Below are 51370 nucleotides of genomic sequence, written 5' to 3'. Positions count from 1 at the left end.
CTGTGAGGCAAGAGCGCTAACCACTCATCCACCGTGCTGCCACACATGTAATGAAAACAAATGACACATGTAATGACAGGTACTCAACTGTCCACGAACGGAACAGAGGATTTTCTGTCTGGGTTTTCTCCCATATCTAGATGGCTATCAACGGCTCCCCTGAACCTCAAGCCTTTGACGAATCTTTTTTTTAAGCTTTCGTCAGGACGACCAGACGCCCACTTCCCCAGCCCAGTGGATTCACTGTCTGGAGAGTACCAGTTTAGTCGCCGGTAACTCGACCCTGAAGCAGGTAGTACTGGATTACAGGTTAACCAGTAGCAGATTTAACAACCTGGCCTGACGAACCTAAAACACACAAAAAACATTGTGACAGGTACTCAACTGTCCACGAACAGGACAGAGGATTTTCTGTCTGGGTTTTCTCCCATATCTAGATGGCTGTCAATGGCTTCCCTGAACCTCAAGCCTTTGACGAATCTTTTTTTTAAGCTTTCGTCAGGACGACCAGACGCCCACTTCCCCAGCCCAGTGGATTCACTGTCTGGAGAGTACCAGTTTAGTCGCCGGTAACTCGACCCTGAAGCAGGTAGTACTGGATTACAGGTTAACCAGTAGCAGATTTAACAACCTGACCTGACGAACCTAAAACACACAAAAAACATTGTGACAGGTACTCAACTGTCCACGAACGGAACAGAGGATTTTCTGTCTGGGTTTTCTCCCATATCTAGATGGCTATCAACGGCTCCCCTGAACCTCAAGCCTTTGACGAATCTTTTTTTTAAGCTTTCGTCAGGACGACCAGACGCCCACTTCCCCAGCCCAGTGGATTCACTGTCTGGAGAGTACCAGTTTAGTCGCCGGTAACTCGACCCTGAAGCAGGTAGTACTGGATTACAGGTTAACCAGTAGCAGATTTAACAACCTGACCTGACTAACCTAAAACACACAAAAAACATTGTGACAGGTACTCAACTGTCCACGAACAGGACAGAGGATTTTCTGTCTGGGTTTTCTCCCATATCTAGATGGCTGTCAATGGCTTCCCTGAACCGCAAGCCTTTGACGAATCTTTTTTTTAAGCTTTCGTCAGGACGACCAGACGCCCACTTCCCCAGCCCAGTGGATTCACTGTCTGGAGAGTACCAGTTTAGTCGCCGGTAACTCGACCCTGAAGCAGGTAGTACTGGATTACAGGTTAACCAGTAGCAGATTTAACAACCTGGCCTGACGAACCTAAAACACACGAAAAACATTGTGACAGGTACTCAACTGTCCACGAACAGGACAGAGGATTTTCTGTCTGGGTTTTCTCCCATATCTAGATGGCTGTCAATGGCTTCCCTGAACCTCAAGCCTTTGACGAATCTTTTTTTTAAGCTTTCGTCAGGACGACCAGACGCCCACTTCCCCAGCCCAGTGGATTCACTGTCTGGAGAGTACCAGTTTAGTCGCCGGTAACTCGACCCTGAAGCAGGTAGTACTGGATTACAGGTTAACCAGTAGCAGATTTAACAACCTGACCTGACTAACCTAAAACACACAGAAAACATTGTGACAGGTACTCAACTGTCCACGAACGGAACAGAGGATTTTCTGTCTGGGTTTTCTCCCATATCTAGATGGCTATCAACGGCTCCCCTGAACCTCAAGCCTTTGACGAATCTTTTTTTTAAGCTTTCGTCAGGACGACCAGACGCCCACTTCCCCAGCCCAGTGGATTCACTGTCTGGAGAGTACCAGTTTAGTCGCCGGTAACTCGACCCTGAAGCAGGTAGTACTGGATTACAGGTTAACCAGTAGCAGATTTAACAACCTGACCTGACTAACCTAAAACACACGAAAAACATTGTGACAGGTACTCAACTGTCCACGAACGGAACAGAGGATTTTCTGTCTGGGTTTTCTCCCATATCTAGATGGCTATCAACGGCTCCCCTGAACCTCAAGCCTTTGACGAATCTTTTTTTTAAGCTTTCGTCAGGACGACCAGACGCCCACTTCCCCAGCCCAGTGGATTCACTGTCTGGAGAGTACCAGTTTAGTCGCCGGTAACTCGACCCTGAAGCAGGTAGTACTGGATTACAGGTTAACCAGTAGCAGATTTAACAACCTGGCCTGACGAACCTAAAACACACAAAAAACATTGTGACAGGTACTCAACTGTCCACGAACAGGACAGAGGATTTTCTGTCTGGGTTTTCTCCCATATCTAGATGGCTGTCAATGGCTTCCCTGAACCTCAAGCCTTTGACGAATCTTTTTTTTAAGCTTTCGTCAGGACGACCAGACGCCCACTTCCCCAGCCCAGTGGATTCACTGTCTGGAGAGTACCAGTTTAGTCGCCGGTAACTCGACCCTGAAGCAGGTAGTACTGGATTACAGGTTAACCAGTAGCAGATTTAACAACCTGACCTGACTAACCTAAAACACACGAAAAACATTGTGAGAGGTACTCAATTGTCCACGAACGGAACAGAGGATTTTCTGTCTGGGTTTTCTCCCATATCTAGATGGCTGTGAACAGCTCCCCTGAACCTCAAGCCTTTGACGAATCTTTTTTTTTAAGCTTTCGTCAGGACGACCAGACGCCCACTTCCCCAGCCCAGTGGATTCACTGCCTGGAGAGTACCAGTTTAGTCGCCGGTAACTCGACCCTGAAGCAGGTAGTACTGGATTACAGGTTAACCAGTAGCAGATTTAACAACCTGACCTGACTAACCTAAAACACACAAAAAACATTGTGACAGGTACTCAACTGTCCACGAACGGAACAGAGGATTTTCTGTCTGGGTTTTCTCCCATATCTAGATGGCTATCAACGGCTCCCCTGAACCTCAAGCCTTTGACGAATCTTTTTTTTAAGCTTTCGTCAGGACGACCAGACGCCCACTTCCCCAGCCCAGTGGATTCACTGTCTGGAGAGTACCAGTTTAGTCGCCGGTAACTCGACCCTGAAGCAGGTAGTACTGGATTACAGGTTAACCAGTAGCAGATTTAACAACCTGACCTGACTAACCTAAAACACACGAAAAACATTGTGACAGGTACTCAACTGTCCACGAACGGAACAGAGGATTTTCTGTCTGGGTTTTCTCCCATATCTAGATGGCTGTCAACGGCTTCCCTGAACCTCAAGCCTTTGACGAATCTTTTTTTTAAGCTTTCGTCAGGACGACCAGACGCCCACTTCCCCAGCCCAGTGGATTCACTGCCTGGAGAGTACCAGTTTGGTCGCCGGTAACTCGACCCTGAAGCAGGTAGTACTGGATTACAGGTTAACCAGTAGCAGATTTAACAACCTGGCCTGACTAACCTAAAACACACAAAAAACATTGTGACAGGTACTCAACTGTCCACGAACAGGACAGAGGATTTTCTGTCTGGGTTTTCTCCCATATCTAGATGGCTGTCAATGGCTTCCCTGAACCTCAAGCCTTTGACGAATCTTTTTTTTAAGCTTTCGTCAGGACGACCAGACGCCCACTTCCCCAGCCCAGTGGATTCACTGTCTGGAGAGTACCAGTTTAGTCGCCGGTAACTCGACCCTGAAGCAGGTAGTACTGGATTACAGGTTAACCAGTAGCAGATTTAACAACCTGACCTGACTAACCTAAAACACACAAAAAACATTGTGACAGGTACTCAACTGTCCACGAACAGGACAGAGGATTTTCTGTCTGGGTTTTCTCCCATATCTGGATGTCTGTCAATGGCTTCCCTGAACCGCAAGCCTTTGACGAATCTTTTTTTTAAGCTTTCGTCAGGACGACCAGACGCCCACTTCCCCAGCCCAGTGGATTCACTGTCTGGAGAGTACCAGTTTAGTCGCCGGTAACTCGACCCTGAAGCAGGTAGTACTGGATTACAGGTTAACCAGTAGCAGATTTAACAACCTGACCTGACTAACCTAAAACACACAAAAAACATTGTGACAGGTACTCAACTGTCCACGAACGGAACAGAGGATTTTCTGTCTGGGTTTTCTCCCATATCTAGATGGCTATCAACGGCTCCCCTGAACCTCAAGCCTTTGACGAATCTTTTTTTTAAGCTTTCGTCAGGACGACCAGACGCCCACTTCCCCAGCCCAGTGGATTCACTGTCTGGAGAGTACCAGTTTAGTCGCCGGTAACTCGACCCTGAAGCAGGTAGTACTGGATTACAGGTTAACCAGTAGCAGATTTAACAACCTGACCTGACTAACCTAAAACACACGAAAAACATTGTGACAGGTACTCAACTGTCCACGAACGGAACAGAGGATTTTCTGTCTGGGTTTTCTCCCATATCTAGATGGCTGTCAACGGCTTCCCTGAACCTCAAGCCTTTGACGAATCTTTTTTTTAAGCTTTCGTCAGGACGACCAGACGCCCACTTCCCCAGCCCAGTGGATTCACTGCCTGGAGAGTACCAGTTTGGTCGCCGGTAACTCGACCCTGAAGCAGGTAGTACTGGATTACAGGTTAACCAGTAGCAGATTTAACAACCTGGCCTGACTAACCTAAAACACACAAAAAACATTGTGACAGGTACTCAACTGTCCACGAACAGGACAGAGGATTTTCTGTCTGGGTTTTCTCCCATATCTAGATGGCTGTCAATGGCTTCCCTGAACCTCAAGCCTTTGACGAATCTTTTTTTTAAGCTTTCGTCAGGACGACCAGACGCCCACTTCCCCAGCCCAGTGGATTCACTGTCTGGAGAGTACCAGTTTAGTCGCCGGTAACTCGACCCTGAAGCAGGTAGTACTGGATTACAGGTTAACCAGTAGCAGATTTAACAACCTGACCTGACTAACCTAAAACACACAAAAACATTGTGACAGGTACTCAACTGTCCACGAACAGGACAGAGGATTTTCTGTCTGGGTTTTCTCCCATATCTGGATGTCTGTCAATGGCTTCCCTGAACCGCAAGCCTTTGACGAATCTTTTTTTTAAGCTTTCGTCAGGACGACCAGACGCCCACTTCCCCAGCCCAGTGGATTCACTGTCTGGAGAGTACCAGTTTAGTCGCCGGTAACTCGACCCTGAAGCAGGTAGTACTGGATTACAGGTTAACCAGTAGCAGATTTAACAACCTGACCTGACTAACCTAAAACACACAAAAAACATTGTGACAGGTACTCAACTGTCCACGAACGGAACAGAGGATTTTCTGTCTGGGTTTTCTCCCATATCTAGATGGCTATCAACGGCTCCCCTGAACCTCAAGCCTTTGACGAATCTTTTTTTTAAGCTTTCGTCAGGACGACCAGACGCCCACTTCCCCAGCCCAGTGGATTCACTGTCTGGAGAGTACCAGTTTAGTCGCCGGTAACTCGACCCTGAAGCAGGTAGTACTGGATTACAGGTTAACCAGTAGCAGATTTAACAACCTGACCTGACTAACCTAAAACACACGAAAAACATTGTGACAGGTACTCAACTGTCCACGAACGGAACAGAGGATTTTCTGTCTGGGTTTTCTCCCATATCTAGATGGCTGTGAACGGCTCCCCTGAACCTCAAGCCTTTGACGAATCTTTTTTTTAAGCTTTCGTCAGGACGACCAGACGCCCACTTCCCCAGCCCAGTGGATTCACTGTCTGGAGAGTACCAGTTTAGTCGCCGGTAACTCGACCCTGAAGCAGGTAGTACTGGATTACAGGTTAACCAGTAGCAGATTTAACAACCTGGCCTGACTAACCTAAAACACAGAAAAAACATTGTGACAGGTACTCAACTGTCCACGAACAGGACAGAGGATTTTCTGTCTGGGTTTTCTCCCATATCTAGATGGCTGTCAACGGCTTCCCTGAACCGCAAGCCTTTGACGAATCTTTTTTTTAAGCTTTCGTCAGGACGACCAGACGCCCACTTCCCCAGCCCAGTGGATTCACTGTCTGGAGAGTACCAGTTTAGTCGCCGGTAACTCGACCCTGGAGCAGGTAGTACTGGATTACAGGTTAACCAGTAGCAGATTTAACAATCTGAACTGACTGCCTGAGGGGGAAAGAATGCAATGGCAAAAAACAACCATTACATTAAAACAGTTAGCAACATTTGCCACAGAACACGTATGTTAACATTCACACATGTAATGAAAACAAATGTGAATGAAGAAAAGTAAAACAAAGTGGACTGTCGTCGACATCAAACAAGATTGAAGACAATTCAACATCAAAAACACTACGTTAAAAAAAAAAAAATTAGTATTTAAAAAAACACCCTAAAGAAAAAATTAAATAAAATGACATTCAAACTATTGAGAAATACCAACGAAATTCTATAAGCATCTTCCAGTTAGGCCTGATTTATACAACACATACTGTAAAAACACAACCAAACAATCGGCAAGGCGAGGAACCTCAAACCTTTAACACTATGCTTAAAAGTAAGTCACACCAGGACCGAAAAAATTGAAAAAATGTACTAGAAAAACAGATAACATAACTTACAGTGATGCCACGACATCAATCGTACAGTTAAAAATAAACTTCAAACTTGTATTTTCCTAGGAAATCTAAGCAAAATGAACTGTCCATTAATTGGGGAAAAAACCAAAACCTGACTCCGCCTCAAACCAGTACCAGAGGAAAGGACATCTACCTGGCCATTAAGGAAATGTTAATAAAAAGAGGAATAGAGCCAAAACAAGTGGTTTCAGTGACTGCAGATCGTCATACAGCTGGCCCTGCCATGATAGGGAGAGAGAAAAGAGCTGTGATGAGACTGAAGAAAGACAATCCTGAGCTCATTGCTCACCACTGTATGATTCACCAGTCTCTCCTCTGCTCAGCCCTGTCAAATGAGTATGCTGAGGTGAAGAACACAATAATGAAAATGATAAACTTTCTCAGGGCATCCTTGTCCTATCAGCATCGCATGCTTACGGAATTCCTCAGAGAAGCTGAAGCAAATGCTGATGATCTTTTGCTGCACAACAACGTGAGATGGCTCAGTAAAAGCAAGGTGTTGGAGCGGTTTTGGTCCATCAGAAGGGAGGTAGCAGCTTATTTGGCAGAGCTGAAGAGTCAAATGGCAACACAGTTTTATCTCTTTTTAAAAGATGAGAAAAAGATGGATAATGTGGCCTTTTTGGTTGATATCATCTCACATCTCAGTGAACTAAATTTGATGCTTCAGGACAAGGGCAAATCCATTTGAGAACTGATAACAACTGTCTGCTCCTTCCAGAGGAAACAAGGTGTTCAAGGAAGATTTGAAGAAAGACTGTGTCCACTTCTCAGCATTGCAGCAACAAGTTCAGGGACAGAGAGATGTGTCTTCTTTTGTTGACTCTGTTGATAAGCTGATTGTGAACTTCAGCAAACGTTTTGACAGCTTCAGCTTTGTACAGCAGCTGACCATGCTCATTCAGAACCCATTTCTCCTCACAGATGTCAGGGAATTCTCAAAGGAGGCCACACAGTACTTCAAGTGGGCAAATGCTGGGTCTCTTCAGATGGAACTGGTTGATCTCCAGGTGGATGTGGCCCTTAAAGAGCAGTTCAGAGGAAGTGACCCTGCCACTTTCTGGCTCCAAATGGTCTCTGAGACTGGTTTCCCATGTCTCAGGACAGTAGACCTGCACATGCTGACCATGCTTGGGTCAACATACAGCTGTGAGGCAGCTTTCTCAACGATCAACATAATTAAAACCAAATACCGTTCCAGACCCACCAACAAGCACGTCCAAATGTGCTTGAGAATGGCCCTGACACCATTCAGGCCTCGTTTCATAGCACTGGCAGGGCAAGCTGCAACTCAGTTCTCCCACTGAGCAGCAGGAGATTTGAAGGAGTGATGAAGACATGAAAAAAATGTAAAAATGTTCAATTGCTTAACCTTTTTCAGATGAAGGTATTGTTAAAGAAGTATAAACACTGGTTCAGGTTCTTCAGTTAGAGATGTCAACAAGGAGATGTTTGTCTGACCGCCTCAATCTGAAGTTTTCTCAAAAAGAAAATGACTTACGATTTACATTACATTTAAAAAAAAACTCCTGCAGCCAACTCGACAGCAAACTCTGCAGAAAACTGAGAAACTGAAGAGCACCGATCCGAGAGCAGTACAAATAACACAAGCAACTCTTAGAGCAACTCTTAAAACTCAGAGGTTGTTCTATCTTTGATTTTAGTTCATAAAAAATCATTAAAATGAGTACATTTAAAAGCTTTTGTTCATGTAAAGTGTAAAACTCAGAGAAAACTGTTTTATCCTGCACCGTAGTTCATTTGAAAAATGATAAAATAAGTTCATTTAAAAAAGTGTGTAATTTAGAGTTGTTTGTTTACATCTTGTACTTCAGTTCATTAAAAAAAACTTAAAGCTCAGAAATTGTTTTATCTTGCACTTAGTTTCATTTAAATAAGTGTAGAATTCAAAGAGTTATTTGTTTTAATTTTCAGACTATTATTTTGGACTTAAACATAGTGGCTGTGCTGCCTTTTTTTTTTAGAAATAAGTCGTTTTTCAAAAATGATCTGTCATTGCATTTTTTTTACATTTTATATATCAAAAGTATTAGTATGAGTATCGGTATTGGTGAGTACTGAAGATGAAGTACTTGTATTTGGTATTGGTCTGAAAATAAGTAATAGCAAACATCCCTAGTGCAGATGTGTGTTGGTTCATGTTGTTCAAGCATTATTTTTTCACATTCTGCACTTAGTCAGCTATCGATTATATGCAGACACTCATACAACTACTAGGTTACATCAGCATATATCACACTAATTCAGTTAGACATTATGATGTTCCAGACCTTTGGTTTAACAAATTATCTCTGACCGGACCTCTGTGAATTTTAGTTGCATACCTCTGAAATAGACGATCCTGACTGTCATCCCACAAAGTTGATGATACTGGAGAAAGCCTGTTGGAATCCCTCGATGAGGAGGAGGCTCACTCAACAAGCAGATCATCCATTCAGCCACATCGTAAGAAGAGGAGAACAGGGAAACACTGTTCCAAACAAAAGCACAAGAAGAATTTGGAAGCATGAAGACATTGAGGAGTTCCAGGTACCAAATTCAAGATTGATTGCTCTATAAAAGAGAGTGGGGTCTCTTGAGAGAGAAAGCAATGTCTCTCAAAAGGTTCCACGTGGCAGTCGCCCACAGTTTGAACCAGTTCAATAAGCCTACATCTAAAGTTGGTTGATCATCACCAAGCTTACCACCACCAGAGCAGACAGGCTACAGCCCAAGACCATCACGCCAAAAACCACAACCAAAAACCACAACCACATGTGCGTTATGACAACTTGGGGCACACACCGCTCCACTGTGACAAGTGAGGGCGCTGCAACCTTTGTCCAAAGGGGGTGTCAAGGTGGAAATGTAGCAAATGCAACGTTTTCCTGTGTTTGAATGCAAATCAGGAGTGTGTTGCATTATATCACCAGAAGTAAGGTGGATGAAAGTCACAAAAAAGCATACATGCTGTGGTAACAACCACACAAACGAGGTTTGTTCAAGTGAAAAGGCCTGAAAGATTAAGCTTTCATATGTTTGGGAAAGGTTGATTAGTTTCTATAATGTTTTTTTCCCAACTTGCTTTAGTATACCATACTAATGTGACTTTCTTTCCAGAAAACAGATGTTTTTGAACCAACAGAGGTGGGATGTGTTGACATATTGAAGCATGAAATGTATTCTGCAATATTTTGTTGATTGTCATTTGCGCAGTTACATTGACTGTGATCAGATATGGATTGTATATGAAGATAATATCGTGTTGCATTACTGATATTGTCGAATGACATTAGAAATTCCATTTTTCCTTGTTCGGATGTATATTTGCCTTGGCTGAAATTAAAACCAGCAGTTATTGGTGGCATACTGACAGAAATAAAGTGTATCCAATGCAATAGACATTTTAGACCACAGAGATCACAGAAAAATCCAATTCGGGTATCTAAAACCACTTTTAAAACTAAAACAAAGTCCCTTTATGGCCATTTCAGGGTGTGAAATGGGGTAGGTGCTATGTTACCCTATGTCAGGGGTCTCCAACCCTGTTCCTGGAGAGCCCCTATCCAGCATGTTTTAGTTCTCTCCCCGCTTCAACACACCTGAATCTATTTATTCTCTAATCACCAAGCAAAGAGCAAAGCCCAGTAAGGAGTCTGTTGATGCCAGCAGGTGTGTTGAAACAAGGAAAGAAGGAAAACATGCTGGATAGGGGCCCTCCAGGAACAGGGTTGGAGACCCCTGCCCGATGTTATGTTAGCGTAGTTTAGCCTTACCTCCGGTACATGTAGCTGGGAGTTGGAGATTTCTTGCTGTTTGGTTCAGTCGCAACTCTCCGGATATGATTGGAAGATGTCCGTTTTGAGGGCAGGGCTTTGTGAAGGTCGAAAAGCACGGTGAAAAAGCAGAAAAAGCTGTAAACGTCTCTGTGCTTCTCAGCAATACTGCCATCTTCTGTCGAAGTCGGGTCCATCTGGAGCTTGTGATGACGCAATATGACGCACAAGAGCCTGGGACAAGGCTAGCCCATTTTGTAGGGGTGCTAATGCTGAAATATTTCAAGAACCCCTAAATTTTTTGGCAACACAGAAAAATATTCATTGAATTTTTTATTAATAGTATTATTGTGACATATTTCAGTATTAGTAGCAGTACAGATCAACTGTAAATATGACTGGTCTGAAGCAATTATCCCCTCGCCCCCCCTGGCCTTTGTCAAGTGGTTCACTCTCCATTCGCTTTCATCTCCGGTTGGGATGGGAACGGGGAACCGGTTCTTTTGTAGAACCGGTTTTTGGAGAACCGGTTCTTTTGGAGAACCGGTTCACCGGTTCTTTTGTAGAACCGATTCCTCATGTCTCGATTCCAAGGAATTGTTTAGCTGTCTTCCGCTTATCGGTTCCGCTGTGTGCGTGGACGTACGCGCATGGACTCACAGCAGCCACTGGGCAGCTGCGGTCCGCTCTGGCGCTGCTACAGAGCCGCGGACTGGAACTATCAGGTAACTATCAGATTTATCAGTCTAAAATCTGTAGCGATATGCAGAAGTCAGTATCTCAGCTGCTCAGAGAGGAAGTGACAGGCTGGATGAGTCAAAGATTTTCACGCGGTCTGGTGTTAAAGCCAACCAAAAAGAACAAAAATCATCCGAATCGAAGAATCACAATTCAAGTCAAATCTGTGCCCCAAAAACTCATAAAAAATTGAATCAGGAAAGAATTATATCATCCCAGCAATTAAGCAACTAAAAAAAAAATTGTGTTTTTTATGAATTGTTATGATTTGTCCTCCACTTACAGCCTCCTTGTATCCTATTTGTTTTACTACCTTCAGATTTGAAACCACTGTCAAGCAGTTCCCTAATTTTCCCTCTCTCAAATTTGACTTTCTTCAAGGGACGTGTTCGAAAATCTCTCATACCTGACATGCAAAAGGTGACGCTCAAGTTCCCTCCAGTCACATTCTGCCATCATACATTCAAAATGACCACTGTATACAGTTAAAGTCTTTTCATAGAAAGCACCTTCACAGTGGTTTACCTCAGTGGTGGAATGTCTGGTTTGGGAATTGAACCTGTGAACTCCTCAGTCTGCGTCTCGGGGCTGTCGGCCACCACTGACTCAAGTTTCCATCTGCTTTTACCTGCATGTGAGACGTTCAGGTGACGAGCTGCAACCCGCTGCAATCACGGACAGTGAGAGATTACATTCAAAGAGCTTTATCTGGTGAAAAATTACACAAAACGAAACGCATCCTCAGTCAAAGGTGTCTCTCTCCTCGTCCTCTTCCTCCTCTTCTTCGTCCTCGTCCTCTTCCTCTTCCTCCTCCTCCTCGTCCTCTTCCTCCTCTTCCTCCACACGTCCGTCATCATCATTATTATTATCATCAACATCAACATTGTTGGCCTCAGTGTTGTCCTGCTCCTCCATCTCTTCAGGATTAAAAGTCTGACCTGATGAAGGGACAGAATTCATTTCAAACCTCTGGAGCTTTGGAGTTTTAATAGTTCCATCTTTCAGATTCTGCATCGTTGACATGCTCTACACTACAACGGATTTGCTGATATCGATTTACTGAAAAGACACAAGAACTACTTGAAAAAAGCAAAATATGTGTTTCTCCGATGATCTCTTTGTTGCAGCAAAGCTCTTTCACATTTGCATGGTACATGCATTTGTGGGATGAGCAGCAGAGGCGAGCCAATCATTCAGTCACAGCTTTGGCACAGTTTACATGTCACGTCTCACACTTCTGACTAAATGACTCGGAGGTTCTTACACAGGGAAATGATGGCAGCTTTGAAGTGATGGGCCAGCTCCACCTCCAAAAACGTCTTGACGTACCAGTCCATAGACAATCTTAAAAAGATCCTCTGCATGTTAACATTTTCTGGGTCGAACACGGGTTTTGTCAGCTCTGTGCAGCACCTAAAACACACACAAAAACTCTGACAAACGCTCTGTGGCCTGACGCAGCACTGATATTGGCATTAAAACAAGCACTCACTGTATCCCCGTCGTCTGGTATGCCTGCAGAGAGAGAAGCAGATGTGGTGACGCTCTATCAGTTACATGACATGCGAGTGATTCCTGGCCCGTGCTGCATTCTCACCTCGATGAAGCGGAACGGATCGTTTTCCTGCATGAGGGCCTCCAGACTGCAGCGGGCCTCCCGGAGGCGCGTCAGGTCCTCAGAGATCCTGGAGATGTTCTTCTGGATCACCAGGCCTGACTCGGCCTCAAAGAACCGCAGTGCTTCTTGCAGTCTGGATATGAAGAGGACCATCTTGGCCTTTATCTCTTCTCCAAGTTTGATGAAACGCTGCTCACAGTAGTTCTTAAACTTCTACAGGGAAAAGTACAGAAACAAGCTTTATGTTCTATGTTAAAAACTACTTGTTTTTCTATCTTTATAGCTCTGCCAAAGTACAGAGCGTCCCAAGCGTCTTCGGTTACTGTCCATGGTGCTGAAAAGATCAGGAACACTACTGTTGTGTTTCAAAAGTGATACTTTGGTTTCAGAAAGCTTTCAGTCTTTCAGTCCTGCAGCCAGCATGTGATCAACCTGAACTGAATGAGACACTGTACCTTAATCTGTCCCTCCTTCTCTTTCTGTTCCTGCAGGTTCTTCTCCACCAGGGTGTACTTTATCTACAGTTTGTGGAGCTGCTCACCCGGAAAGCCCTGATCAATATGAAGAAGAAATGGTGCAGATTTTTCCTCTTTCGAGTATCAAACATATGTGACCTGCCGGCCACATCTGCAGGAATGACATCCCAGAAAAGAGTAAGAGTAAACATGTGATTGGATTATTTAGTATTCGGACTGCCTTGTCAGAAACATGGAACAATAGAACTTCTTCAAAATGAAAATAAACATCTTTTTGCACAGTTTAAGTTCATTTTAGCAACGACCAAGCCCAGTGGAGGAGCTGGGATGTGTAAAACCTGAGCTGAAGAGGAGACTGAGGCTCCCAAAGTAACATGAACAGAAAGTGGAGGGAAAGCTGAAGCAAAACAACATCATGAGTTGTGGAAGGGTACGACTAAATTCATGAGCGACAGAAAGAGAAACAGCTACGCTGTGGAAACTGATGGAAACAAAACAAACTCCTTCAATAATTTTGAGTAACTTTTAGGGATTTTAGCAACTTGTTCATTTTTTAATTGCTGTTGTGATTGTAACCTGTGAATTTTTATTTAACAGTCATTCCTCAGGAATCCAAAAAAAAAAGAGGTGGATATAATTAACAAAAAAAAACACAACATCTTAGCTTCAAGTTTCAGCATGATTGTTTCAGGCTGTTGTCATTGGTTTTGAAGTAACAAACACTGTTTCCAACAACACAAGACCTCTTGTGACTATGACCATGACTATGTAAGAAACGGAGTCGTCATTTCAAAATTAGGAATGAACTCAGAATGTGAAGGATCACTGCAGGTCAAAATGAAAATGTACCTGCAGGTCTTTAGTTGCACTGTACGGGGCCTTGACTGTGTGTCCAACCTGTCGTCCCTCAGTGATGCAAGCTTTGCACAAACACTTCCTGTCATCCATGCGGTAGTACCTGCAGCATGCAAATAATACATTTAACAATTTATTTTAAAAACATGGGTGAGGAGAATCTTATCAAGTATCTACAGTAATGCAATCACGAATTAGGTGAGGGAAATTCAAAATACACAGTGCAGAAATCATGTGAGAGTTACTTGGGTATGGAAAAAGCTTTGGCTCCTCAAAGGTTGGAAAAAAGGCTGCGAGCCACTGGTGGCGTTATAAAAACTTTATATAAAGTCTTTCTAAAAACGATCAGAGCCTTCAAACTGGTCTCCTACCTGAAGATCTCATCATGCGTGGGGCACCTCCTTTTCCAGAAGTCATTCAGTGGTTCGATGAGGGGATGTTGGCGAAACGCCGGCAGCTCCAGATGTGGCATCACATGCTCCTGGCACATGGACACCTCACACTTCAGGCACGACCTGACAGCGAGCATTGGTGCGACAGAGGCAGCGGCAGAAGCTTCCTGGGAGTCAGAAGCAGCAGAGGCTCCTTCCTCGGCGGTGCTGACGCCCGGCGTCTCGGTGGCCACTGCAAGGCAGTAGTCACATGGAACAGCTGACACACCGGCGGCACTCAGAGAAGACGACAGCAGCTCCCGAGAGCTTAAAGCAGTGGTGTTGACACGATAGTCGTCCGCGATGTTGGCGAGTTTGAAGTTCTTCTGGAAGGCGGTGTCGCACCGGTGGCTGTCGCGGCACTCGGGACAGTGTAAACGGCCTCGGTTCGCTTGCCGCTTCAGGCGATCAAGGCAGGTTTTACAAAAACTGTGTCCACACGGGAGCAAGTGTGGGTCCCGGTACAGGTCCAGGCACACGGTGCAGGTAAGCTCGTCCTGCAGGACCCTGGACTGCTCCGGCTGAGCTGAGGCCATGTCACCTCCGGTCTGTCCAGGCCCGGCCAGAGAAGGGAGGCGGACGCAGGAAACAGAGGGTGGAGAGGCGAGGAGAAAAGAGGGAAAGGTGAAGTAACCAGGAGAAGGATGGAGAGGAGGGGAAGAAAGACGACTGCTGGTTTCTCCACGTGCAGCTTTGACGGGTTGATGACAACCTGATGAAATGAAGGAAAGATCATCAGTAAAACTCATTCTGAGATTCTTCACAGTAATGAAGCAGAAACAGTGATGACTGTGAAACTGAATTCTTTAGTGTAGTTACAACTTGCTGATTGTAGAACTGGCACTAGTAACCACTGACAAGTGGACCTTGAAGACGTTGTAGAAAAACAAGTGGTTTTTTTTTTTAGGCTCAAGGAATTAAAACAATTCCAAACATTATTGAACAGTATTATGGCAATTTCAGAACTTTGATACAGAGTCAAAGTGGAGATAAACCAGAGCAGGCCTAGCTGCCGTCACCCCTCCTCTTAAAGCTGATAACATGGAGATAACCTGCCAGCCTGCTGTGTTGTTTACATCAGTTTGAGAAATTTATTGTTTATCGATAAACAAGTCATTAACTGTCCATCATCAGCTCACTATAGCACTTGGTACATTAATCTCCTCCTGCCCACAGTTATCAATGACAAGACGAGAAAGATCATTTCTTACCTGGATTAGGAATATGTTTCTGATTTCCTTTCTGGAGGTTGGAGGCAGGATGTTTCTGGATGAGATGACACCGAGCGGCGGACGAAGAGACTGACTGAGAGAGACAGCAGGCGCGATTACTGACCCCGGCAGCCTCCAGTGTGACCTGCTGGCAGCTGCCGCTCCTGCCAGTAGTTGCCAGTACTGTACTGACCTCTCCCGTTCCGTCCAGCCAGTTCTGCTGGCAGCTGCCGCTCCTGCCAGTAGTTGCCAGTAATTTACTGACCTCCCTTCTTACATCGTGCCAGTTTTGCTGTCCCCTCACCTCACAGGTCAGTACAGCCATAGACCGCCAGTGTTCAATTTTCCACCATATTGAAGCCCCGTGCAGGCAGAGGTCAGTAACTACAGGCCCTAACCCATTGGGTTGAATGGAGCTGACCTGACCTGTAGTTACTGACCTCTGCCTGCAGGGGGCTTCAGTAGCTGCTCACCCATAGGGTTGAATGGAGCGGACCTGTAGTTACTGACCTCTGCCTGCAGGGGGCTTCAGCGGCCCTAACCCATTGGGTTGAATGGAGCTGACCTGACCTGTAGTTACTGACCTCTGCCTGCAGGGGGCTTCAGCGGCTGCTCACCCATAGGGTTGAATGGAGCTGGCCTGACCTGTAGTTACTGACCTCTGCCTGCAGGGGGCTTCAGTGGCTGCTCACCCATAGGGTTGAATGGAGCTGACCTGTAGTTACTGACTTCTGCCTGCAGGGGGCTTCAATATGGTGGAAAATTGAACACTGGCGGTCTATGGCTGTACTGACTTGTGAGGTGAGGGGACAGCAAAACTGGCACGACGGAAGAAGGGAGGTCAGTAAATTACTGGCAACTACTGGCAGGAGCGGCAGCTGCCAGCAGGTCACACCGGAGGCTGCCGGGGTCAGTAATAGCGCTCGGCCGGCCCTGCTGCTGACTGATGACAGCTCGAAGATGTGGAGGAAACGATGCCTTCACGGCGGCTCGGTCATTCACTTCAGAGCCGTTTTTCCAAAGACCACATCAGTGATCGAGCCGCTGAATTCTCTTTTTTACGATAGTTTTGAACGCCACGCGGGTTCGACATGTTGGACCGGGCTTTGGGCGGCAATCGATCTGCCCGGAGTTTGTGGTTTAGTCGCTCTCGATTACTGCATTTCAGTGACACAAAACACAGCATCAAAAACTGAACTGGTTTCGGATTAGTGAAGAAGATCTATCTGAAAGTAAAACCATCACGGTGAATTTGTAAAAATACTTCTAAATGATTGAAATCCAGAAATTAGTTTACTGACAATGAATCTGCTCCCCAACCATCTTTAATAAATAAATAAATTAAAAAAATCAATGAATATGTTACAACACAGACTAATGCAGACATTATAGTAACATATTGTGCAAAAATAAAAACGTTCAAAAATCAGTATTCAGTGGCCTACTATTTCTTGTTTTCTTTTTTGTTTGTTTGTTTGTTTGTTTGTTTGTTTGTTTGTTTGTTTGTTGGTGGTGACATTATGCTGAGAGGAGAAAACAAAACGATTAGTGGGCAGAGATCCATAAAAATGTGAAAAGAAATTGACAGTGGGAACTGTTGATTCTGATCTGCATTAGCTCAAGAACTCCAGCAGATGTAGTTGTTCAGCTCTCTACAGTTTCAACAGCAAACAGACAAGAGTCACTAATTTCAGCCGCTTACCATTCATTATAACAACCACATATGTCTTTAAATACTCAGTGACTGACTTCTTTCTACCCCATGTTTACATGAGACTTTCAATTCCTGTTTAATTGTGAATTAAAGTTAATTCTGCTTTAAAATGACAATGTGAACACCTGATTCCAAATTAAATGCTTATTCAGAATTATACTTAATTCTGAATAACTAAACTTAATTCTGAATAAAGTGGCCCGTTTATTCTAATTTTAAAGTGGGATTAAATATAAATTGAACAGTTAATCTAAATAGTCTTTAATTCTGACAAAATTATTATAGAAGCTTCTACTTAAAGGTGCTGTAGGCAGGATTTTGCTAGTCAATGCTAATTTTTCTGTGTTTTCTTTGGATTAAATGTTAGAGTACCCATTGATAATCCTTTAGGAGTGTAGCATAATTGCACTACCGCAAGGGCGCAGCGTTTCCATCTGTCTCTGTTCTGAGCTGAAAAGGAATCTCCACAGCTCCAGGTATCTTTGACCAATCAGAAGAGCCCTGAGGCTCTAACCGTGATTGGTCGAGAGGCGTTCGTTGCACGTTCTTGTGGAAGAGGCTTACCTTGCGTAAGGGCGTGATGTCAGAGAAAACAGGACAGGTTTGGCTGTGCTTACTTAGGTAATCCTAAGCAAGATGGCGGAGATGCTGAATCCTGCCTACTGCACCTTTAAACATGTTGTTGGAGCTATTTATTAGTCTTTGAGTATTTTTTGAATATTTTCTTATTTATTTTTTGTTTGTGTTATTTCATATAGTGTTTATTTTGTTTAGATTTATTGTTTGTTTATTTTGCATGTTTGGTTTGGGTAATTGACACATTATTTTCTGTTAGGCTTGCTTTTGTAGAGTTAATTGGTACCACCTGCACTTGGAGGTTATTTAGGGAGGTTGCAGGTAGAGGATCAGGGTGCACCTGGGTGAGGCTATGGTTTTTTACCACAGCGAGAGAAGCAGCAGGAAGTGATCGCTCCAATTGTTTGCTTGCCTTGGAGAATAAACCATGACAAACCTCACTGGAATTTTGTTGGACTATGCTTTCTTTCGCCTGCGTAAACCACGACCCGGTGCACCAGTGGCAGTTTGAAGTTTGAGTTTTGATTTTTGAATTTTGTTGCATTTAAGACAAATAGCCACTACACATGTAACGTGAAATCATCTGAATCAAGTTTCTGAAACTCATTTCCAGTAGGGGAGAGTGGGGTAAGTAGTGCCAATTTTTACTTAAAGTGACTTTCACACAAGGGGATTACAGGAATGCCTGCAACTAAAATATGTTCATATAGTTTAGGATGTTGTGCATCCCTGGGAGCAATCACTTTGGATCTTAAATAAACTGTGTGAGAAATATAGCTTTGGAAAAAAAAAAGTGGTTTTGTGGCACAACTTACCCCAAGTGCGGGGTAAATTGTGCCATTAGTCAGAATACACTGGGGTAAATTGTGCCACTGACAACTGAAGTAAAAAAGATCATTTTAATATCGAAAATGATAATGCTAGATAAAAACAAGACAAATCAAAGGCCAATTTGCTTCAACAAGGCCTAGTGCCACATGAACACATGTTAAGAACAAAATAAAAATAAAAAATGAGCACCTAACTGCATCTGCATCCGAATATCTTCACAGATTCAACTTACTACTGGACATTCCACTTGTCACTGCTGCAGTGGAATATGAACTTGCGCTCCCTTCTGGCTCTATCACCACGCTTTTATGGTGTGGGAAATTTTTTAAGCACATCACCTTGAGGGATGACTTCTTCATCATTCTCTCTAAATGTGAAGATGGACTTTCCATCAACAGGCCTCATAACTTTGCTTCAGAAACTTTGAAAAGTTGGAACCCTGTCTGTCTTCCTTTTGTATCTGCGTGACATGATGGATTTTGATCTGAAATTAAGAACGACACATCGTTTTAGTGATCAAATGGAAGAATAAGATGTACAATAACAATAAAATAATATATAGTAAATAATCATAAGTTGGGTAGTGGCACAACTTAACCCAGGTCCTTTGGCACAAATTACCCCAGGCCCACCATTTTGAAAAAAATGCATCTCACAGCTGTTCTGAGCTAGCATCATGTTAACTGTATAGACTCATGATGTAGCTTACTAAAGCAGTAAAACATGTGTGAAATGTTTTCAAAGCTTTCTATAATTGTTCAAACACAGCAATCAAAAAACCTTAACCATGGAAATTTTACTTTGGGGGGCAAAAAAATGTTTTTTGAACTTAAATGTGCTCACCTCTCAAGCCATGTGTCTCCCTTTTTTGCAAGATGAGCGGAATGGACGCCTCTTCAAAAATATGTGGTCACATGACCAAAAACTACTATGGTTTTCTAAATAATAGGGGTGGCACTACTTGCCCCTTGGCACAAATTACCCCACTCTCCCCTACATCCTCTGCTTTAAAATCATTATAGAAACTATTTTCAGAAAAAAAAAAGTCATCCACAGCACCACATTTTTGTGCTTAGCTAATTTAACTCAAGGTATTTGAGTTAGTTGATTCCAGATAACGAAAGTTTGGCTCTGACAAATGTGTTCCTTGTTTTTCTCTGTAGAAGAACACACCTTTTATAAACTGTACTGTAAAAAAGGTGATTATTAATTCCAAGTTATAGATTCTTAATCTGTGAAAAGCAAAAACCGTATGTGCTCAATTCAGAGGTGTCACAGGCAAGCGCAGCTCAGTGGCATATGAGAACAGGAAACACGAAGCAAACAGGAAACTGGAGCACTTGAATGAGACCATAGCTGTAGTTGACAAGAGAGATGAACTACCACAGGAAAAAAAACTGCTGAATAAACACTTCCACAGCAGGGAGAGGCAACAATAACCCCTCACAGCTGACGAGGATCAGGACAGTCATGCAGCACGGAGGAGGACATGAGAGGAGTCACCGTCCAGCACAAACATAAACCATGAATCATGAATACAGTCATAAAGAAGACACAGCTGACAACAATCAGAGAAGAAAGGAACCGAACCAGGCCGAGGACGCAAAGCACCATTTGGGCTCAAACTAGGAACAGAAGCCAACAGAATCAGGAAATATTAAGGAACACAAAACATGAAATTGGAGCAGAGCTCAAACACAAGGAAAACACCATGACAGTATTGTCTCTCAGCTTTTTCTTATGGTCCATTTCTACTTTTTTTATCTGTCAAGTGCTCATTGACATAAACCCTGACCTCCCTTTTGGCTTTTTTTGACTGATGTGTCACTTCAGTCTTGTGCTTTGTTAGTAATATGGAAAGAAAGCAGATGTTGACGTGACTTTGGTGTCCTTAAAGAGAAGTTCAGGAGAGATTGACTGAAATGTGCTTGCTCTCTCGCTCTCTCTTTCTCTCCCTCTCCCTCTCTCTCTCTCGGGATGTCATGATTGAATTGGCAGTGTCGGATCAGGTCTGATTTTAGTATTTTTGATTCATCTAATTTTTTTTCTTTATATGATGCTACCATAAGTGGAGAACCCTCCACAGCATGCTATAAACAACCATTTAAGAACCTCGTAGCTCCCACACTTTTCCCATGTAGAATTTGATTGAGCTGTTCCTGATATTCACTCAAATAATGTTTGATTTTTTTTTTATCTCATCCAGCCAGTTTATTGCCCATATTTCTTTTGTTCCATATGCTCCCAAAGCTTCAACAGTGTTTCCACTGTTCAAAATCACTTAATATTAAGTAATATTTTAAACAACAAACCATAATATTACTTAACTATCAATTATGTTTTAATCCTGGGTGGTTGTGCTATGTTTCGGTAATTTTAAAAGGATTGCAGAGAGGCTATGCGCAGGGAAAAGTACTGACCTCCACATTTATATTAAGAAATAATTCCTGAAGTGTCCTGAAATTTAGATTGTTCCAATTCTGCAGCAACATATAAACGTCATCAACAACAACTTCAAAATGGATAAGTTACAATGAACCTACTGTTTTAGGTTCATGGGGGGAAAAAGATCAGTGAGAACCTATGGAGACAAAATCTAACAAACAGTGGTCTCAGTCCAGACCTCCACAGCCTCCGTAGATGTTGACAGTGCGCCTAAACCTAATCTCCTCAGCGGCTGCCTGCCCTTCTGTTTTCCGCCCTCGCCACAGGAACTGCTTTCCTTATCGCTGCACATACAGTCAGAGCACATGGAACTCTCGTCATGGACGCCCAAAATGTGTGAATAACACATTATGACTCACAAGTTTGTCACAAAACCCCCGTCAGTCGAGTGGAGCAGAAAGAGTTGCAGCAGCAGGCATTACAAGAGAAAATGACCATATAAGAATGATGTATTCCGGGGGTCTGCAACCTTTTGGCCAAATAACACTTGTCTGGAAAGATGTAACCTTCAACACGACTCTGCTCCATACATAGTAGACATTCTTTCCATTGCTTTAAATTGCATTAGCTGTTTGACCTTTTGTTTTCAACAAACTTTTCTAATGCTGACATGCTGGCTGTGGACTTCCTGTTTGCTGCTTTTCGCACTTCACGTCACCTGCATGAGCAAAGAGAAGGTAAACATTAGTTGGAAATCAAAAAACCCACTCACGCCTTATAGAAAAACATTTATTCAAATCAATAAACAGAAAACATGTTTGTCATCAGTCTAACATCATGATCTGTCACATCTGACATTACATTACAGTTTCAGTTTCATGGAGCAGTGGTATCTTTACAACGCTTCATTGTATTAACAACACGACAAGTAATTCCAGTAATACTTTGTGGTTTATGAGCTACAATGTAAACAATCAAATTCTCTGGTGGACGCTGTCCTGAACCAGACTGCATATCCTAAACACACCCGAGACGCAGACAGAGCAGAATCTGTAAGCAAACTGTTCCCTCCACAAATGTTTGTCTTCGGCTTAAATTTCATGTGCAAAGATGTTGATTTTTATTAACCTATCTCCTCTCAGTTGAATCTTCCTCCTCAAAAAGTATCCTAGTAAATAAGATGATTTTTCATTTCCATTTTTCCCATCTATACACCAACTCAATCGATTTTGAACTTTATCTAAGGATTTATGGAGCTTATTTTGCTGATTTTTACAGAACATTGGGACAGTTTTCTCATCCAATACGTAGATTAATCCCATTAAAACAAAGAACACCCTCTTCATTGTGTCATTTCTGCAGAGGATGTAACTTTGCTGGTTTTGCCATTCCTGATCACAAAGCTGAGAGTCTGATCGACCCTCTGAAAACATCAACCAATCCCTGAAGTACATTTTCAACTCTGAGTTTCTGAGGTTTTATTAAATTAAGCCCATTTCTAAAAGTCAAACTCTAAAGGTTAGTTTTCCATCCCCTAAACTTTGCTAAGTGGAGGTGTTGGCTTTTTCTGGCGTCCGCCGGTGGCTGGACATGGACAGGAGCGTGGACTTTGACCTCTGGCTGGACGAGGAGGATACATTTTGACCTGTAGAAGAACTTTTCCCCTCTGGGTCGTCACGGCAGCACAGTACATTATTGGCTTTCTGTCGGAACTCCTCCGACACGTAGTAGAAGATGAACGGGTCGATGCAGCTGTTGAAGGTGCTGACCGCCAGGCTGACCATGTAGGGGACGTAGAGGTCTTCGCCGTCTCCGTCCATGTCGCTGTCGGTGTAGGTGAGGAGGAGGAGGATGTTGCTCGGCAGCAGACACACGATGAAGACCAGCAGCACCAGCACCGTCACCCGGATGGCGCGGCCATAGCGCTTGCCCTCGGCCAGCAGGGTGTGCAGCACCGCGCAGTGGCAGTACACGACCGTGACGAAGGGGAGGACGAAGCAGAAGCCGAACAAGGAGGCAAAATACGGCAGGAAGAAGTTCTGCTGCTCTTCCTCCGGCAGCGCGTCGTGGCACGTGGTGATTTGGGGGTCGTCCAGCCTGTAGGTCTGCCTGGACACCAGGAGAGGCAACATGGCGGCCAGCACCACCAACCACACCGTAGCAGTCATATACAGGGACACCCGTCGGGTGCGCAGAGTTCGAGCTCTAAAAGGGTGAACCAAGGCGATGTATCGGTCAAAGGCCACAAGAGCCAGGCACCACATCGAGCCGTACATGTTGCCGTAGAACATCGCCATGACGACGCGGCAGAAGGGCTCGCCGAGCTCCCAGTGGTTCCCTCGAAAGTGGTAGGAGATGCGGAACGGCAGCATCAGCAGCAGCAGGCAGTCCGCCACCGACAGGTTGATGAGCAGCGTGGTGGAAGGCAGCCGTTTGGTCCGGACCACCAGAACCCAGAGGGCCAGCAGGTTGGAGGGGAGACCCACGCAGAAGGCCAGCAGATACATCATGGGAAGGTAGAGGTTGGTGGTCGGTGCCTGGATCTCCTTCAGCTGCTTCTCCTTCAGGGTGGTGAAGTTACAGGCGGCCATCAGCCTGAACGCCCGCAGACCTGCAGAGAACAAAACACACACCAGTCCTGTCAAACCTCCAAAACACACAGTCTGTTGACTTTATTACTTCCTTTTTAATCACTGTCTGTTACTGTCCTCTACAAAGTTTCATGACCAACATCAGAAAAAATAGGTCTTTGTCACTTTTCTTAGAAGATGGTTAGTTTTAACGCTTCTCTTTTGTGATTTAATATAGATTATAAATACGAGAAAACAGAAATAATAATACTTTAAAAAATGTTTATCAAACAATATTCAAATGCATATAATTATGAAGGTTAACCATCTCAAGACTTCTGTAAACCTGAAAAAAAGTTTAACAGTGCCACCTCTGTGTATCTTAAAACTTTCCTTTCACTGTGTGGATGCTGAACTATTAGTTTCCTGTTTCTTTATTTCCTCATTATGTTTTTTTATACAAGAAAAAGACAACTTTATCTCTAAAATGTATACGATTTAACAGAAGTTGGATCCTTACAGATCAAGTGTTCGTGTAGTTGTTAAAATGTCCTGGTCCTCTAGAAGCGTGCTGCTACCTGTTGTGGAGTTTGGAGTTTGGAAGAATGAGAGAAATAGGAGGGAATAAGACTTACGGACAGACATGCTGGAACATCCATCAGCAGGACGAGGAGTCGGAGTAACACAGTAGACAGACGACAGCAGAGAGACGAAGAGCACCGTCCAAACAAGCCTCATTCTGCTTCTTTTCTCTGTCTCTAGCTCTAGCAGCAGTAATGCCTGATTAGTCCTGGTATCAGTAACTGGACTCAACCAGAGGAACTGTTGTTGCGACAGCAGTAGCGGTGGGAATAATAGTTTTCGTGCTTCAAATGAACCTCAGTGGTTTTCCACTTCTACTATATGCCGACACCCTGCCCCAGCTGATGAACTCCAGACGTGTGTGTGTGTGTGTGTGTGTGTGTGTAGTATGTCTGTCTTTCTGAGGACCTCTTGCAGTGAAAAGCCTCTCAGTGAGAAGCCGTCCTCCCACCTTCCACATCCCTCTCCACTGGTGCAGTGTTGGAGTTCAGATCAGATCACTTCCCACCCCCACCAGGCCAGCACATTGCCATCTTTGGTGCTTTTAAATACACCATGTCCTCACAAGTACAGACTTCCAAGCACAAGTCAGATGCAATCGCTATGTGAGAGCTGCTTTCAGTTTCCTCCATGGCACAGGAAACATGTCTGGTCTTTTTTCTGCCTTGCCCATGAGCAAATCCTGGCCAATCAGAGTCCAGCAACAGAAACGAGCCACAGCAAGTCAGACCGCAGCTTTAAATTCTGTTATCACATAAATAATACAAGAACACCAGAGACAGCAGCAGTGAGGATATGCCTTCCCCATTTCAACATGTCACCTTCCTTCTGTTTATCTGAGCTGTTTGTGTTATCTGTGAAAACAGCCCATAGATCCTCTGCTGTTTGTCTGTATCTGTACTCATTATCCCCTCCAGCACACTCTGTAGGTACCCTGTCACATCTATCAAAAATACTTGGAAATTCACTCCAAGAAGATAAAAAAGATTTCCAAAGGTCTACTAAAAGGAACATCATGTGTTTTTCTACTTCGTTTTAAAATCCAATTCCTTTTTTCAATCCACTCACTTCCACATTTTCACAATATTGGATGCAGCCTGTAAATCTGTGGCCGACGTAAAGTGTTGAAATATTTTAATAGAACTTTGAGACCTCCTTGTGGCTTTTAAATTTAATTTAAAGAAGAGGGTTTTACTTAATGTGACCGGTCTCAAGTACTGTGATATTTGGGTAGTCTTCACATGCTCTGGTCTTCATCTTAACTTTATCTCAGTTTAGGTTGTCTTGGCGACAAAATTAGCATTTACAATTCTGATTTTTAGGGATTATTAACCTTTTTTAAATGGACATACTTTGGGGTTTTTTTTTCCATTTGTGCTTGTTTGCTTTGTTTTTATTTGCTTTCTACAGTCACCTTTTTTTAAAAAAAAAAATCCAGGTCTGGTTTGTAATCACTAGTTCTTAGTCCTTGATGCTGTTTTATTATTTTTATTATCATGACATCATGAAATTCAATTGATCTATTGATTCTGCTGCCTGAACATGCATTTACCGCGGCCGTCCACTAGAGGTCAGGCTTCGACCTCCCGCTCCTCCTCGTTCTCCTTCAGGTTTCCCCTGAACGGAGATTCACCGTTTGAAGCGAATCAGACCGGCAGACCCCCACAGTCCACCGGGAGAGCCAGAGCCCTCAACCGGTATCAGTCCGGGTCTGACACGCACGCGCCTCCCCGTGCTCCGACCACGCGCCTGCGCAGTGCCGGGAGAGAGCCAGAGAGAGAGCGAGAGAGAGAAAGAGAGAGAGAGACGGGGCTCGAGCCGCCGCACCGAGCAGCTCCCACCGGAACGAAACCCGGATCCGACGCCGACCGCCGCCACGATCCGACCGCCGAGAGGCCAGCGACGCTCCGCCGGGTAGCAGGCCGCGCAGAGCGGAGGCAGGCCGGGAGTTTTCCCCGACGATCTGCCTCTGCAGACGGCGAGACAAAGCGGGATGTGGCGGCCGCCGGCGCCGCTTCCACACGGCGTTAAGCACTGAGTCACGGTGCTGGATCCTCCGCTGCGGCCCCCGACCTGCCTGCAGTCAGACTGCGTGACTCCACCAGAGCAGAGGCTCACCACCGACATCCAGATGTTGGCCCGACGATGATGATGATGACGACGACGAGGACGATGATGATGAAGAAGGTGGAGGTGGTGAGGCTCCATGTTCTGACAACATTGTCCTGATGTCCTGGCGGTGTTGATTCTGCACATGACGGGCTGAACGGCAGAGATCATGCACCCTAAAGAGCCAGCGGGAGACAAAAGACACCTACAGGAGCTCTGATTAAACATCTGGAGAACACAGAGGCAGATGAAAACATCTGGAGGACACAAAGAGGCTTGAGACATCTGGATTACGCGGATATGTAAAACACCTGGAGGGCCCAAAGACTTTCAAAACACCTGGAAGACACGAAGACGTAGGAAAAATCTGGATCACACAAAGACATTTGAAACACCTGGAGGACACCTAGACATTTAAGACATCTGGATGGCATAGACATTTACAACATCTGGAGGACATAAGTACATTTAAAACATCTGGAATATACAAAGGACATCTGGTTGACAGATATTTAAAACAACTGGAGGACAGAAAGTCATTTAAAACATCTGGATGACGGATTTGAAAACATCTGGACTACACAAAGACATTTAAAACATCTGAAGGATACAGCCACAGGTATACGCTTCAGGAGGACACAGACACTGACACCTGGACATCTTTCTGTGAAAGTTGAGTGTTTTTTGAGGTAGGAAACACTTTGAGGCTACAATTATTTTTTTTTCAGAACATAAACAAATCAGAAATTTAAAAAAATAACTGATTTAGAACCTCTGAAGACAGAAACATTTACATTTTAAGCTCATGAAGTCCTTTTTTCTTAAGTTCAGGTCACAGGAGAAGTCTATTCCAGCCAACATGTCTCACACACACCTTTTAAATTGTGCTAAGAAGACAAGAGTACCCAGAGAAAAATACACACGGCTAAGGGAGACCATGCAAACCTCACACCGAAAGGCCACAAGCAGGCCTCCACCTGTGAGGTGACAGCACTAACCTTTCAAAGACACTCCAGAACAGACTGACTCAGAGGACACTCACAATAAACAATTATGGACACTTTGGGGACAGTGGGAGCGTTGGCACAGTGGTGCAGTGGTTCGTACTGGCACGTGACGTGACAGAGACTTGGTGTGAGTGGGATGTGAATTATCCAGGCCATCTCAGCAAAACAAGTCCAGACAGGTTGTGGACAGAAATGGGACATGGCTTGTTCATTTCCACTGCAAAACTATGCAGTTTGTTCAAAGTTCAAGACTCTGAGGCCTGCTGGGGACAACTAATACGTTCTTTCAAACTGACTGTTTGCCTGTTTCTAGCTATTGAGGCATGAGACAGAGACATTTGAGAAAAGTCAACTATAATTACATTGAACGAAGAATTTCATTGTGACAGATGGAATCAGGTCAATGATGGACGACACTGAAACAGAAGAGGCAGAGCTTATGACTTTTCCAGAGTATTTTTAGACTTTGTTTGGAGGAGAACCCGATGTGACAGTATGAGAAATGAAGACTAAGATTTGAGCTGGTTTATCGATCGCTTCAGGGAAATTATTTCTCACCGTTGAACCCAGCCTATTCATAATAACCCTAACCACACATACCAGGAGCAGGAGGCAGCTGCTGCTGGTTTAGGGCCTTGATTCCTGGGCCTCAGTGGCATCCTGTCGGCAGCTGGACTGGAATCAGCAAACTTTTAGTCACAAGCTTTTCTAAATGCGAAGCCACCACACCTACAGCATATGCAAATGTTCATGTTTTAGGAAGTAAGCCTGCCCTGCACACCTGGCTTGTTCTCACACCAGAGACCGTCCATGCTGCAACTGTGAACTGAACTCAGGCCTTCCACACCCAAGGTCAACTACAGATGCATATATCTCTGCAATTTGAAGGCCCATTGGGAAAAAAAAAAAATAAAACTACCTTCACAGGACAGAAGAGGAAGTTCTTTAGAACCTGGAATCGATTCAAATGAATGTGTAACAACTGTATTACTAAAAGTATCTCAAAACGATCCCAAATTGTATGTTGAATTATTAAACTTCCAGGAGAAGAAGTGTTCTGCCACGTGTTCATGACAGATGATCGGAGGATATAATTCTGAGGCGGGTCCTGCCATCTTGCGGAGGACAGGTTTTTATTCCTTTTGTTGATCTGAATGGTTTTGTCTCCCGAACAGCTTTTGATGTAAGAACATGGCGTCTCTGGGATGGACGCGTCTTCACGTCTTGTCGGTCTTGGTTGTGGTCCCGGTCCTGGTCCCGGTCTTCCCCGTGTCGGCGGCCCGCTCAGACCGGAACATGGTGTCGGAGGAGTATGTGAGCGCCATGGTGAACGCCACGGTGCTGGACGCGCGAGGGAACATCGTCCACATGATGAGCAGCGATGACGGGACGTACGGGCAAAATTCACCGAAGGTCGACACGAGGGGCGTGGTGATCGCACCTGCCCCGCATCACGGAGGTATGACAGGACAGAGCTTCCACACACACCTGAGTAGTAGCTGATGGAACGGATGTAGTTGACTTGATGTGGTTTGATGCAGTTGATGTAGTTGAGTGGATGTACTGATGTAGTTGATTTAGTATGGATGGATGGAGCTGATATAGACTGAACCTAATGTAGCTGATGTAGTCAGTGGGTGTAGTTGATGTCATGTTTTTGGATTCAGCTGATGTAGTTGAGTATGATGCAGTTTGAGTGAATGTAGTTGATGTACTCTGGGTTGACTAGCTGCTGTGGTTTGAATGGATGCAGCCCTTGCACTTGACTGGATGTATATGATGTAGTTTTGGTAGCCTACTTGGTGTTTCGTGGGTGGATGCATGGGTTGTAGTGTTGGCGGTGTACTCGATGTGTTGTGGGCGGACGGAGCTGATGTAGGCGATGTAATTCCGGCAGATGCAGCCGATGTTGTCTGGGTGGATGCAGCTCCTGCAGCGGAGCGGATGTGTCTCCGTGCGGAGGCCGCAGCAGACACTGCGGAGGCTTCTCGGGCGGATGAAGGGTGGATGAAGGTTGCAGTGTCTCTGCTCTCAGGTGTCGAGTTACAGTCAGTGGAAGGACACTGCAGCTGCTGATGGAGCTTCAGTCTCCGGCTGCAGCGTCACAGTCCGGCCGAACACACACACATACACACACAGTCACCATGACAATGACAGCAACACCAGGAAACACGGACTTCCTCCTGGAGGTGATCTGATTTTCCTGTCATGTTGTTTTAAATTTGATCTATTCTGTTTAAGAGAAACAACAGTAGATTGTGTTTATTGCTCGAGTGTTGTTTTTTAGTTGAGGGATTTTAACACTTTGCCTCCAGATTGTATCAATAATCTCTTTATTTATTCAACGACGTGATGATGGTAACCATGGCAACACTCTCTCTTCTCAGTGGTGGACAGGCAGGGCTGTGACCCCAACACTCGCTTTCTGGTCCCGCCCCGCGGCGTCCACTGGGTGGCGCTGCTGCAGCGAGGGAACTGTACCTTCAAGGAGAAGATCCTGAAGGCGGCGGCTTTCAACGCCACGGCCGTCCTGATCTACAACAACTCCACCGAGAAGACCGTCAAGATGGGCCATGAAGGTCAGAGTCCACAAACACACCAGAACCGGGACGAACTGACTGACCACATCAACCAGGAGTAGTTAACTAACCAGGACAGCAAGAAGACGTCAGCTAGCCCGAATAGCCAGGACAAATTAACTTACCATGACAACCAGGACAGATCAGGTTGAAGTCACTGACGCTGAGCCTGGATTCACACTCGCACTGTGACTCACACACACCACTTCCCTTATAAACCTATGGGGAATCGAAGATTGAGGAAGCCACGGTTTTCATCTGTTACCGTGACAACCCACCACTGTGTTTCATTTGGGGTTTTTTTTTTGTCCACTGGGTTCAGACTTAGATGAGACTGGATGTTTGTTACAGCTGACCAGTGAATCAGATCTCTGAATCAGGGTCATGCTGTTATACATGTTCCTGGGTGGGAGGCTCGTGATGCGGGTAGGTGGAGGGGAAGGTTATGAGTGTGTGTGTGTGCGTGCATGCGTGCGTGCGTGTGTGTGCTTGTGCTTGTGTTCAGCAGGGGGGGGTCATTTGTTGAGTCTAAGTATAGAAAAGTGTGTTACTAATTGATGAGATCACTGTGACCTCACGCTGTGTGTGTTTGTGTGTTAGGAACCGCGTGCACTCACACACACAAACACACACACACACACACACACACACATCCTGTATATATATATGAATTGATCTGGAGGAAAATTAAGTAGCCCGATCAGTCTATAACGCTGCAGTGACAGTATATCACAGTACATTGTCTTACTGTTATAGTATTACAGTACACTGTTATACTGTTACACTACATTGGGAGATACTGCAGCACTACTGCTACACAACAGTACTGCAGTACTACAGTGTGCGGCTACAATAGAGTCATTGTGTTCCCGTGGACAGCCTGCTGTGTGTACCACATGTCCTCCTGTAATGTGTTATTCGTGCCACTTCTTGTTGTGGAGGTGGCGCCGCACAGACATGTAGTAGCACCACTGCTCGTTTCTGTTACAGTTATGCAATCTATTGATGATATGAGTGCAGCTTATCTCCACTCGACTCCATTGATGGGTGTAGCTTGTCAACACAAGCACCAGTTCCACATTTCCTTCGCTCTTTCTGCATTTTCAATTCCTACTCAAGCGTACAGCTTAGCGTTGGCATTGGTGACCGCTTCTGTGGATTCTCCCTGTCTTTCTGCCTCTACGCCTTTATCTTGCCAAGCACATTTGATGTTTTCTTTCTCCTCTGATGTCCTTTGATGGCATCTGATTTTGAAGTTCACTGAATTTGAGATCTGGTTTTGCATCCTGCAGAATATCTCCAGGCAGTAGACAGGTGCTAAGAAGGTCTTAAATATTTGCAAACTGACCTGAAATGCACCTGGTTGCACTAGGAATACGACAGCTGGTCCTGAAGAGTCGGGAAACGATTCTGCCTGTGAAGGAAATGTAGTTCCAGCCCAGAGGTTCTGGTAAATAGGGCTCAAGTTGGAGATATTAGAGACGTTTGTGTCCCCGGACCGAGAGTGGGCATATGTGACTCTTGCTTGAAACTGCTGATCAACAATAAATGTCAATACCATGAGATTATAATCCATATAACACTGGAAATAAGACCTTATCACTCCAATTGGAGGTCACAAAGAAGAAAGTTGCATCATAATATTTATTGTTTTGTGTGTGACTCCATAATTTCCCCCTATCAGATCAGACCGTTGACCACAAATTTATCACCGTGCCATCATTACCCCGTGATCGTCTACAATGTGGGCTTTATAAACAACGTGAAAGGTTTTGGGGGAAATCTGGCCTGAATCAGAGGGACAGCATGCATCCCAGTCTGCATGGCTTTCTTATCATGAATGTAGCAGATTTCAAAGAGTAGCAGGAGTTTAGTCACGCCTGTCATCTTTCACCAGTCAGACATTCATTTTTGAAGTGGAGACTCACTTTTCCCCAACCAATTTACTAAAGAAACTCAAAACTCATAGAGATTTGATTAAAATCAAAGCTGCAGAACAACAAATAACCACAACAATCACATTTTGATCATCAAGCATTCAGTTTGTTTTCTTTAAACCTTGAGGATTTGATTACTGATATATTAGGTTTATTCAGCCTCACCCACACCTCATTACAGGGGGAAAATATGTTCTTTCTGAGCCTCTTACATTCTGATTGGAAAACACGAAAGTCAGGTTCATTTATTTGAGTATGTCGTGCTCCAGCTTCACACTTTTTGTTTTCATCTAACTTTCTAATTTAGTCCTGTGTACAAATAAAGTCATTATGTTTGGAACACAATCCTTCTTATCCTTTACAACCAGCAACAGGCGTGAAGAACCCTGCAGCAGAGCTTTAGTTAACAGCACCGTCAAGCTTCAACGGGATAAATACTTCTCTCTGTCCAGACACAGCTCTCTGACTTCACTCACTACTTGAGGGTGTGTGTGTGTGTCTGTCGTGCTCACGCAGGCCCTTCTCGCGTCATACAGCGGCACTCAGGCCGTCCTTGGCAAGGTTATCGTCGTCAGTTTGGCAGGAAAGAAGCAGGGCTTCAGCGAGTTTGTCTTTGAAGATTATCGGCACGACTGCAGCGGTGAAGAAATTCATCTAGAGCTGGAAGGAATTCACTGAACTCACAGATGATTCAGTCTTTTACAAAGGATGTTAAGAACAGCACAACGAAGAGGATTACCTTTCCCAGTTGTCAAGAAGAAAACTAAAGCAGATAAAATTGCGTTAATTCTGATAAATGTCTGTATTTTGTTTGGATGTTTTGTCAAAGTAAGGAACATAAGTAAGGTCCGACCTTAGCTTCATTGAGTCTTAATCCATGTGTTCAAATTTGTTTCTTAAAAAAAAAAAAAATCACATCTGGGTGTGATTCAGTGAGCCAGTGGGGTTTTGCCAGACACCTTTTGGTCTCAGGCTCTGTTGCTTTGTGGTGACTCTTTGTTTTGAATCAGGGCATTTGGTTCATCATGGATACAGCTGCATTTTTTCAGAAGGTAGATAAACACTCATTTTTTTAATTGCAGCTTTGCTCTTTTTCTCACATTTGACACAGAGATTGATCAGTCAACTGTTCTTCCTCTCAACCCTCTCTTCCTACTTCCTGATGTAGTTTGACTTCAGATTAACTGACTGGGAAAACTTTGAGATACAGCAGGCAGGTCTCAGTCCTCATTCTGCTCCAGTGCTCCAGTCCTGATCCTGCTTTCTGGTCGTCATTCTGGTCCTCTGTGCAGGTACCGGTGACACCGTGGCAGTGATGATCACGGAGGCGTACGGCAAAGAGATCCTGGCCCATCTGGACCGGAACCTGACGGTCCTTGTCTCCGTGGTGGTGGGTCTCCGCGGCTCTGCCAAAGACAACCGAGGCTCTTTGGTTTTCGTCTCCATCTCCTTCATCGTCCTCATGATCATCTCGTCAGCCTGGCTCATCTTCTACTTCATCCAGAAGATCCGCTATACAAGTGCCCGTGACCGCAGCCAGGTACCCGCTTCAAGCTAACACGCCGCTGAATCCTCACCTGGTCTTCATGTTTTCGGGCATCAACAGAACTTTAAGATTGTGACCCTTAACTTTCCAACAGCGTCGTCTGGGAGATGCAGCAAAGAAAGCTATTGGGAAGCTGACAACGAGGACGGTGAAGAAAGGAGACAAGGTAAAGATGGCAGAGTCTCTTCTGTGAAACAACAACAGGTTTGTCCAACAAAACTCATGACATTATATGTGTGTGTGTATCGTATAGGAAACAGATCCAGACTTTAATCACTGTGCTGTGTGCATTGAAGCCTACCAGCTCAATGATGTGGTTCGAATCCTGCCCTGCAAGTAAGTCTGCGCCTGTTGACTGAGTCAAATGTCACTATAGTATCAGTTCCTGATGAGCTGTGTTGAAGCGCTGACTGTGTTTTTCTCTCTCCGGTTTGTGTGTTTTCAGACACGTCTTCCATAAAGTGTGTGTGGACCCGTGGCTGAACGAACATTGCACCTGCCCCATGTGTAAACTCAACATCCTCAAGGCTCTGGGCATCATGGTGAGTCCGCAGCAGATCAGAGGTTTAACCGACACCCAGATAAATCACAAATCAGTGGATAATCTGTGGTCTTCACATGTGTGTGCCTCTCTGCCCTCAGACCAGTCTTCCCTGCGTGGACAGCGTGGTGCTGGACGTGGAGCGTTTGGGCGTCAGTCAGACGTCTGGCAGCCAGAGGGCGCTGCTGAGCGACGCCAACCAGCCGTCCATCAGCCTGGAGCCGCTCAGCCCCCCCCACTCCGAGGCCACGCCCAGGACCCCCGCCGACATCACCATCGCCGTGACCAGTAAGAGAACGACACAACAGGCCCGCACAGTGTCAAGCTTATGTTTTAGGAGCTTATGTCTGCCACGTTCGGGAGGCTCTTTTTCTCGTCGCCTGTTCTGAGGACTGCCTGTTGTGACGAGTGTTCTTTTCAGTTTGGATCTTCTTCTGTGTCCTCAGGCGGCGGTCACTTCTTCAACAGGAACTCCATGTCCCCCCGCAGTGTCGTCTGTGAGATCGAGCTGCCAGACATCCAGGCCTCACTCGACCTCTACGAAGAGAACAAGTCCTGAGGCTCGTCGCCATGGCAACGACCCCCCCGGACCCCAATCCGCTCCAAATGCTGAGGGACACGCGACCTTTTATTGGACACAGAAAATCGATCGACAAACATTTCAGCGTCATTTATTCCTGCGGACTTTCTCAGACTGACCTGATCCTGGTCCGGATAACGTCCTGGATCCAGCTTCAGCTTTATTCTGACTTCCTTTTCGTTTCTAGAAGACAGAAACTGGAATAAGCTGCGCTTCATCATCCAAACAACTGAACTCCAGAACCTCTTCCAGCACAGGAACCTGAACCTGAACCACAACCCCATGGTGTTTCTCAGAGGAATGGCATTATTAGTTTCCGAGAGCATTTCCAAAGCATCAGGAACATTCTGAAAGTTCTCCAAAGACAAGGAATTCTGTGGGATAGGTTTTTTTTAAAATGATATACTGAAGGGACTTCACTTGTGTTAGACAGTAATTCACCTAATCAGTCTCAATCACGCACAAACTGATATGTCAGGTACGAATACAGCATCGCGAACAACGCAGGGTTTGGTGTTTTGCCCGAGGATGCTCACATGTTGGCGTGAGAGAATAAACATGACTGACAGGGGGGAAACAAGACCAACCGATGCCCAATGCGCCATTAATTTAATAAGTATTTGGTGAATTCATTCAAATTTATTGATTTCAGGGGTTTTGTGAAGTTGCCAGAAAATGTTGTGGACCCAGAGTGAAGTTTCAGCTGCATAATGTTCCAAAATTCCCTGAAAGTTTCAGGAGATCCTTCATAATGATCCCCTGGAAAGATTTTTAAAAATGGAAAATGTTCTCTTAAAAGCTCCCTGATGCCATAATACATCCTGGAAATGTTCAGTGGTCTGCAGAAAGACTGTTTTAGAGGGTTTAGTGGTCAACTTTTCAGAAATTTCCCAAAGATGATTTAGTTTTCAGTGGAAAAGATGCAGAACGTTCCTGGAAAACTCCCTGAGTGCCTAAAAGGTTCCTGAAATGTTTTTTTTCTTTCTTTTTTTAATGACGCAAATGTTGTTTGTTTGATGTGAACAGTTTCTGAGCCGTTTCAGAAGGTTGGAAACGTTTCTGAAAGGCTCACAGTTCCTAAAAAGGATTCCAGGTGTTCAACTTGTTTTCTGTGCCTGGAAAACATCAAACGATGTGTTGGATCTGAACCCACACCTGAACCAGAACTGGTACCCAGAAGTGGTTCATCCCCATGTTTCCTGATGTTGCCGGGCCATGCGATCGGCTGACTGATGAGTCCATCGTTCATCTCGCGCCAGACTGTCTCAAGACCTGGATCAGAACTTCTCCTGTGTAAATACTGACTGAACTGGTTCTTCCTTTTTATCAGCATACTGGAACTATAATCCGAGGAGATCCTGAACCGAAAACTGGACCTGGACCTGAAGCTGAATCTTCTGGAGGGATCAAGTGAACCTTAACAGTGTTAACTCCCCGCTGTAGCAAACATGATGTTTCTGTGTACATTTAAAGGAACAGTTCAGCATTTTGGTGAACCTCCTCTTGTATGTTGGTGGAGTTCCTCAGGGAGCCGCTCTGAGTCTCCTGAACTCTCAGACATGTAAAGGAATATTTTCAAAACGTGGCTTTTCTTTTTCTTCAGTTTCAGCTTTGTCATGGGAAGAGATTAGGTTAATCTAACTTAGCACAAGCACTGATAAGGTGTGCGGGACGTCAAACTACATTATCAAACTACATCAGACTACATGAGGAGTTCTCAGTTGCTACAGTGTGACACATTGGACGTGTCTCTCTCTCTCTCTCTACTACAAAATGGGTTGTTTAGTTTCTGCAGCAGAGACTCAGAGGGTTTCCTGAAGTAGTGGACTACTCCTTTAAAGTTTATTAAACTGCTTCTGAATTACTCCGCCTGTAATAATAATCAGTATATAAACACAATTATACAACTTATAACCTGACTTATTGATCATTACTATTTCTGAAGTGACCTGAGGACGCTCGTCCGTCTGTCCTCGTCTCTGTGTCTCGTAGTGATGATGATGATGATGATGATGATGATGAAGGTGAATGTGTGATGCTTTCAGTTCACTGTGTCTTTACTGCCTCAACATTAAGTGTCAATAAAGTGTCTTTATTGAATTTAACAGGCAGAAGCCGTGCTCTTATTTCTAAGATCCATTCGTCTTCACTTGTTGGTGATGCCGAAGCCACATTAGGGTACTCTGAGGAGCAAATGTATGGAGTCAAGGCAAGGGTCTTGCTCGGGGAACCACATTGGAGATCTGTCTGCTGTGGGATTCTACTGACATCCTCAAGCGATCTGGTGGGCGGTTTGAGGCGGATTGAGAAGGTAGAAGCCATTTATGCTTTTTGTTGGCTGACTATTTAGTTCATTTAAATATCTTTTGTCGCTGCCTTCAGACATGGGTTGTATGTGTCGAGGGCATGGGTCACAGGGCAAGCGCACACAGTTCCCAACGGACCAGGAACAGAAAACTAGGACAAGTCTACAGCTCTCTATAAGAAAAATCTGTTATGTTCAACATTTATTTTCAATAAATAAACATAAACTACACAACACGTGGACTGAACTGGAAATTCTGTTTAGCCTCCTCCACCTGGGCAGTGACGGCAATAACAGGAGCTGCATCTGTCCAGCAGGGGGCAGTCACGTGACTCCATCACAACTGGGCATGCGCGGAGCACGTGCCCTGACGCAGTGTACCAGGAAGTGATGCGGAGTCATCAGACTGGGAGAAAACAACAACAACGGCGGATCGATGTTTTCGTGAAGTAGACCGAGCCCGAGCATCTTTTCCCGGCGGAGGGCGAGCCTCGGCCTGCACCGGCGACCCCCCCAGCCCGCTGACACACCGGCGTTCGTCCCGGCGGAGGGAGGGAGGGACGGAGGGCAGAGATGTGGATCCAGCCGGAGGAGGTGCTGCTAGCCGGAGCTCTGTGGGTCTCCGAGCGGGCCAACCCGTTCTTCGTCCTTCAGAGGAGGAGGGGGCACGGCCGAGGAGGGGGGCTCTCCGGTGAGTCCCCGGGTCGGGTCGGGTCCGGTCCGGTTCGCTGTGTGACGCAGTGTTGTGTTATTTAGTGTGTAATGCAGGATGCCTCCTCCATTAGAACCACACGTCCCCCTCCACTGTCATCTGAAATGTGTCCACGGACAGACACAACAGTGGAGTGGCCGTCTCTCAGTCGGAAAGTTGAAGGTTCAATTCCCAACTCCTCTGTCTACATGTTGTAGTGTCCTTGAGCAAGACGCTGAACCCCAAATTGCCTCCAATGAATGGACTGAGCGCCCTACGTGGCAGCCGCCTCCACTGAACGGGTGAATGTTATTAACCGTGTAAAGCGCTTTGGGATTGCTCAAGCAGTGGAAAATTCCTCTTTCCATTTTGATTTAATCCAAAAATTCACACAATCCCAAAATGTTATTTCACAGGCTGCAGGAGGAGCAGCGGTGTGCATTCTTGCCCAGTGAGATCGTCTTGGGTTCAAATGTCAAAGGGCCTTTCTGTGTGCAGTTCATGTGTGTGCAGGTTTCCTCCCAGGCTGAATCCTGCCCTGGCCCATAGCTCACTGGGATTGGCTCCAGAAAACATGCACAGGTGTAGAGGATGGATGGATGGATGTTAGGGCTGATGCATAAACTATTGTCTTTTATATAAGTCATTCCATTAGTGGTAATGGAAACATAAAGTTTTGTGTCGTGGTTAACACCAGCGCCTCACAGCGAAGTCACCCACTATCCATTTCAAGGTGGCTTCTTTCAGTCTGCGTGTTCTCCCTTAGAAAGGCTGCAGGTTTTTGCTGAGTACTTCTTCCCACAGTCCGAAGGCATGCTTGTTAGATTAACTGCTGTTGTGTGCATGACACTGAAGTCATTAACGTCTTTTTTCTACACCACCTTTGCATGTATTCATGCACGCAGCGGAAGAACATGAGAACATGAACACTCGAGCCAAACTGGCTGAGCTGAAAACCACAAAATTCTCACTATGAGGTTCCACCAGTTTCCTTGTTCTGAAAAAAAAAAAAGTGTGAAAACACAGGGTGAATAGATACACCAAACCTCTGTCCAGTTTCCTTCAGTTGTATTCAAAAATGAGGATTAGAAGTATATTTGTTTATGGTGAAGTTGTTGGACGTTTCAGAGCAGTTAATGTCGAACGTCACACTGTAGGTACACTCGATGGAGAAGTATCAGGAGAACATTTGTTTTTGAGTTCACTGAAAACTGTTGTTGACAAAAACTCACAAGTGAAGATATATTAGATTAATGCAACAAAACAACCAACACGTTATTCTGCTTTGTTGGACTACAAACTAGATTCTGGGTCTATGTGGTCGAGGAGATGTGGAGATGAAGGCAAACTGTACATAGAAGTGGTCAGTCTGTGACTAACTAACAGACCAGCAAAGACGACACAAGTCATTACCCTTCTTCTGCTTTTAGCAGAAGTGAAACTCTTCTGTCTCTAACAAAAAGTGTCTGTAAGCGAAACGGCCCTTCGTGCCCTACGTGCCCTGTGTGCTTCTCACCTGTCTGTGTCTCTGTCCCTGACTCCCTGTCCAGGTCTCCTTGTGGGGACTCTGGATGTGGTTCTGGACTCCAGTGCTCGGGTGGCTCCGTACAGGATCCTGCTGCAGACTGCTGACTCTCAGATCTACTGGAACATCGCCTGTGGTGAGTCAGGAACACAGTCCGGACTGCATGACTTGTGATTTTCTCGACTGAGACCTCGTGTCATAAGTCCAGTCCACTAATTTTAACGATGTCATTGTGACACCATCGTAAAAACAAAGGGAAGACTTTGATCAAGCACTAAATGTAATTTCTGAAGTCACTGCATATGCCACTGGCGGCATACAGCCAGGGAAGGATTACAAACCAGTAAAACCTGCTTTAACCACAAACCCCTTTTTAGTACTAAGTGTGTGCTGCATAATACATTAAAGACACAGGAAAGCATCTCTCAGACCAAAAGAAAGCCTTACTGTCACTCCTTCGTTTGCAATCATGGTTTGTGTGTACGAGTCCAGCTGCAACAACACGAGGGGGATAAAGGCTTACCAGCTGATCGTATCCAGAGAAAAGTCCTGGTGGAAGGTACAGCCTGGTCACTTCTGCTTGTTTTCATGTAGTAATTAATTTTATCGTCTTTTGAGTTACCCCAACTTTCTCCCCTCACATCTTGATAAAAAAAACTTTTTGTTAATACAAACTTAAAACCAAAGAGCCAGTGATACTTCACTTTTGATATCCTTTCATGTTATATTGACTAGTTTGCAGATTTATGCATTGCTCATTGTTTATAGTCCAGTGTTGTCTTTTTAAGTCTTGTATATACAGTCTATTTTCATTTATTTAACAGTTTTGCTTCTTGGAGTGTGTTATCTTTTCCATTGAGAACTTGTCTCCCTGATCTTTAGCGACTGATCTTTGTCGATCTTTTGTTGATATTTTCTTAACCCAGGTTATTGTGATTACTGTCTTGCTTGCAACCAACAATACTTTTTACCAGATATTTGTCAAATCCTTTGTTGATTTTACAAAAATGCAGGACTAAGCAGCTCTTAAAGACTTCATATCCAAAAATACTGCTCTTAATTTCATCTATGACTTTTGACAGTGTGGGTTATTCCTGTAGTTTAACAGTGTTGTGACTCACGACTCTGCCTCGTCCTGCAGCCTCTCTTTTAGTCTCTGAATGGAGATTGTTCGGAGTGTTTCCACACACTTACGTTGACAGGTTCCTGCAATTTTCCTGCACCTGCTGTTTCATCTGACGTGTCACATGATAAGCGACTGGCTGACGCCGAGCCACGAGTGTCACTACACAACAATAAAGTTGATTAGTTGACAGGTCCCAGCAGACAGAGCCCTGTGATTGCTTGAATTTGTTTACGTCTTAACCGTCAGCCGTGTCTGGCAGGCTCGTCCAGGAAGGAGATCACAGAACACTGGGACTGGCTGGAGTCCAACCTGCTGCAGACCATCAGCATCTTCGATAATGATGAGGACATCACCACCTTCGTCAAAGGAAAGATCTCTGTACGTCAGCCGACTCCTCCCCGGCCAGACAATTTCCTGGCTGTCGTCCATGACGATGATGGATGCTGTCTCCTGCAGGGCATCATCGCCGAGGAGAACCGGCTGAAGCAGGACGAGGAGCAGGAGGAGGACAGCGGCAAGTTTCGGGAGGCAGAGCTGAAAATGAGGAAGCTGTTCGGGATGCCCAACGAGGAGAAGCTGGTGAATTATTACTCCTGCAGTTACTGGAAAGGCCGAGTGCCGCGGCAGGGCTGGCTCTACCTGTCCGTCAACCACCTGTGCTTCTACTCCTTTCTGCTCGGCAAGGAGGGTACGGACAGCCAACCACAGGCCAGACTTCCAGAGAAGAGTTCAATTTTACTGTGAATATTCATTATCCACCTGGTTTGTTTACGCCCTCTGACCTCAGTGACCTTGGTGGTGCCGTGGACCGAGGTCACCCAGCTGGAGAAGAACGCCACGCTGCTGTTCCCCGAGAGCGTCCGCGTCAGCACCCGGCACACGGAGCACTTCTTCTCCGTCTTCCTCAACATCAACGACACCTTCAAGCTGATGGAACAGCTGGCCAACATCGCCATGCGCCAGCTGCTCGACAACGAGGCGTTCCTGGCCGACCGCTCGCTGCCGAAGCCCTGCAAGACGCTGAAGAACGTGTCCGCGCTCAAACGGTCAGAGCCCGTCCGTCTAAAAGAGCCACCCGGTCCCGCCTTCCCTTTGGACGTGACCTGACCTCTGACCTTTCTTCCTCTGCAGGGATTTCGACGCTCGCGCGAAGAACGAGCGTTACCGAGCCATGTTCCGGCTGACGCAGGACGAGCGGCTGGACGGACACACGGACTGCACGCTGTGGACGCCGTTCGCTAAGATGCATGTGGTGGGACAGCTTTTCATCTCCAACAACTACATCTGCTTCAACAGCAGAGAGGAGGATCTGTGTCAGCTCATCATCCCCCTGAGAGAGGTAACACCTGGCGCTGTCTGTGAAGGTGGTGCTATTTGAACAGAGTCTTGTGAAGGGTTTCCATGTGTTGAGGCTGATTTTGCCTTCGAGAGTAAGTCCGTCTTCCAATTTCTTGCGATCCCGTGTTCCTCAGGTGTCCATCGTGGAGAAGGCGGACAGCAGCAGCGTCTTGCCGTGTCCCGTCTCCATCAGCACCAAGAACAAGATGAACTTCCTGTTCGCCAACCTCAAAGACCGAGACTTCCTGGTGCAGCGCATCTCCGACTTCCTGCAGCGGACACCTGACAGCTGGACGAGCGACGTCAGTCCTCTGGCTCTGATCGGTCATTCGGTCTGTAACTCCGAACCCTGTTTTTGTTTATTTTTCCTGATTCCTCCTCTGACCTACTCAAGTCCTCGTCATTTGTCTTTTCAGGCATCGTCCTCCGCTGGAGGTGCCGAGTCTTCCCAAAAGGAACGCCACTACCACCCAGGTCTGCCCACAGCCAGCCAGGGTCTCCTGCAGCTTTACCACCAGGACACTGCCGAGGACCTGGGGCCCAAAGCTGTAAGCTCAAGTCCAAGCACTAATGGAGTACTGTTAGAGTCTATGGAGTAATGTCAGAGGATCGATCGTTCCTCCCCCAGATGAAGGAGAAGATGAAGGAGGAGTCATGGAACATCCATTTCTCAGAGTTCGGTCGAGGGGTCTGCATGTACCGAACCTCCAGGACCAGAGACCTGGTCCTCAATGGGATCCCAGAACGTCTGCGAGGGGAACTCTGGCTGCTGTTCTCAGGTCGGTGCTCAGCCATCCATTCGTCTGTGCGGCATGGTGTGGCTGCTGTTTGATTGATCGCCTGCTGTATTTCACCATCAGGTGCACAGAACGAGATGGCGTCCCACCCCGGATACTATGGCGACCTGGTGGAGCAGGCCATGGGGCTGTGCTCGCTGGCTACAGAGGAGATCGAGCGTGACCTCCACCGCTCGATGCCCGAGCACCGAGCCTTTCAGAATGAAATGGGCATCGCCGCTCTGCGCCGCGTCCTCACCGCTTATGCTCACCGTAACCCGGGAATCGGATACTGCCAGGTCCGACAAACAACCGCGCTCATACTTGCTGTCGGACACGGCACTGCTGCCGAAACATTCAGGACTGAGCAGCCGTCTCGAAGTGACGCTCTGGCTGTGTTCTCCACCAGGCCATGAACATCGTCACCTCCGTCCTGCTGCTCTACTGCACCGAGGAGGAGGCCTTCTGGCTGCTGGTGGCGCTGTGTGAGCGCATGCTGCCCGACTACTACAACACTCGGGTCGTGGGTCAGTAACAAGACCAGATTCAGTCCCAAATCCATCATACACACCAAACAACCAAATATCTGCAGGCTCTGCACCGTCCTCACGTGGTTTTTGTGTTTGTGCAGGAGCTCTGGTGGATCAGGGGGTGTTTGAGGACCTGACTCGGGCCTTCCTCCCCCTGCTATACGAACACATGCAGGATCTGGGCGTCATCTCCACCATCAGCTTGTCGTGGTTCCTCACCCTGTTCCTCTCCGTGATGCCCTTCGACAGCGCCGTTTTACTGGTCGACTGTTTCTTCTACGAGGGCATCAAGGTCATCTTCCAGGTACCACCCGATCACCGGCCGCTTACTGTTTCATTCAGCGTTGAACTTGTGCTAAAACGCACGGAGTCAATCATCTTTCAATACCCTCACTACCTCTGGCCGCAGGTGGCGCTGGCTGTCCTCCATGACAACATGGATGCCTTGCTGTCATGCAACGATGAGGGGGAAGCCATGACAATCCTGGGCAGGTCAGAGTGATGAGCCGCTCTCAGACCAGGTCCTCATGAACTCCGTGTTCATCAATCAGCAGTGTGATGAGTACGTGTGTTTTCTGCAGGTACTTGGATAATGTTGTGAATAAACAGACGGTATCTCCGCCCATCCCTCACCTCCACGCCCTGCTGACGAGCGGAGATGAACCCCCGCCTGAAATCGACGTGTTCGACCTCATTAAGTCCTCCTACGAGGTGAGACACAGGAACATGTTACTGCTGGCGTTTCCCTGTGAGCGTGGCCGACGCCGAGTGACCGGAGGTTCTTCTTGTCTGAGCAGAGGTTCGGCAGCTTGCGCTCCGACGTCATTGAGCAGATGAGGTTCAAGCAGAGGTTAAAGGTCATCCAGTCCCTGGAGGACACAGCTAAGAGGAGTGTGGTGAGTGTAAGCTGTTCATGATAACATGCTGATGGGGAATAGACGGCGTTAACAGCAGCGTGTGTGTCATGTGCGCAGGTGAGGGCAATGATGACCGAGTCGGCGTTCAGCATCGAGGAGCTGGAGGAGCTGTACTGTCTCTTTAAGGTCGACACCAACAACGATTCAGTTCCTCCATCAGGCTGCAGGCCTCAGAGCTCCCGCTTCATGTCTCCTCTGTTTTCCGTGTTCAGTCCCAGCACATGACCAGCTGCTACTGGGGCTCCACCAGCTCGGCGGCCGAGCGCCACGACCCCAGCCTGCCGTACCTGGAGCAGTACCGGATCGACCCGCTCCAGTTTTCGCAGCTCTACGCAGCGCTCGCTCCCTGGACCTGCGGAGGCCACACCTCCACGCTGTCGGCACGCCTCTTCAGGCTACTGGACCAGAATCAGGACGGGCTGGTTAACTTCAAGGAGTTCATCACCGGGCTGAGTGAGTCTCGAAGCCGCGCCCAGAGAAATCCTCAGACCGCCTGTATTTTGATTGTGTGATTGTCTGTGTATGTTTGTGTGTGTGTGCAGGTGGGATGTATCATGGAGACATGACCGAGAAACTCAAGCTGCTGTACAAGCTTCACCTCCCGCCAGGTAAGCTGACACACCTGCTCAGCTGACCTCCAAACTCAGGCAAGAGTCTTCAACAGCAGGAAAAGATGACGGCGGTGATTTTTCTTTATTTTCTGCTGCAGCTTTGAGTCCAGAAGAGGCGGAGTCTGCTCTGGAGGCAGCACAGTTCTTCACTGAAGACGAGCCAAAAGGTAGACACACCGATAAGAAGACGCACACGTCCTGCTTTCAGCATGTTGTCGTTGTAATCTCACAGCCTGATCTGCATGAAGCACACTTTTATTAACACAGCTGAAGGTTTCACCCTCTTCCTTGTCTTCTTCTACTCCTCCTCCGTCCGCCTCCTCTTCTGCGTTTTCCTCAAGAATCTTCTTTTCCGTCTGATCGAGACACTTTGCGGCAGCAGGAAGTGACCTCAGGTTTGTGTCTTGACGCTGTCAGACTGTTCCTCTGGCCCCGCCCTCGTTATGAAATGTTGCTCGGACAAATGATCATTTTGATGACTTTGAACAATTCAGAAAGAAAACGTAGAGCTGATTTTTATCTGATTTTTGAAGTGAAGACTGTGATGATGATCTTGTTTAGGTGCAGCCGAGGAAGGGAAGGAAGGAGGAGAGAGCGAGGAGAAGAAAGGTAAAAGAGCTTCCTCCTCTTCCTCCGTTTAACACATCCGTAATAGCGTCAGAGTTTTAATGCCAACCTCCTCCTGCGTGCCGCTGCAGAGGTGAAGGACTACAGGTACTACCTGAGGATGTGGGCCAAAGAGAACGAGCCGAAAAAAGAGACGATCAAAGACCTGCCCAGGATGAACCAGGTGAGCGCACCGGCGAAGCCAGACCTGTCTGGCAGCGCGGCGTCCGTCCGCAAAGCTCTCTGAGGGGGGAGCATTCATAATTATGGATCAGATTATTAAATATGAAAATAGATTTTTAAAACAATAGCAGTATATTAGTGCTGTGATCCAGATTTTGGGCTTTGTTTATGGTCGTCATGTCAGACTGATCAGGAGCAGATGGCTGCTAATCCCTGTGGTTACCGATGTGGCACTGATCCAGAATTATTAGGAAAATCTGACCTGAATCCTGACTCTGACCTGTGACCTCGCCGTGTGTGTGCGTGCAGGAGCAGTTCATCGAGCTGTGTAAGACCCTGTACAACCTGTTCGGCGAGGAGCCTCTGGAGCAGGAGCTCTATCACTCCATCGCCACGGTGGCCAGCCTGCTGCTGCGCATCGGAGAGGTCGGCAAGAAGTTCACCAACGGCGGCAAGAAGACCGAGACCGCCGCACCGGCGCCCCCTCCCGCTCAGACCGCCTCCGTCAGCCCCCTGGGGGAAGACGAGCCGGCCGAGGGGGCGTCCGCCGAGGCTCAGATGTGCCGAGCTCTGGCCGACGCCCAACTGGAGCCGGGCGCTCCGCAGACGTCCGACGAGGAGATCAAGGACGACACGTCGGTCTCGTCGTACTCCATGGTGAGCTCGGGCTCGCTGCCCTGCGAGGACATCACCGACGAGGCCGTGCTGGTGGGCGGCAGCGAGCAGAGGCGGGGCAGCGTGCTGGACGTGGATTGGTCCATCACCTTCGAGCAGGTTCTGGCCTCGCTGCTGACCGAGCCGCCGCTCGTCGACTTCTTCGAGAGGAAGATGGACATCCAGGCCAAGATGGCGGCCTGCAAAGCTCAGCGGGCGGTGGAGCGCCAGACAAGCTCCACCTCCGACCACGAATTAACCCAGCATTCCACCTGATCACACGAGCACCGCCGCACAACCCCACCAATCACGTGTGTGTGTTACGATAACCGAGCTGGTGATGTGACGCTACAGTCAGATGAGGATCAGTCCATGACGCTGATTGGCTGATTGGTTCTGCAGAGGTATTGATCTGACATGACGGATGAACTCGGGTTTATCGACGCGCTCTTGTCAGACTGAAGTCCGTCTCAGGGTTTCACCCTTTCCTGTGACCTCTGTGGGACCAAACAGCCTCTTCAGTCTCCTCAAAAACACTCATTTATATAAACACATCAAAGGTTTCACCTTTCCAATACGTTTAATTTGATCATTAACGATTTAAAAAAATGAATAGATTTCATTCCTTTTTAACAATTAATTTTAGTAGGAGCAAAACACTATATATGGTCAGCTTATGTCAGGACGTTGAACTGTAATAAAAGCATTAAATCGACATCTTATACGTGAACAGAGAATCTGTTTTCATTGATTTGAAGGAAAACTTCAGAAATATAAATATGACTGAAATCAGCATATCCAGTGTTAAATGTTCCAGATATTTCCACTGTTTTACAATGTTTTACAAGCCTTATTTGGGTTTTTTTCTGATGCCTGTTTTTGAAGACATCCTCCCTGTTTATATGTTGTAACACTGGTGTCACGGTGTTTGTTTTAAAGCCCTTACATCCATCAGTTACTGTTCTAATAAATACTTCTTCTGTGGAGTTTTGTAGCTTTGTTGTAGAGAGTCGGGGTCACGTATTGGGAGATCATCAATGGCTGTTTTATTCAATTTAACCAGATTATTAGGGACACATTTTTATTTCACAGTGATCTAGAGAAGGGCGGAGAGGTTACAAGAGGACACAAACTTGAGAATGTTAAAACTCAATCCACAGAGTGTGTGTGTGTGTACAAGTCGCATTAATAAACAATTGTAAAATCAAAGAGTTTACATTACATAAATGCAACAGCAGGATCTGCTTCAGCTGTTGCATGTTTCTGCAGTAATTTGATGAGTGGCAAAGAAACTAAGGGGATTTTTATTGAAGTAACTGAAATGTCGATAATGACCGTCTTGTTGGTGTTTACAGTTTTCCCTCCACTTGTCACCTATGGCCTGTTAACTACAAGTAGAAAAAGAGTTGAAACTTTCAGCTATCCATTCCTCTCTTGCTGATCCAGGTCCCAGTTTGACTTCAGGAGGCTAACAGAGTCTCTACCTTGAAGATCTTCCAGTTCAGACTGGACTAGTTTCTAGAATCGGTAAATACTAGCAATTATTTGCTAATCATTAACCAGTCACAAAAAAAAAAAAAATCTATCACTTTCAATAAATCTAGCAGTTGACAGAGGATTGTACATTTCATTACAGCAACAGCAGTACTGATGTGACAGGAAGTGACCCGTGGTGACCTCCAGAGGTTGGGGGGCGGGGGGGCTTCAACTGAACTGATGAATCTGAGGCCACATGATGAAGTGAGACAAACGGGGACCACAGAGCACCTGAAACATCACAGTTAAAAAAAAAAAATCCAACACCTGAAACAATAACTACACAATAGGAAGACAAACATCACATGTCAAATTTCACCTGAACTCTACTTAGTTCCCAGGTTTACCGTCACCTGCATTAGTAATCCCCCTCACTGGGTTCACATGAACAGAAGCTGCAGAGTTTCCCAGGTTCAGCTGCAAAGACAAAAAAAAAACCTGCCTGATGTGAGCAGTAACAGGAAATTACAAACTGCTAACAAAGCTACACCACTTTCATTTGGTCACATGATGATGTGTTTGAAGATGTTAAGCAGGTCAGATGGAGATGTGAGACTCACCGGTCTGCCTCCTGCAGCTGCTGAGGTCAAACACGGTCTTCATGAACACACTCATGTCAGCAGCGTTCAGGCTGGACTCTTCACCCCGTTCATCTGGAAAGGTTTGAGGACGTTTGGTGGGATAAACACACATGGGGGCGTGGCAGGTGGAAGGTCAGGTGTGAGGATGTGAGAGTCTCACCTGAAGTCATCTGGAGCTGCAGCAGAACATCAGTGTTTTCACTGCGGACTTCATTCTGGGACAAAGTCATTGAAGACGTGTGAACAGTGGTGAACTCTGACCCTGCAGTCAGGGGCAGGCCCGTCTCACCTGAGAGTCAGCTGTGATCCTCCACAGGCTCAGACTGGGGTACAGGGTGGAGCGCTGACCCGGCTGTGGTGCTTCATCTGGGTGTAAACCCTGCTCACCGTACACACCCGTGGATGTGTGAGAGTCTTCGTAGGGTGGAGCGCTGGGACACCTGCAGCAGGATGAAGGCGTTTTGGAGGGGATTTCTCTTTGTTTGTTTTCAATGTGATCTTTGAGGAAACTCACCGGCAGCAGACGCAGGGCGTCAGCAGACAGTATCTGAAGGACTCGGCCCTCCACTCTCCAGGATCCTCCTCTTCCTCTCCACTCATGCCAGACAGCTCGTTCCCAGCAGCACTCACCGGGGCGGGCTCCCCCTCACACGCCTGGGGCTGGGTCGGGATTCTCGTTGGGTTTTTGCACCTCTGCAGAGCGGCCTCCACCAATAATCGAGACAAAGCTGAGGGAGGGGCGGGGGAGGAGCGCCTCTCCCCCAGCAGAGGGGAGCAGGGCAGGGAACCGGGCGGCTGCCCCCTCCTCCTCCTCCAGGCGGGGTGAGGAGACGAGGGGAGGGAGGCAGCGGCTCTGAGGTCTATCACCTCAGGGCGTCCTGCAGGATCGGGGCTCCACCTGTTGAGGAGAATCCTCTCACCGGTCGGCTGTTTGACCGGAGTCCAGCTCTGAGGGCCCTGCAGGAGATTCCTGAGGAGAAACACTCCAAGAATCAACCAAACGCACCGCAGAGGACTGCAGTCTGAGCTGGATAGTCTGAAGGTTCACTGCTCTCCACCTGTCTGCCTCACCTGAGCATGGCCAGTCTGGTGGTGACAAGCAGATCTGGATCGAAGTCCTTCACTACGAACTCACTTAATAAATCTCTGTCCAGATCGCTGCCAAAAAACAAGGTCAAAGGTCATGTTACATTTGTGCCACTGGAGGGCGCCATTGCCTGCAGTATTTTTACTTTGTAAAGTAACGTTAGAGAGAGAGATCATCTGCACAGCCAGCTGAGTGGGAGATTATTGATGAATCCTTCCACTTTGTGATCACAACAATTATTTTCCCTTCTCTCAGGGCCGTTTCTTCCTATAGGCCAACTAGGCGAATGCCTAGGGCCCCCAAGCCACCAGGGGGCCCCAAAGCTGCATGTTCAACCTCTTCTGAGGAAAATTAAAATGTCCTTTTTTTATCTGTAGCTAGCTCTTGTGTTTATTACACCTCTAATATGCTTAAAAATAGACGTTGGATATAAATAAAATAAACTGCAATGATTTGTGGCATTATTAGTGTGTTGGACCGCACTGTCACACAGCAAGTGACGTCACGTAGCGGCCGCCGACAGGTACGATGGGAATGATTGACAGCTCCCCGTCATTAGCGAGTGGATTAACAAAACAAACCATAATGGTATCAAAAAGAAAGCCCAGCGGCGCGGAAAAACGGAAAAAAAGAAGACTGAGGAAGAAAAACGTTCAAAGGATAAAGGTAAGTCAATTGCTGGTGATGTGGGCTGCAGAGGTCGAGGTGAAACTTGTTTTTTTTTTTTTTTTTTCTTTTTGCAAGTTTGTTTATTTGTTGCACTATCTGGTGTTGGATAAATGTTAGCTTGCTGTCTGCTATTATCTGTTCGTCACAAACTCAGCTTTAAGCTTTGTCTCATGAAAGCTGGCCTGTCTTGCCGGGAATGATTGGCTGACTCCGGACCGTGGAGCCGTTCATTCAGATTATAAGGAGGGAGGCATGTTGTTGTAGTAGTCTGCTCTGTGTGGAAGTTGTCTCTCACATATTTTACACTTTATTTTATGATTAGTTAGAATTAATTTACTAAATTTAGAGTGTATTGTATAGGACTCTAATTAAAACTGTGCCACTTTTTTGTTTTTAATTTAAAGAACTCTTTTAAAGGTCTGTTTTTTAATCGATCAATCAATCAACATTTATTTAATAGAGCCCTTTACAACACATACAGTGACCAAAGTGCGCTCCAAAATAATTAAAGTATATGAATAAAAATAAGTACATAATTTAAAACCAATAAAACAATATCAAACCAATAAAAACAAATACAAGTAATGTGTTCAATGAGTGTGATCTATAAATATTTTAGACTGTCATGGCAGTGGTTCATTTGTCTTAGTTTTATTAATTTAGTACAATTGGTAAACTAATGCAGAAAACTCTTAAAAGTGGCAACTTTGTAACTGGGTACAAACTTTAAAGGGACGCTGTACATCACAATGTTTAGTTTAAAGACAGATAATTTTAATTTTCTGCATTACTGCAACAACGCTGTAATAATAAAATAGAATATGTACTCAGGATCTATTTTTTGCTTGATAACCCCATGAGCTTTGTCATTGCAGGAGCAATTCTAAAATATTTTGGCGCTCCAGACATCGAGTCTGAGTGATCGTCTGAACATCCTGACCAGGAAGCCCCAGGGCCATCACGTGCTTCCAAACCTCCTTCTGTCCAGAAAGCTCCAGAACAATCACTCACTTCAGAACCTCTTTCTGCCCAGGAAGCATCAGCTGCACATTTAGATGGTCAGCTGTCTGTTTTTGATCCAGCTGACCTGCCAGTGGCCGTCAGTTTTCTCTGATTCATTCAGAACTGATAGGCAGAGGGCCATTTCAGATCAGTTCTGTTTTTACGTTTCCCAGAAAAGAAGATGGCAGAAAGCTAGGAAGCAGACATTTTGAACGCAATACACTGTGACTGTTACTGTGAATAGTGTGTTATTAGCTGTTGTGCGGAGTGTGAGACTGTCGTGTTAAGTATTATTTTAAGCGGTGGTTTGTTTTGATTGTTGAACTTTAAAATACATGTTGATTTGCTATGTTTTATTATTTAAAGTAAATGTTTTTTTCTTTTATAAATTCTCAATCTGTTTTATTTATTGACATATAGAGGATGATTTTCCTTGTATTATAGTCTTATCGGTTTAACTTGTCTGAGTGGCTCAACTATTAAGACGTTTGATTTTAACTGTAGCCTAGGCTTAGTAGACCATCTAAAGGGTTAGGAATCTCTTCATTACAGTCTGAAAAAATAGGGGCCCCCAAACAACATCTTGCCTAGGGCCCCCATGAAGCTAGAAACGGCCCTGCCTTCTCTTCTTAGTAAGAGATCGACACAGTTTATCTTTTTTCATTTCTTGCTGACATTTATTGCACAAAATTTGAAGACACGTTTCCC

The 51370-nt window shown here is 45.8% G+C and overlaps 4 protein-coding genes across 8 annotated transcripts; 2 read left to right on the top strand and 2 right to left on the bottom strand.

Annotated features, from left to right (window-relative positions):
• Window positions 1-12218: 12218 nt before the first annotated feature.
• On the bottom strand, window positions 12219-14917 carry LOC115396700 (E3 ubiquitin/ISG15 ligase TRIM25-like). The gene is made up of 5 exons (XM_030102694.1): window positions 14298-14917; window positions 13921-14029; window positions 12575-12808; window positions 12470-12492; window positions 12219-12390 (listed from the first exon to the last, which is right to left on the bottom strand). Exons 1-5 carry the CDS (start codon window positions 14891-14893, stop codon window positions 12219-12221), a joined length of 1134 nt encoding a protein of 377 aa, XP_029958554.1. The 5' UTR covers window positions 14894-14917.
• Window positions 14918-21855: 6938 nt separating this feature from the next.
• On the bottom strand, window positions 21856-24635 carry si:ch211-132p1.2 (proteinase-activated receptor 4). Its single transcript, XM_030106397.1, has 2 exons — window positions 24280-24635; window positions 21856-23685 (listed from the first exon to the last, which is right to left on the bottom strand). The coding sequence occupies exons 1-2, from the start codon at window positions 24380-24382 to the stop codon at window positions 22619-22621; spliced, it is 1170 nt and encodes a 389-aa protein (XP_029962257.1). The 5' UTR covers window positions 24383-24635; the 3' UTR covers window positions 21856-22618.
• Window positions 24636-25870: 1235 nt separating this feature from the next.
• Window positions 25871-36630, top strand: rnf130 (ring finger protein 130). 2 transcript variants are annotated; one of them, XM_030106378.1, is made up of 9 exons: window positions 25871-27024; window positions 28518-28801; window positions 29730-29921; window positions 33151-33398; window positions 33499-33570; window positions 33658-33740; window positions 33850-33946; window positions 34047-34233; window positions 34392-36630. In XM_030106378.1, exons 2-9 carry the CDS (start codon window positions 28534-28536, stop codon window positions 34502-34504), a joined length of 1260 nt encoding a protein of 419 aa, XP_029962238.1. In that variant the 5' UTR covers window positions 25871-27024; window positions 28518-28533; the 3' UTR covers window positions 34505-36630. The 2 variants fall into 2 exon arrangements, with proteins under 2 accessions (XP_029962238.1, XP_029962246.1); XM_030106386.1 differs by having other exon boundaries at window positions 26735-26954.
• A 587-nt stretch (window positions 36631-37217) lies between these two features.
• Window positions 37218-46773, top strand: tbc1d9b (TBC1 domain family member 9b). 4 transcript variants are annotated; one of them, XM_030106538.1, is made up of 23 exons: window positions 37218-37521; window positions 39072-39182; window positions 40432-40550; window positions 40629-40860; window positions 40960-41218; window positions 41304-41511; window positions 41645-41842; window positions 41927-42058; window positions 42139-42289; window positions 42371-42585; window positions 42696-42813; window positions 42918-43120; window positions 43226-43308; window positions 43398-43527; window positions 43614-43712; window positions 43791-43859; window positions 43946-44186; window positions 44276-44341; window positions 44443-44511; window positions 44686-44739; window positions 44906-44953; window positions 45043-45134; window positions 45443-46773. In XM_030106538.1, exons 1-23 carry the CDS (start codon window positions 37404-37406, stop codon window positions 46061-46063), a joined length of 3636 nt encoding a protein of 1211 aa, XP_029962398.1. In that variant the 5' UTR covers window positions 37218-37403; the 3' UTR covers window positions 46064-46773. The 4 variants fall into 4 exon arrangements, with proteins under 4 accessions (XP_029962398.1, XP_029962378.1, XP_029962383.1 ...); XM_030106518.1 differs by having other exon boundaries at window positions 41645-42058; XM_030106523.1 differs by having other exon boundaries at window positions 37404-37521; window positions 41645-42058; window positions 44912-44953.
• The last annotated feature ends 4597 nt before the right edge of the window (window positions 46774-51370 follow it).

The sequence above is a fragment of the Salarias fasciatus genome, chromosome 2 (genome assembly GCF_902148845.1).
Source record: "Salarias fasciatus chromosome 2, fSalaFa1.1, whole genome shotgun sequence".
Lineage (NCBI taxonomy): Eukaryota > Metazoa > Chordata > Actinopteri > Blenniiformes > Blenniidae > Salarias > Salarias fasciatus.
The sequence above is the reverse complement of the archived record's forward strand: the minus strand, read 5'-3'. Positions and strand labels throughout refer to the sequence as shown.

What these genes read in the sequence shown, in the direction of transcription:
- tbc1d9b (XM_030106518.1), top strand. Translation starts at nt 37,404, where the DNA reads ATGTGGATCCAGCCGGAGGAGGTGCTGCTAGCCGGAGCTCTGTGGGTC. An exon ending in TCATCATCCCCCTGAGAGAG is followed by an intron (nt 41,512 to 41,644) that starts GTAACACCTGGC and finishes CGTGTTCCTCAG; the next exon opens with GTGTCCATCGTGGAGAAGGC. An exon ending in ACCTGCCCAGGATGAACCAG is followed by an intron (nt 45,135 to 45,442) that starts GTGAGCGCACCG and finishes GTGTGCGTGCAG; the next exon opens with GAGCAGTTCATCGAGCTGTG.
- si:ch211-132p1.2 (XM_030106397.1), bottom strand. Translation starts at nt 24,382, where the DNA reads ATGAGGCTTGTTTGGACGGTGCTCTTCGTCTCTCTGCTGTCGTCTGTC. An exon ending in ATGTTCCAGCATGTCTGTCC is followed by an intron (nt 23,686 to 24,279) that starts GTAAGTCTTATT and finishes TGTTCTCTGCAG; the next exon opens with GTCTGCGGGCGTTCAGGCTG.
- LOC115396700 (XM_030102694.1), bottom strand. Translation starts at nt 14,893, where the DNA reads ATGGCCTCAGCTCAGCCGGAGCAGTCCAGGGTCCTGCAGGACGAGCTT. An exon ending in ATCCGTTCCGCTTCATCGAG is followed by an intron (nt 12,493 to 12,574) that starts GTGAGAATGCAG and finishes CTCTCTCTGCAG; the next exon opens with GCATACCAGACGACGGGGAT. An exon ending in TACCAGACGACGGGGATACA is followed by an intron (nt 12,391 to 12,469) that starts GTGAGTGCTTGT and finishes TGTGTGTTTTAG; the next exon opens with GTGCTGCACAGAGCTGACAA.
- rnf130 (XM_030106378.1), top strand. Translation starts at nt 28,534, where the DNA reads ATGGCGTCTCTGGGATGGACGCGTCTTCACGTCTTGTCGGTCTTGGTT. An exon ending in CGGTGAAGAAAGGAGACAAG is followed by an intron (nt 33,571 to 33,657) that starts GTAAAGATGGCA and finishes TGTATCGTATAG; the next exon opens with GAAACAGATCCAGACTTTAA. An exon ending in CATCACCATCGCCGTGACCA is followed by an intron (nt 34,234 to 34,391) that starts GTAAGAGAACGA and finishes CTGTGTCCTCAG; the next exon opens with GCGGCGGTCACTTCTTCAAC.